Raw genomic sequence first — 72,089 nt, 5'->3', positions numbered from 1 at the left:
TTAGAAGGTAGAAGGGAGAGAGAGAGGCAACAGGGAGAGGGGAGGCAGAAAAGGGTCAGTTGCACGCAGAGCCATAAAAGCAACACAGATATTAAAACAGAACGTGCCACTTGCAGGGCAGCCAGCATCTGTATACACATCTAAATATACACACAGTGCATAACAATAGGAGAGAAAGGAAAGCAAGGTCGGGGATAACACAATTCAACACAGAGGCATTCTTGTATCTCTTGAAAATGCACTGACATATGGAATAACACATTTTTTTACTTTCTATGTCACGCTTTTTGCGTGACATAGCCTCATGATACTGTGTACCTTACTACACGCCCATTATGCTTTGTCCTCAACGCCTCGGAGATGATGCCACAATAAAAACTCAAGCTGTAGAGACAGAGTAAGCATGATAGATTTGGCATTTTTGTCCATTCAGAAGTTGACAAAATGGACACTATCAACCCATACCGCACTCTCTATCCATCCTGGCGTTGTCTGTTGGCATAGAAAGGTCTGGACTCTGGCCAACAGGTCTTTGTCATCATTCTCCACTCTCTTGTGTCAGTCAGGCTGATAGTAGTTGTAGTAATAATAGAAGTCTTGTAGCAGTAGTAGCAGTAGTAGTAGTAGTAGTAGTAGTAGTAGAAGTAGTATAGTATATATATTTTTTTTTTATTTCAGGATTCAAGGATAGAAGATACGGGCACCATATACAATGAAATGATTTGAGGCGTGAGGTGAGTACTGTGTAAGTAGACAAGCAGAAGATCAACTGTATCATTTGGCATGGCATCAGTGTGTGAGAGGTGTAGGCTATATGAGTTTGAAGAACAAGACGCTCCAACAGCAGGAATGCCATAGCATGGAGAGGCTAATTGTGATTGTGTGGACGGGTCGAGTGGCGCCAGGGAGCTCGCCAGGCCTCAGCTCTCCTCAAGCCAGACAAAGACCTGACGAGACAAAAGGCTGACTGTGCCAACGTCTGATAGCATCTCAAACGGTCACTCTGTGGCTCGTGCTCTGAAGCTCTGACATAAGCAGTCAACTGGTCGCAGGACACCAGGGAGAAGGAGGATCAAAGTGTAGATTTTTTTTTTTCTCTAGTCGAATGGACTCTTGACCAGCAAATAAATCCTCATAAAAAATAAATTATTATTAATTCATTGCTAAACATTTTAAATGAAATAACTTGCATGTTTAAAGGGAAATTGGACAATGCAACTGGACAATGTTTTATACAAAAATAGAAACTATCTAGACAGGCTATTTTTCATACAACAATTTCACCTCTTTCCTATCAACACTTTGCAATTGACTATGGAATTACAGTTCAAAAACTTAAAAAATGTATGTAAATGAAAATTATATTGAGCCAAAATGCTTTTAAAACTTGAACTATTAGAGGGCAACTGTGGGCTCTAGTCTCGAGTACAACTGTGGGCGAATCTGAATAGTACGATCATATGATTGGAATTATCACTGTGGTTGCCAGTGTACTGCCAGTAGAAGTCATTGATTGAGTACCCTAACCACAGACTTTCGATACATTCCAACAGATGTAGCTAATCTGAATAAAACAGCTGATTAGATCTACATGAAGTGAAAACTGAAAATAAATAAAAACCTGGAATATATCAACACATCAGTCGGTTTCTCATGGACATTCTCACGCAATCATAAGCATTGGATTAGAGGCTACAGTATGTGAGGGAATTGGCAGGGGCCACACATAAAACTGATGCAATTAACATGCATTTGGGAATCCTGAAATCTGACTGCTGCGCCAACAGCCTCATATGTCTTCCTTTACATGTTTTCACAGATTCTTCCCTTTGTCAGAAGAACAAGGAAAACTCAACACAATCGATCAGAGTAAAGAGAGTATGTTATTAATTTACAGTTTTTTCCTCCTTTTTTCTCCTCATCCATATTGTTGTATAGATCTTGACGGTCTGGTGCTTCCACAAGGCCATTGCCAGCCTCTGATATTACACCATAGATTCTGACAACATGACAGAAACACCAATAGCGCGTTGAAGAAGTAGGCATTAGAGCACGGATAAACCTGTGAGGAGAAGACATAAATCTGGCCAGCCATGCTTTAAGATGGAGCCCCAGGGAGGGCCGTGGCCGCTCTTAATCAATGAGACCCCCATTAAACAATGCCTCTGTAGCAAATACAATCAGCCAAAAGGCCAACAAAGATGTCCCTGTCACAAATGAGATTTCTGGGAAAGATGTTTGGTGTTTTAAAATTCCGTTACAGAGAACTACATATCATTTGTTTTTTTATTGCTACGAGACGCGTTTTAGAATTCAATTTAGAACTGAATTTGGCTGAGACCATCTGGGCTGTTGTACTGTACTGTATGTGAACCCGGTTTTACATAGAACATTAAAGCGGTAAGCCTTTCTTGGTGTATTAGTGCCAGGCATCGTGTCCTTGACATTTGCTGACATAATCTCACAGACACATGGGAATGAGATACCGGAGAGGGAGAATGACAGGTAGAGGTGTGAGGCTGATCACATGGATCCCAACAAACCAGAACATACTGCACAGTACACCTCTCTCTCTCTCTCTCTCTCACACACTCACACACACACAGCCTATATAACGTAACATTTTGAGTTCACAGGATTCAAGTATCCAAGTAATACCCAGTCAACATGGGTGACATTTAATGCAGAGTCCGTTTATTAGGCCTTAGCCAATTGAAAACACAACACGTGTTCCATACAACATTCCAAACAAAAGCAGTTTCAAGCAGTTTCAATGGGACAAAAAATTGTTTTAAAAGTTACATTTCTAAAAAACTATAAAAAATATCAAAAATCGGAATGGATCCGTTAAAGGCAGTTGGATTGTTTAGACAAGCCGGGGTGACTTCTAAATCAGATGGAACAGAGCCTGGAATGACAGGGGCCTGGGTCAAGGAGCAAAGGTGTCTCACAGTGCGATTCACTGGAGGCCTAGGTCTAATAGATATGTCAGCCCAATTTGAGAGGCGGACAAGGATTCTAACCGTGATTCTAGTGGGTATGTGTTCAGGACTCGCTGTGGAGAGGTAAACAGTCATCAGAAAGCCCAGGTGTAGCCCGATCCGAAGGAGCAGCAGGTCTATATTCATGGAGTAAACAGTTGTTAAAACGGATCGGACTTACCCCACATCAGACCCTGCAGGACATCAGGGCCAGGTCCATACTCACTGACAGCAGATGGGCGTCTGATCTGCTGAGATGAAGGCCGTCCCGAGCAAAGAGGTCCCGTCGGTTCCAGAAGGTGGCAAAGTTATCAATAAAAGGAACCCTCAGCTGGCAGCAGTAGCCTTTCAGCCAAACGTGGAGTTGGCAGATCCTGCTGTATTTGGCGTCGCCATATTGGGGGGAGGAGAAGGGACCGGAAATTATGCAGGTCTTGCCTGTCAACAAAACAGTGGCAATCTGGGTCTTGAAATCCTCCTTCAACCGCTCAGACTGTTGGAGCCTAATGATTCATTTGGAGTCATTTGATCCAACGTGGATGACTCATTAATGAGAGATGTAATAACAGAATTGATGTCAGAGACCTTAGCCTCTGGGAAGCAGTAGGTCTGAGCCTTTGGAACTACAACATGGCGCACCATAGAAGAGCCTACTATAAGCACAGATGCAGGGGGCTTGACGTGCACGGGGGGCACTGGAGACTGCCGCTGGCGAGAGGGCACATGACGCTGGTCCTCTGGTGGAGGATGGTTTCTCCAATGGTAGCCAGGTGGAGGACCAGGCTGACTGGCCAAGCCACGGGGGCACTCGGAGGGCAGCGTGGCAGTGGGGGACCGTGAAGGATGAGGAGTAAAGAGAATGGAGCCTGGACGCCGAAGAGGGCGGTAGGGGCTCAGCAGGATCCGAAGATGATTGGGGGATGGGGCAGCTCATGCTTCCAGGCCTCTTGCGCCCAGGAGAGCCCAGGTGGAGATCCTCATCCCTTAGGCCTGCATAGCTTTTCTCCAGGAGAATAGGTATAGTGGGTGAAGAGACGGCATGGGAAGAGTTCCTCCCTCGCTTCCTGTTGTTGCGCTGGACGACAATCCAGGGATTCAGAGGCTTAGGGGTGGAACATGACCGCTTAAGCCTTGCTCCAGGCTCAGGCCAGCTGACCTCCCCAAGGCCCATAGCCCCACCCAGGTACTTCAGCTCTGCCGCCATCGGTAGGTCATTAAGAGGCGGGCAGCTGCCATCTGGGTCAGGCACCAGTGTGTCCAAGAGTTCAAAACATTGGTACCTCATTTGCAACCAGTTTGCAACCCTCCACCCACCAGCACACACACACATACACACACACTTGTTTTAAGGGCTTCATAAAAACATTGGATTTTACTAGGTGGGCTATCTTGTAAAAGCTAGCCCAACTTGTGATATTCCCACTATTTCTTTCTTTATTATTAGGTGGGCTAGCTTGCAGAAGCTAGCCCAACTTGTGATATTCCCACTATTTCTTTCTTTCTTATTAGGTGGGCTAGCTTGTAGAAGCTAGCCAAACTTGTGATATTCCCACTATTTCTTTCTTTCTTTCTTATTATTATTCTCCTCAGTTTTTTGCCGCTTTATAACTTCTTCATAGTTTGTGCTAGAAACTTCATTCAAACTTTAAAATGTTCATGATGTTAAGCTCTTGCGCGGATGTATTCCGATTTTTTATAGTTTTTATAGTTTTTTAGTAATTTAACTTTTAATAGTAATTTTTTTGCCATTGAAACTACTGGTGGAATGTTCAGTATCATTATGTTTTGAGAGTGGTGGCACCTGTTGCTTTGAAAATATTCACACATTTTGTAAACTGCTGGCACTCCTACAGTTTTGACAGATCACATACTTATTATATATGTTCACACAACTGTGCTGATTCATACAATGTAAGTATCTAAGCTGTGTGACTTATAGTTTTCGCTGTATGACGATTTGTTCGGCAACTGTGCTCCCCATTGAAACGTATGGCGCTGCACTGTAGCTTTTGTGCTGCTAATTCTGAATTCATACCCATTTTCTAACTTGTCACCATGGCTACAGTTTTTAAGATACACAGACATATTCTACATTAAAATGTTCAGCATGTTCCCATGATTCTTACGGTGTCAATATCTAAGCTGTAGCATTTATATTTTTTGAGAGAGAGCTGTCTGAAGCCAGCATGCATTCTCATTGAAGTGAATGAGAGATGTTCAGAGTGTCAGTTGGGATTTGAATTTTGGGACACAAGCTGGCTCTCTTAAAGGTACAGGCACACTTTTATGACTACAGTGGTAGCATCACACCACAGACCACACCACTCCCCTGAGTGTGGTAGATACACAGTCTTCACTGATGAAGGCAGGTGGGTGGCCCAGAGGGGGCTACACTGTCCCCGACCTGCTATGACATGAGGGGGCGGAGTCTCGCCATCACGCCACTAACCACGCCACGGACCCCTCAACTCAGCCTCTGATGAGCTAGAGACACACGGTCTTCACCAGTCGGGGAAGGTGGGTGGCCCAGAGAGGGGTACACTGTCCGTGACTGGCTCTGACCTGAAGGGGTGGAGTTTCGCCACCACGCCACTATCCATGCCACGGAACACACAACTCAGCCCCTGAGTGGGCTATAGACAAACGGTCTTCGCTGTTGGGTACAGGGAGAGTGCCCGGAGGTCAATGCCCTGCCCCCGACCCGATGTGATCTGAGGGGGCGGAGTCTCGCCACAACGCCACTGTCCACGCCATCGGCCCCACAACTCAGCCCCTGAGTGGACTAGAGACACACGGTCTTCACCAGTGGGGGCAGGTAGGTTGCCCAGAGAAGTGGTACACTGTCCCTGACCGGCTGACCTGAGGGGGCGGAGTTTCGCCACCACGCCACTATCCACGCCACGGAACCCACAACTCAGCCACTGAGTGGGCTAGAGACAAATGGTCTTCGCCATTGGGTACACGGAGAGTGCCCGGTCCGTAGTAGTACTAGCAGCAGCTGTTACCTACCTGCTAATGGCTTGTGTATTGAGAGTCACTGAGTACACATAGGTTTGTGGCTGGATGATAAACTCTCTTTCAAGTTTCATGTAGACAGTCTAGCCTCTAAGCTGTGGCAGAAAATTGGCTTCCTGTACAGAAACCATTCTAGCTTTCCTATGTTCAGCAGGAAGAGAATTGTTCAGGCTGTCTTCTTATCAGTATTAGACTATGGTGACACAATCTACAGTATAGACATGCTTCTGTGACTACCCTGGAACCCCTAGACCCTGTCTAGGATTCTGCCCTAAGATTTATTACGGGTGATAGTTATGACACCAACCACTGTGTGCTTTATGATAAGGTAGGCTGGTCTCCTTTCTCTTTAAGGCGTAACTATCACTGGTATTTATTTATTTTCAAAGCCATTATTGGTAAACTTCCACCATAAATCTTGTCTGGTACCTACCAGACCCGATCAAACGATCGGCTTGTTTTTAGGGTTCCTCGAGTGAGCTTTTTTCCATGATGCTCCTTATACCTGGAATACTTTACAACAGACTCTAAAGCTTGAGGTACTTCCTTCAGTCGCATAGGTTTAAATCCATGGCTCTTGACATTTGTACTTCGACCTTTAACTGTTTTTAATAATAATAATAATTATTATAATAATAATAATAGTAATAATAGTAATATAATAATAATAATTATTATTGTATATGTATTTGTTCTGTTGTTATTTATGTATTTGTGTGAACTCGTCAACATTGCAAATGAGGGAAACCTCAGTGCTTTACGAGTATATATAAAGGTATGAAACGAAATGACAACTAGTCGAAGTTCAAATATTTATTTGACAGTCCTAACACACACATAGACACAAACACACACACACACACACTCCTCCCTCTCTCTCTCGGCTGTGTGACTCGACATACACACAGTAATCATATAAACCCGCTGGGTTACCATGCTACTTAGAGATCCTCAACAAAGCTCACAGACCTCCTGCCACCCAATACGCCTGCTGCTACATGCCGACAACAACCTTCCCACAGTGGAGATGACCTTCTGTCTTTTCGTCCCTTCAAGCACACTGCAGGCCGTCAAGGAACACCATCTCAGAGATAAATCAGTGGGTGCGGATTTGAGTCCAGTTCTCCTGACAAGCCGTCTGGTGTTTCCACAAGAATTGATGGGGATAAAAATATGTTTGTGTAATCTCTCCAATCAGATTAAGTTCCTCCTTCCTGTTCCAGGGTGTGGGGTGCTGGCAGTATTGTGTGTCACGGCTGAAGGCTGGCATAATGAATGTGCCGTCGCCTGCCTGATAAAAAATGTCATCTCTAATCTTCCTCTGGATTGCTCTTCTTCTGTTATTTAATCTCACTACTACTGTATGTCTGCATTTTTATTGCTTCAGATATCCAGATCTAATATCTACCAAAATACAAGGGCAGAGTTTGCTAAGTGGAGACAGAACGCTTATCTGAGGTACCATTGGGAGATGCAGGCGGATTTGGTGGGAGGAGTCACACTCAGTCAACAGTTACAGTCAGCAGCTTCTGTAGTGACTCTATTTCTGAATTTGAAATTTGAATTTAAGTAAAATAACTAAATTTTTAGTACAGTATCCATGCTTCACATCCACATTAGTTTATGCATGATGTAACCTTTTCTAACTTTTACAGACCAAGACATGCATTACATTGAGATGGCACTTCAAATTTTGACGCAGAACTTTGCTATGGACAGACCACATTGTTTCATGTCAGACCAAACCTCGGAGGTGAGAAAATGCATATGTAGCTGGTTAATAGCCTGCATAGCATATTTAAATAGCTACATCACTGTATCAGATTCCCCCCTGTTTCATAAAACATGTGAACTGTCGTTAAAGTTGATTGGCCACAGTAGAGAGAGGAGACTTATGATAGGTTCTCTCCAGTGAAAGTGTGAGGACAGGGTGTCACTGAAACATTAAACAGTAAGCATTTGATGGTTTGCAATTCACCCTCCTTGTCTCCCCCCATTAACACTACTAAAATTGTATTCAATTCATTGTTAAAGGGTAACTTTTTTTTAAAGATAACAGTAATTGCTTACTATTCAGTATGAAATGTATCTCCAATCAATTATGTGGTGGCACAAATGTTGCTCATTGTCATTGTCAGTCCTTTCAAACTACATTTAAGAATGAGTGTTCAGTCGGCATGATAATGCCATAATTACACCACAACACCAAAACACGCTGTTTTTCTTTTTCTCTTTCTTTTTTTTGGATAACTTTTTAAACGATGGCTTGGCATGCTTATTAATAAGATAACAAGCAGTGTGGCCAATGTTGGACGCACCAGACATACTGAATGGACACAGGTGTGTAACAACCTGGTGAGGTGATGTCATTTTGTATGCTGAAACCTTTGTGTGTGTGTGTGTGTGTGTGTGTGTGTGTGTGTGTGTGTGTGTGTGTGTGAGTGTGCACGCGCATTTGTGTGTATGTGCGTGTGCATTTCTAAACAGTCATATTTGCATGTAGAGTACAGGAGCAGTGAATACCAAATGTACCGAAAATGCATCCAAGGCCAAAAACACCAGTAGCCTGTCGTATTCAACCCTTTATATCTGTTAGATGTCCGTAGTGTACACACACTTGCTGCAATAAATCACTCATTGAGGGCTGTTGTAATTGGCTGGGTTACATCATAAAGGGTACATGTTTATCTGATGGCTGGAAGGCTCCTGCCAGACAGCCCTCTCTCCACTCTCCAGCACGACTTAAGTAAACTGTTTCCCCACTGACCTCCAGTCCCTGTAATCCATCATCTGTATTCACACACCTGGACCATTCCTCCTCCAAGTCCCCAATTAATCTGAGCTCAAAATGTATGCTCCTCTTGTCAATGCATGATCATATATTGTATGTCAAGTCTTCATTAAAAGAAATAAGAAAGACATATATATATATATTAATCAGGGTTTAATCTTAGAAAATGTTGTTTGGCTATAATGCATTGCAAATTGATCCATAGTGCTTTGTGTGTATGTGTGTGTGTGTGTCTGTGTCTGTGTGTGTGTGTGTGTGTGTGTGTGTGTGTATGTACCTAGAGGGAGAGAGTGTGTTTCAGTGTCACTCTTTCTCTTGATTTAAGTGAAGGTTAGGTTGTATTAGCAGTTCTAGCAACCTTAGTAGCAATGGATATGTAAAAGCCACATCTATAATTCACTACAGTTTACAGTAAGCTGATGATCAGAGTAGATAGTCGGTTACATTCACATCAAAGCCTGAATATTTCAACAATACTATAAACGCATCAATCGTAAGCCAATTAATAATATACGTACTTCATTATACAAACTTGCAGTACATGTGTCATTGTCATTTACAGTCCACTGTGAGAGCACCGAAATGTTGGCCCAGGGTACAGTCACCACGTTCCCACGGCCTCCTCTCGTCGCTCGTAAACAACATTTACCTCAACTTCTGCAAGTTCTACTACCGCACAAACTTTATTTCACACGGTGTGTTATGGCTAGCAGAGTTTCACCACCCGCTGGTAAGAATATACGAGACTGAGAGAAGAAAAAAAAAGACGTCTGTGGCATGAGACAGAAGAGATCAGTCAAACAGGAGAGACGTCTGCAAGGTTGGTAAACATTGACGGTCTCATCCGTGGTGATGGCGGGGAGATGTGTGACAGTTTGACAAGTTTTTTTTAAACCACCGGGGAGTTGCCTCCTGAGACCCAGCAGGAAATTAGATATGGATCGTCTGGATCTCCCTGCCAATGAAGCGCAAGCGACAGACAGTGTGTGTGTGTGTGTGTGTGCGTGTGCGTGTAAGTGAGTGAGAAACAGAAGGAAAGAGAAAGACAGAAAGAAAGAGGGAGAGAAAGAAAGAGGGGCAGAGAGAATGTGTATAACAATGCCCAGTGCTTACATCTTAATCTTTCTTTCTAGAGGTTTTCTAACCTGATGTGTGACTAGGGATTCATAGTTGGAGACATAGTGCTTGGACCTGTCAAGTCTGTCTGTCTGCCCTTCCTGCATGCCTCAGTGGAGAACATCTGCTCCAGCTGACCTCTCAAATGGCACGTCACCTCCCTGGGCTCCGGGTGGCTGACAACCCCTACAGCAGAAGAGCAGAGGAGAGGAAAAGAGGAGAGGACAAAGGGGACAGCCAGGTGACACGTACAAAGGCTTTAGTCTGCCTGACAGAACAGACAGACAGACAGACAGACAGACGGAACCACAGCTGTCTGCCTCAACCCTCTGAAACCCCAGACAACATATGCCCACAGTGACATCACAACCCCCCTTCCCACCCACACCACTATTCCTCTTCAGAATATTGAGTGTTCTGTAAAGGTTAGTGGAGGATGGAAGTGACTTCCTAGGGAATATGAATGAAGCTCATGACACTGTGTGCTGCTGCTGCTCTGTGCGTCCCCAGAGATAAATTACATTTGTATTCCAGAGCAAACCCTAATCGTGTCTATTTATTTACTGTGACGATGGAGAGCCAGTGAATGCCGGGGGTAAACTAAGATTAGTATTCTCAGCTTTTTATTGTTTATATGACTGAAGGTGATGACAACACACTCAAGTGGCTAGAATAACGGAAGCACCTGAGGGATGGGTGGAGGCAGACAGCGATGCGAAGGACAGCGCTTCCAAGACTCCCACTTAATTGTTAAATCTTCAGTCTAAAGATGGTGCTCTCGGTAGAAATGTAAACAGAGAAGATTGCGTTTTCAATTTTTCCCTGACCGACAGTGCCACAGCTGTTCGGGAAACTATAATTATAACGTTGCGTACACACACACACACACACCTTGCAGAGAGATCCACGCACCAGGGAGCGGATCTTCAGACTTACACATCAGTGCTCAACTGACAGCCCTTCAGACCCTCCCACCCTGCAGTCACTCATAGACGGGACCATCATTAAAGCCTCCCAGAAAATAATATGCATGCGAGCTATAATATAGCCAGGCCAGGCCCAGCCTGGCTTATGTGCGTTGGCTGGCTTGTTTCTGTGCAGGATTGGTAGGACGGTAATTTCTGATAAATAAAGATGGGCCTTGTCACCTGGACACATCAGTTCCAATGCTTCCAATACTAATCCAGCACAATGAGAGCGGGATAGCCAGTTAACTCATGGGCTCACAACAACTAGCAGCAGCTTCCATAACATTAATGGTAGCGGTCAGTGGCTAAAGCAGTTACACTGATGATAACATAAAGTCATCCCCACCGGGAACCCCAGTCTCCTGGGTGGGAGTCCAATGCTCTCACCACTACTCTATTTGTGCAGTGGAGATCGGCGGGTGGGTTTTGGTGTCCTTCTTCCAGTCCCTAGTGTGGGTTGGGGTTAGAATTTGGTTTGGGGTTGGAACAGGATCTGATCTATAAAGCAAGGGGTAAAGGTTGGAGTGAAAGGATGAACATGTGGAGGTTTGGGGTATAGTCCCATAAAGTCATCCCCACCGGGTCTTCAACCCGTCTCCAGGGTGAGAGTCCAATGCTCTCACCACTACTCTACTTGTGCAGTGGAGATCGGCGGGTTGATTTTGGTGTCCTTCTTGATTTTGGTGTGCTGGGATGATGTACTGCCTCTTGTGGTGCCAACAGAGAAATGCAGGCCAACATTGTCCGCAGTAACGGAGGGAGGGAGGGAGGGAGGGAGGGATAACCGGACAAGCACTATACTAGGTGCGCAGGCTTACAGCCATGCACAAAAAAGCATCAATACATTAAGCTCATTCCTCCATCAATACCTAAAGCTGTGCCAGTCAACAGTCAGTCTAATCACCGAAAATAAACCACATGTAGGCGTAGAGCGACTGGTGCATCACATCCCATACAAAAATGAATTACTATAGGATTTGAAGTGTCCTACTCCTATTGTAATGAGGACTGTCTGTCTATAATGCAGTAGCGTACCGTGGGGTCTTGCAGAGGGTCTTCTCTGACATTGTTATTACTCCCAATGCCCCCCAACCCTCCCCCACCTGCACACCCCGTACACAACCACGGGCCACAGTACATACTTTAAATAACCACTTTCACATTTTATATAGCCTAGGTATTTTGACAATACAGTAGCTGTGCACTACTTATCCCATACCAGCCACCTCATTTAAACAGTTCTGATGCCGTTGGGTTGGCCTGTTTCACCCCAGAACATTTGGCCCTATATACTGTATACTGTATGATTAATCATGTCATTGTACTAGCAATAAATGAGTAAAATTTGCCAGGGTCCTTATATGCCACCACATCTGTCCATTCTATCAGTTCCCACCCTGCTCGGTGTGTCTGAACTGGTAATTCTCCCCGGCTGTGTATGAGGCCTGCTAAGTGGTGACAACAACACACATCTGTAACAGCATGTCATGAAAATGATGAAAGACAAGCACAGAACATGGTTCGTTATCGTGGTGTCAAAACTACAGGTCACAATGTTCCACAAGCAAAAGAGACACATAGAGAGGGATAGACACACAAAAAGACACTTTAGAGAGAGATACTGTAGAGAGACACAGACACACACATAGAGACACACACACACACACACACACACACATATATATATATATATAGAGAGAGAGAGAGAGAGAGAGAGAGAGAGAGAGACGTATTGTCTATATTTTGTCTTTGAAAGTAATTTGCCATATGCAATTCACAGATGCAGATATTGTTGCTAGGAAACACAGAGAAACAATAATACGCACTTCCCCTCCAAAAGGCTGTCATAAAAAGACCATGACAGTTATTTGTTCCCATCCTGATATTCTAAATGTGCATGATGTAGGAGGCCAGATTTTGAGCGTCATGTAAAAGAAAATAATGCTAACCTCAGTCTCAGCTCACACTGGAACCATGACAAATTGTTCATGAAATTAAAATGTGACAATATAACAAACACAATTAATTATGTGTCAGGCCCATGAATCCAATCTAGCCTACAAAAGCCTGTTTGTTTAAATGTTGTTTAGGCTTCTTGAATTTCAAGGCTCAAGTTAATCATCCATTGCAGGTGCAGAAGGATGTCAACGGCTTGAGAATAAAAAAAAAAGCAAATTAGATTTTCTATTCTGTTCTATGTAATTAAACAGTTGAGCTGAAGCTTTTTTTGACTTCCGTTTTTTGGATATAATTTCAAACACTCCAACCTTCAGTAAAATCCAGAGTGACACAAAAACACACTATCTCTCTGTGTCTCGGTGCCTTCCCCCATCTCTCTCTCATACACATACTGCACATGTACTGTATACCCCCCACACACACATGTACGGACGCACACACATACACACACACACACACACACATCCTCCTCTCACACTCTTCTCTTCACTCTTATATTCAATCATAAGAACTTCATTCATACTCTGATTGCTTGTTTGTCAATCTAGCTACATTGATTATCTTTCATTGACAGTCATGAAAATAATGTTGTCTTTTTTTCAAAGATGCTAAGAGATGTGGCATAGCAATGTTTGGATGCTTGGTGTGCAAGTCTTTCTGAGAAAATTATTTTTATTTGGCATATATAATTTAGCTGATTATCAATTCAATTATCTGTCAAGTATCGCTTTTTTAATGGAGGTTTCATCTCTTGCATGTAATGTAGCTCATCATTATTTAATAAAGCCAAATCGATTTTGTCAGTCCCAGTTCTTGCATGCTAATATGTCTGAGAGAGAGAGAGAGAGAGAGAAACCAAGAGTGAACGGGTGGGGGGGGGATAAAGAGGGGAGAGAGAGAATGGGTGGGGAGGGTAGAGATGGGGGAGAGAGAGAGAAAGGGGGGATAGAGAGAGGGAGAGAGAGAACCTTTACAGAGGGCTTCTTTATTCAGCCGCGCTGCTCTTCCCATCTTCCGCTTCCCTACTTTTTATTTCTCCGCTACTTGCTCTTCCCATCATTCCCTGCTCCCTTAAAGAGGCATCTCACTGGTTAGACCTGAACATCGCAGCCAACAACGCAGAGGGCAAGATGGACACACTGTGCCTTCATTAGCCCCCCTGCCTCCAGCCCCAGAGCAGCCACGAGATAGTAATCTGGTGAAGGTCGTGAGAGGGATCTCATTCTCAGCAGAGATGAGGCTGCAGATAGCGTCCATCCTGTCAGGAGATTAGGGCTGTTCCCCGCCTCGCCATCCCAGCGGTGTCATAATAGGACGGATCCTATCATGGCCAGTCAGCACCGATGACCCTAAAAGTCCATTAAGGAGCCATTTGGCTCAGGTACATGCACAGGGAGAGGAGTGCGTGTGTGTGTGTGTGTGTGTGTGTGTGTGTGTGTGTGTGTGTGTGTGTGTGTGTGTGTGTGAGTACTCATTCTGAGGTCAGATTGTGACCAGGCGCCAGCCAAACATTTGGTGTGAAAATAGAAAATACAAAGGATGAGAAAATGGTAATGAGACAATGTCTGAAAAATAAACCTACTGCTTATGCAACACTTGCCTCATAGCAATATGTCTCTAAAAACAGTAATCTGATGCAAAATATGGTTGGCTTTGCATAACCATCTCAAAACTCTCCATTGGAAAATATTTGGAAAAGGGCAGGCACTTTCAAAAATACTTGGCAGGTGATCGGATGAACCATCTATCACCGTCTATCACACGGTAATTTCAATTGCCCCTCGCTGTCATCACACATAAAGCATTAAGGCATTTCGTGGCTCTGTGCATGCCAAAATTGAATCGGTTCTAAATTGGTTCATGCTACACCCCTCCACCGAGTTTCATGAAAAGCAGTCAGGTAGTTTTTGCATAATTCTAGTCCAAAAAATGAATGGTCGTCCAGGCCATGTTTGGCCAGCTCATGGACCCACCCCGTGGTTTGCTGGGGCGGAGGTAAAAATGACTGAAGGTGAATGTAAGGGTGTATTTTTGATTTGAGCTTTGGTGGGGAAATATAATGCAGCGCGCGAACCAATATTTGTTTTGCACTACATAAAATAAAAAAGCCTAGGCTACATTTGAGCTACAGTCAGATCTGATTATCCTGATGGCTGGTTCTTTAAACTCCTGAACTAATGGTAATGCATTTGGACCACATGTGCACATGCTGCATACAAATTGATAACAACAGATATGGTTAAAAAAACATAACTTACCTAAACATTACATGTCTGGTTTGTTTACTAACTTTATGCATTTCAGTGGGTGAGTGAGCCTCGTCATGGCTCTCAAATCTTGCCGCATTTGCAATGGTAGGCAAGTCGTTGCCATTAATATAGGATTACTTTTAATATTCAGAGGAGGTCGATGGTTAAATAGCTCTCGGTTTCTGCACGTTAAGTGTGAAAGATCTTTATAAAATGGATTAATGAGGTCATCTAATTCCTGTGAGGAATTGCGGCAGTTGTTATAAATTAAGGGATTAAAAGGAGAGCAATATTTACCATATTTACTGAGCATATTCTGTGGAATTAAATTAAACTTCTTGGTTGTGGTTGTTAGAAATTGTTTAATTCCCTAAATGTGTCCCATTAACATTTCAACCAACCATACGTAAATTGAAACACTTTGATCCTTACATTCGTAACCTTATACTCAATCTTTCTAATCAGAATTCAGCTATAAAGTAATTCTAATAATTAGTCCAGATTTAGTACCATTTCATGACAGTCCCCAGATGTTAGGGTTTCTGTCTAGGACCCAAAAGCAGGATAGGCAAGGGGGTGAAGCAAGCCCAGAGGCGTGTTTATTAGAGAGACTGGTCAAACGGGTTAACAGGCTGGCTGAGCTGCTGAGCTCCAGGCTGGGCGAGGCAGAGTAGGCAGAGCAGGCAGTCCGGGCAGGAGCGAGGCAGACAGGGCAGAGATGAGATGTCAGGCTGGGCAGAACGAGGTTCTTCCTGTGGCAGAGGAAGAAAATGGCGATTACTCCTATAAGCCAGGGTAAGCCTGGCTTACCCATACAAATCCAAATAAAACTTGATTTTTGCGCCTTCTTCCAATGAAAGGAGGCACGGAAATCGACTTTCAGACTGTTTTTTTTTTTACTTAAATGCGTCTTGTATTCTGCCATATCCCTTAATTTTCATCTATTAGCGTTTTGGTAGTGCTCCGTTGCCCCATACAGTCCTCATGAAAATAGAGTCAAATTCCTGGTATGTGTGAAAACCTGCCTGGCTACATAAATCAGATTTTTTTTATCAATCCAGAAAACCTGCCTGGCTACATAAATCAGATTTTTATCTATCCATCTTCAGCCTGTGCAGAGCCAATAAGACACACTGTTCATACTGAGCCTAGTTATTATTGATTAACTTGGACTGTTTCCTCTCCTTGTCAGTCATTAAAATATGTTCAGTGTTTCACAATACTTGTGTAAACACGTTATTATTTTGTCTCGGACCGTTTCTGAAACAATCATCGCTGTCAGTGTATATTTCTCTTCAATGGCAGTGTTTACATGAACAGTTTAATTCCCTTTTCATTCGGAATGAAAGCCTTATCCTATTAAAAGTGATCATGTAAACACCTAAATCGGAATGAAAATGGCCAATGCGATTGAAAATCTAATCCGATGTAAAGGGCTGGTGTAGTCCGATTCTCAATCCGATTGAAATAATTTTTCGAACATGTATACCCTTAATCGTATTAAAATTAATTCCGGTCTTTCTGCACAAACTCGTTTCCTTGCCCTTCTGGCGCAATTACGTACATGATGGCAGCCCCAAAGAGCAAGAGATGGTCCCGAGCCGAAACCTTATTTCTAATATCTACTTTAGAAGATTTAAAAATAATGACACGAGTGGATTGTGTCATAGAAATTGTAATTTCACTCTACCTCCCTCAACCTTTCACATGCAAAACCCCTAGCGGTGCTAACCTCATTTATAACAGGATGACCTCTCCAGGAGGTCGACACACCTCAGACTTTGTCTGCCCTAGAATAACCTTTCTTTGTTCCATTGTCCCTGCAAGATTTACCGCCCTTTCTCATATCACGTGCCTGTACTCTTGACCACTGTTGATGATGTCCGGCACTTTATTATGACGTGTACAGATGGGTTAGCCAATCACATCCCTGGAAGCATCATACCTGTGTATTGCTTGAATATAAGACCCCGCAACACCTTTCTTCTTCACTTCTGTTGGATACCACTCACGTGCGTTATCCTGAAGTCTTTGCGCTCGTATGTTTTCTCAATAAATCAGACTTAACCTCTTTGAGCGAACCTTGGCAAATCTTATTTCCACTACAATGGTCGAAAATATAAGAACACAGAGATTTATCAAAGGTTGCTGAAAAAATGCAAGAAGATGGGTTCGTCGACAGAGACGCCAAACAAGTTCACAACCACTGGAAAACCCTTAAACAAGAGTACAACATGAATGAATACAAACCTATTCATTCAAATGTAAACGTAAACATGTAGATGTCCAATCAGAAACCTTCCCAGCCCCAAACCTTATGCAGACCCAAATAAATGCGATTAAAAGTGTCTCCCATGTAAACCCTCATTTGGAATGACTATTTCCCATTAAACTCGCAGAAAAAACTTTCATTCCGAATGATTTCATTCGGATTATTTAATTCCGAATGAAAAGCCATCATGTAACCGCAGCCATTGTTATCGTTAGGCCATTCGAAACCATTTCACTACCAGACTGTACAAAGAATTTCACATCTATAGTATTTTCTATTGGTGATTTTTAATGAATATTCACAAGGTATAACCTACTTCTCCACTTTCTCATATTGCTGGCATGAAATGACAGTCAAACTATGATGGTCCACGCTGTTGCCACCTAAATTCCCAACAAATGTGGCCATCACACTGTTCAGGACATCCACGGTTATTCTTCCTCTCAGGGATTGGTAGGAGAAAGGGACAAGGTTCCTCCATAATGTGGTAAGGCTTTGCTTAGATAAAAGGCTTGGTCATCAGAAAAGATCACAAATACATACTGTAGTGATCACAAAACAATAATCAAAAGCATGTCACTAACTGCCTAACTTGACATGCAAGAAAAGATGGGGATGCTTGACTCATACAAATTACTTGAACTCAATTTGAATAAACATCTCCAAAATATTGGTGGATAGAAGAGCTGAACAGACTGGGTACATCACTAGATGATCTTGCAGAGAACCAAGGGAAATTGACTGGTATAAATGCTAAGGGTAATGAGGGAGGAGGTGCAGCTGGGCAGGGCGGAGACAGGTGGCAGGTGATGCAGGAGACGGAACGGTGAGTAGGCAACAAGTAAGCATGAACTAGAACCGGACCGGACCACTATCTCCCCTTGACTGTCCAAACTGTCCATCAGCGCCAGTAGAGTGAGCACTATAGAGCTGCAGAGAGAGAGAGAGAGAGAGATAAAGAGACAAATGTGACGTGCGGTTAGTTTAGTTCCAATCGCCCATAATCAACATCACAGTCAAGTACACAGACTAGCTGGAGAACCGAGTTACACCGGAGGCGGAGTGAGGCGGTCGCTCCATGAGAGACGGACCTCGCCTGTGTATCTGGTCCTGTCTGCTGGAGCGTACTGGGGCCAGCTCTTCTATCTTGAAGAAGATGATGGAGGGTCTCATTTGGTTGGCCTGGAGAGAGACAAATCCACAGCCTTCACAAACTCTGTCAACACTGAGGATGATGATTGGGTGTGCAGTAATTATACCCCCCCCATTTCGCATAATCCTGCTAACAAAGACACACACACACACGCCACCGAAAACATTACCTCTTGCCCTGTGCTGTCGCTGGGGTGGAGGTAAAAATAATGCTACAGCAGCTTGTTTTGTTTGGTGGGGCTAGGAAGAAATTGGTAGTGGGGATAAGACCACTAGTGAGACCACTGAGCGTTGCCGTGTCGACTTACAACAGGAGCTTCTTGCGAGCCTGCCTGTGCACCATGATGATGCACTTGTTAAAGATGTTACCCTGGGCCTTCAAGTAGGAGCTGTGGTACCTGTGGAGGGGTCAAGGTGGAAACAAGTCTGGGGTTGTGAGAGGGCATGATGCAGCTCGGATGCTCCTTGGTGCTCAGTATTTCTAGTGCAATATTTATCCACATTAGCCAGTGGGTTTGATAGTTTCAACACTGACCATCATCTTCGAAAATACTCTCTAAAAGTAATCATATGATAGCCAAGCCAGATCACGGCACTGTGTGGTTTCCCAGCTGGCACACGACCGACCTTCAACGTTGAAATATAGTTGGATTAATGTCAGTCATCGTTTCAACCTTGAAATAACATTGAATGCTCAATGGTTGAAAAAGGTTGATAAAATACTTATAAATCAACGTTGAAATTCTGTTGAAGATCTGTACAATCAACATGATGTCTTCAACCTGCCTTATAGCCCTTTAATGCACAATATGGGTAAAAAGTGGCCCGATGAAGGTTTTGCTTTATATATCTTTGTAATAAATTAATATTATTGGTTTCAAATCCTTATTTTGTGCTTGCACAAACAATGAGATTCGAATTTCCTTTTTTAATTTTTTATTATGGACACCGTAGTTTCTTTGGAAATTTTGGTGCGGTGCATCGTGTGTAATGTTTGTCTCACACTACCTGGACGTAGCTAGTATTTACATATATTCAAGCTGAGCAATGTGCCAGTCATTCCCTTGTTGTCCAACTTTTACCGCTACTTGTAGATTGTAAGCTTACTATATTGTTTAGCTTGTTAGCTGAGTATTTGCTCATTCACTTTTATTTTTCACATTATTGTTGGATTGATGTTGTTGCTATTTGCACAGTTGTCAAAGTTTTTGCAACCCCATTCACTGCTGTTGTAGGCCTACATGTGCATCTTGATTCTAATGTAAAATTAAATTGTAAAAAGTTCACACATTTGTTCTCCGTGGCTACATGCAATGATTGAAAAGTAAGATGTTGAAACAAAGTTGCAATTTCAACAGTGATTTCAACAGTGAACGTTGACTCAAATACCTTAATTCACCCATGTTGAAAAGTAAGCCGTTGAAACAAAGTTGGGATTTCAAAGTTGATTCACCTTTCAAAATCAAAACCTAATCCAACGTTGATTCATGTCATCACATGACGTTGAATCACCTGTAATACCGGCATCCCCGGTTAATCCTATGCCAATGGAGAACAGAAAGAGTTAGGTTATAAAGAAACAGTTAGGTTATAGAGAAACAGTCAGTTAGGTTATGGAGAAACAGTCAGAGTTAGGTTATAGAGAAACAGCATTAGGTTATAGAGGAACAGAGTTGTTAGAGAAACAGTCAGTTCTAGTTATTACTTTCCTTCTGTGTGTGCTGTGTTGGTGATGCGCCACAGACCTGTTCACCTGGCTTCTGTGATGTCATTTTAACAGGCAGTCCTATAAAGTCCTGTGACTGAATAGTGTTACCGTATGTTACAAAACACAACTTTGAAAATAGTGATGCTGGACAGTGAGAGAAAGATTTAGAAAAAAAATCTGGCAAACTTTGCTCTCTTTTGGTCCTCAAAACTAGCCCTGAGGACAGTACAAATTGAGACAATCTATCATAAAAGACATGGACTCCCTCCAAATATGTGATCCATATAGATATTGATGGGCTCTCAAAGCATCTAATGAGGAAAGCCACTCTATCACTGCGTGGGTTTGAGCATGCGTATGCAGCACCGTCCACAGCGCAGAAAGGCCAGCACTGTCATTCTGAAATGTCACCTGTGCCACACTTCAGCAGGCCTAATTGGTCAGAACAGCAGAATGCAGAGGTTAGAACTTTACATTACAGCTCGCCTGTACTGTAGCTCCTAATTAGCTCACCTGCATTCCATTCACTATTCACTGACCACACCTGCAATACAGTGAAGTGCACATATATACAGTAGACTTTCTTCCTTCCCATCACAGAGCAGGAAGCTGATATTGTAGAGTAACAGTACAGTACATCATCTGGAGGATGGTTAATGTGGGTATGAAGTTGTAATACCATGTTGCAATACCAAGCCTTTGTGTTAAAATATCTATTTTTAATCTATGAGATTTAAAGAGATTTTGAGAAACACTTTACTTCTTTTAAAGGATCTATATATTGAAATATTGAAACCACATACTCATTTAAGGACTGAAAAAGGACCAGCAGGTTTTCATCACAGTAAGCTCATTGGTTTCAGTACGATTCATTAGCCCTTCAAAGTTGCAGTATGTAAGAACATTGACATTTTTCTATATTGCTATGATAGATTAAGAGCAATACATGATTGAACTCCTCTGAAAACCGTAACTTGGTAGACTACTGTTTGGCTGTGCCACAGCAATTAATTTGGTGTCCGGTTGAAAGCAGATAATAAAAATAAACTAGAAAGGGTGCTCAGAGAGCACTCTGCGCATTAATGCATTTTGTTTGTGTAACTCAGTTGAAATGGTTAATATCACACCTCAGTTTATATGTAATAGCTTACCACAGGATCCAGGCTAAGAAAATGCAATTTTGCCTAATAGTGAATGAGAATGAGATATTATTTTATTTTACATGCATAGAATGATGTTTGCTTAAAGAGGAACAGAAATAGCAAACTCAAAGCTGATAACGTGTTGTTTCTCATATTTCAAGATAACTTGTAAATAAATTAATCCGAAAAACCCCCAGATAAAAACACAAAATAAATCACATTTCCAACATTGATATTTACGTTTGTAGCTATAGAACGCAGTCATGTTTGAATTACGGAATCGCTTACATCACTGGTATGGTAAGCTCATCGCACAGTTGACGAGTTGAGAATCTTCCTACTGTGAAACTAGCCAAAATGAGCAATTCCTAGTGATGAGAGAGATTTCTTCATTGTGCCTTCTAATCCCATTACTTACGGCTACGAACCTGTTGCCAGAAGCACCTGTTGTGTAACCTGGGGTTGCATACAGGGGCGTCATGCAACCCAAAAAATCGAGGGGGCACGAGATAGCGAAGCACGCGCGTGGAATTTTTGTGTTTTTTGTGCATTTTTGCAGTTTAAAATCTGGACAGCACACTACCAGTTGCCACTCAAGCGGTGTGAAATTAAACTTACCGGTAGCGTTCTTTCAAGGACTTTCAAAATCAAAGTAAGGGAAAACAAATCTTTTTTTTACTCACTTGGCTTAATACTGAATAGCCTAATATTTGGAGGACCTGTTCATCAGTTAAGGACAACCTTAATCTAAATGTATGCAAGCAGACCATGAAAATGTGTTTATCTGAGACGAGGCGAGGGGGGGGGGGATTCCAGGTCCAGTGTTAATTTGGAAGAAACCATATCCACCGAGAAAGAGGGTGTTTGGCTTTTTGAAAGAGGTTGTGGTGGCCTTTCGAGGTGGTCTATGACATAATTAAAATAATACATTCAGCTCGGTAGAGAAAATAATTATAGCTCCGCATTGTAAAATGTAATGGTTAACAAACAATAACAGAAATATTTTAAAAAAATAAAAATAATAATAAACCAAATCTAAGGGGGCACATGCCGCTAGGCATGACGCTTCTGGTTGCATACCTATGTGGAACGCAGTCAAATCTATTTGCTGCCAGGAGGCAAACCTGGATGACTTAATTCAGCAAGGCCAATGTATTAGGCCTAAATAAAAAATAAAATGTCTTTAACCTGATCAAATCTATTGCAAACGCCAACAAATTATATCCACAGCTGTAGTTTTGAGTATGCTGCATTCAAAACGTTAAATCCATTATTCTTTCTTGACAGGCTGACAGGTTATCCTACTGGCATTCGTCCAATTCAATACAAAATGTGAGTCTTTGAGTCCAGTATCCTTGCATTGTTTGTAATCCTTGCATTCAACATTGTCTAACTAACATTGTTTGTAAAAAGTTATCCTCCACATGCAAGAACGTGTTTTTTGACCGAACGGATGTTGACGTTTGTGATATGAAAAAAACAACAACATCCAATCACGTTCGCTCTGAATTGAGATATTTTTTCCTTTCGATCTTGCTATGGTCACAGCCATTCTCTGGAATGCTTTACTTGCAACAAGGTATTTAACCACCTATAGGTTAAATAATTATATATTTAAGCAATAAACCACGAGAGGCTGTGTGTTATAGTGATTATTTAACAGCTAGGGGGCGTTGTTAGGCACGACGCGAAGCGGAGTCGCAGCACGCTCCCATCATCTTTATTGTTTAGGTGTCAATCCGAGCTGTTTTAAGTCTTTTTCTCATTCCGATAAAATCAAACATGTTTATTATCATACATTTTTAGTCTTGTCTCATACAAATAGTGAAGGTCAGTGATGTGAACATTGTCAACAACCAGGTGCACTCTCTCCTAACCTGACATGCCAGATGGTTTGCACAGAATGTGAGCTCGCAAAATCAGGATGGTCTCACGAGGCTAGCTGACAGACACTAGAAACCCTGTGGACACATATTGTAAAATGTGTTCATTGGACACTGCTTCGGTAGCTCTGCCACCCTAACAATGCTACTGATCCCAACAGGCCACCCCAATGAAAATATTCTAGGGGTGCCACTGTTGGCCACACAGGGAGATACACAGCACACATGAGTGAGGGGTGGCACAGGACACACACATGTCTTCAGTGGTCGCCAGTGAAAATTGTTCCCTGCATTTATCCCATCCAAGCTGTCCTCCTCCAGGGGCAGCCAGGAGCAGTGGGCAGCCATCGTTCACCAAGTCCAAGTGCTCAGTCCAAGTCCTTGGCCGTGTCCGAATTGCATACTACTTGCTATATAGTAGGCGAGATGCAGCATGCTGCATCAAAACTGTGCATACTGTATTTCGCCTACTATATAGTAGGTACTATATAGTAGGCGAAATCGGCGAAAAAATGGCCGAAAATGTAGCATAGTCCAGAGCATACTGTTCCGGAAGTCGAGACGTGATACGTCACTGGGCTGTGAGAAAAATAAAAAAAGATGGCGAACGAAGAGGTCTCCGGGACCGCAGCAGGAGTTTTCAAATGTAAGTATTGACTTAATTTGTCGATGAAAAAATTATTTTTTCCGACAGATATCTTAGTTATAACGACACAGAGCTACAAATGCAGTTTTGTGTATATAGGTGGGGTAGAAATGACATTTCGAAAAAGAACGTCATGATAGCTAGCTGCTTGCATTGATCTCTGTGGTGGACGTTACGTTAGCTAGCTAGCCCAGCCAACGTTAATAGGTTGCTAACGTTACAGGTGTTCAGACGGCTCTTGCTCAAAACGTATTAATGTCATAGCTTAAATGTTATTATAGCTAGAATCAAGACAAACAGAGTAACATTTCCATGTAATATGACCATGATTGCTTAAGAAATGTATAAGAAATGTCGAAATTGTGATGAGTTGTTAAATGGCTAACCTAAGCCACCGAGCCTAACGTTACTTGACGTTGTTTAAACAATTGTCTGTTCATTCCATGATTTAAACGAGTTCAACTGTTCATATATCATATATTAATATATTAGTATTCATTGTCCCATAATACTTCTGGATGTATTACAGGGACCAACGACCACACCAGGGACGATGATCCTCTGGAGGACTGCCAACTCCTCCCTGTTTACGGTGTAACCGCATGGGTGGCCCCCATCGCCTCTTCCAAGACCCAGTACCACTTCCACGAAGCGGCTGTGGCCTCCCCTCCCTCTGTGCTGACCCCAGTTCTGGGGCTCTTTAGGTCCTATGAGGTTAGATAAGTTTTCTAGTGTCATACAAACTGTGAGCCCCTATCAATATATTTGCTATCATGTAGCCTGTAGATCAAAATCACCTTGTACATGGCTACAAGGTTCTCTGCGTGCTTTATCCAGGCTGTCTCCGTCGTCCCCTGCAGCCCAGCTTCTAAGATGTAGGTCCTACATAAATCAATATCCAAAGTAAACAGACCGCTGGATTGCTTCTGAACAACAATGCATACGTTAGTTAACTTACTCCAAGCCTTTCAGCGTGGTGTTTCTCTTCCCCGTAAACAGGGAAGAGTTGGCCGTCCTCCAGAGGGAGGACCGGCTGATGTTGAATGGGGGAGAGAGAAGGCAGAGATGAAGGCTGAGTGGAGGGAGGAAAGGGGGTTGTTTAAGGAGAGGGAGGACCGGCTGATGTTGCTTCTAGAAGCCTCAGTCAAAAAAAACTGTTTTATCTTGTTCCATTATTGTTTGTTATTTTTTATTAAATGTATTTTCTTGAATTAAATTGGTGTTTGTGTGTCATTCCTTGTAATGTCTTCCCAGTCAAAGAACAAATGTCACTATACCTAAAACCAGTCATTAGAGTAAAAGAACATTCCTAATGGACATTGTAGTTTGCAATTAGGCATAAAAGACGGAACACACATGTTGGTTCACAATGCTTCATTGGAATTATTCAGAGATGGTTATGAAAGCTTCACTGTTTAATGTGTCTGACTAACGACTACTTGATAAGGGAGTTACATGTCCAAAGCGCTCTGCGTGTTGTGTTAAGACCTTCCAAGTTACTGTACATGACCTGTAGACATATCAAGACAATGTGTCTGATGTGTAGATATTACACTTTGTTGAAATGTTAATACATCAAGAAGTAACCTTTACATGTATAATGGAAGAAACACAACCATAAACATTTCTTGGATATTTTTATTACACAATGGTCTTCAAATATACTTTTGACTTGTTTATATTTGGTCAGATCATTAGCTTTCCTTGCAAAAGGTACTGACAGGAGAACGCTGATCTGTTGTCTCCCCCCAAAATACTTAAACTGATTACTATGTACAGTGTTACACATACATTTAAATACAAATACATTTAAACAAATGCCTCAAGGCTGCCTATAACCAACTGATCGGTGTTTAAAGCCTCAAGGCTGTCTATAAGGAACAAGGCAAAGCACACTCATGAACTGATAGACTGACTACTTATGGCAGGATGGGGGTAGTCGTGCTCACCAAGAGCTGCGATCCAGGCAGCTTGTGCTGGTGCTGATGCTGCCGCTGCGAGACACTTTCTGAGGCCATCTCCAGGGTTGGGATGATCTGCAGCAGCAGGACCATGGCCACCATCAAGGTCTTCAACCTTTAAATGGTTAAATGCAATTAGGCCTACTGTAAGTCGCTTAGCAGACACACAAAAGTGTCTGCTAAATAAATGAATAAGGTAATGCTGGACAAAAGTGTCTGCTAAATGACTGATGTAATGTTACCTCCAAAGACTAGCACCTGTGTGTGAATGACAAGACCATTGTAAAGGGTGAGTACTGAGAAAAGCTCTAAATGCAATGAATTATTATTATTATTGTTATTGCTATTATTAGCACCTCCATGGTCTTGCCCCATCCTCCTAACCATCACCAAGGTTCCTCTGTGTCGATTTTGACAATCTGAAGTCCCTCCTTGTGTCCGCGCCGTCAAAATAGGTCCTCAGCAGGGACGTGGAGGTTGACTTGGTGAGGACCTCTGTCTTCCATGTGAGCCTACAGGGGGAATATTATTAGGGCAAACTTTAACTCATTTGTGCATATGGCATATACTTGTCTTTACAATATGATAATAGATAGTCATTATCTGTAGAGCTAAAATGTAACATTACAAAGCAGGCGTGTAGTGATGAGTAAACCCAGGTAAACTCAGTTTACCCACCTCTTTAAAATGAGTTGAGTTTTATTGTTTTGCTTACCTGCCTCTCAGAATCTATTTAATATAACATCCCTGGTACAAATGTAACAGTATAGCTAGCCCCAAGCCAGCACATGCGGGGCTATCAACTAACCTAGCTAACTAGCGTAGCTAGAAGCTAACGTTCAATATTTACCTCAACTACAAGCATGTCGAGAAGATCTCATGACGGCTCTTCTCCTTGCAGCGTTAACACGTCTTCTGGCGGCAGCAGCAGCTGCACATCCCATGCCAGGAAAAGGCTACATTTTTGTGGATAATACACAAAATGATCACAGAAAACACCGGATAATTGTACCACAGCTTCGCGGGAGTAAACAGTATCGTACCCCGTCACTTCCGCTGGATGACTCGAGTAGCATGCTGTATTTTCTCGCATACTACACGCGTTTTGTGGAACAGTAGGTACTATATAGTATGTAGTATGCCTACTATATAGTGCCTACTATATAGCATGTAGCAGGTAGTATGCATTTCGGACACGGCCCTTGTCAGGGAACGGACTGAAGAGCATTTGTTCTTCTGCATGTTTTTCATATTGGGTTCTTTGGGAGGAACCCCTTGTAAACACGGGGGAACATGCAAACTCTACACAGAAAGGCCCGGAGACCTTCGTGCTGTGAGGCAACAGTTATACAGTGCCACCATGCCACATGTGAGTGATTTTGGGGTTCAGTGTCTTGCTCAAGGACACTTTGGCACAATGCCGGGAGCTGGGATCGAAACCGCAGACTTTACGGATTTATGCTCTACCTCCTGAGCTATGTGCATTTTAATGTATCTTGTTAATCCTCCCTATCATAATCCCATATTCCATCATAATCCCACCAAACCCATACTAATTTAATGTCTTCAAAATAATAAACCAATGTTTTGGGGGGATCTTGGTCTTGATTTGGACCAAGCTGAGGTGGCATTGACGACAACAGTACTTCAGATACAATGAATCTCCACATGAGGAATTGAAGCCTGATAATACAAACAACTCGGGAACTCTACAAAGACACATTCAGTAATCAGGAGAGGTTGAAACCCTGGGAGACCAGAGACAAAGGGATGAATTTCCCATTTGCTCTCCCAATAGGAGCTCTCTGCAGTCGGGGGGCAGAGGGCCCAGCGGGCTCTGATAAATTGGGATATTGTGTGTTTGTTGCATTGGTAAAAATCCTTTAAACGGTGTAAGTTTCCACGCTGCAGAAGTCAATACAGCTTCTCCAGTGGGTGGAGGCTGCCTTTCTCTCTCTCTCTCTCTGTCAAACACACATACACACACTCTCTTTTTCTCTCTCTCTCTCACTCCCTCTCGTTCTCATTCTCACCCATCATTTCTCTCTCCGCCCCTTCTATATGGGATCAATAACTGTCAGGATATCAATACCTGTCCACAGTGGACGATTTGTCACGAAAGGTAAGAATATAAACGCTGACCTGACGATCAATTCTCTGTGTGATCATCTCGCCTGTGCGATGTATCTACAGTCTTGATATCAGCTTCTATTTGTGGGCGCGTCCTTCAACATGGATCCTGCATCTCTCTCAATCAATGAAGTGGAGTGCCAGGAGGGCTACACACACATGCACACACACGCACATGCATGTGTGTGTGTCTTCTCTTCTGAGCTAGATAAGGATAGTAACAAAAAAAGTCAAAACTGTGTACTTTTCCTACAAGAGACTTTCTGAAAAGTTCCTTCTCCAGCAGGAAATGTTTTATCCTCTACTTCCTGGACAGCAGTCTGCACTGTTTGGTATGTCTTTGTAAGCCATGAATGTATTAAAAGGATATGGCTTTGAAAAATGGCCACCCATTCATTCCAATGAAAGTTGCTCACCCATCCCATGAAGCCGAAAACATTTACTTCCTGTAGTAATAATAATAATAATACAAGTTTATTATAACGCCTTTCATACAAATAAATGCAGCTCAAAGTGCTTTAGGCCAACTCACATGAAAGAAACAGCTAAACTTCTAAATAAAAATGGAGCCAATGATTTAAAACTTGATAATTTAAAGAGAGACTTTGAGTGATACCCATAATTGTTTTAGTTTCTTTCCCCAACCATTTCATTTCCTGTGTACTGTATCTGTAAAGTATTTTTGACCCAAAGTGAATCATGTGACTTGTAACATTGAGATTAGCCTCTGCGGCAATTGGCTTCACAGCCCAGGGGTCTAGTTTATAAAACAATGTGTATACTTCATACTAAAAGTATACATGCGCACAAAACCTGAAAATGGTGTGCGCAAAAAAAACTGATTCATGAAACCTTATGCACACATTTCCTCTTTATAAAACACAGTCCACCTGTAAATGTGCGTACATTGATCAACCTCGTATCCCGCCCTCTACACGCCCATTATTGCCTGTAAATGGTCAGTGTACCGCCTCATGCATCCATTCATGAATGATGACTGCATTACAATGATGTCTCCCTGCATTACAATACTGATGATTCCCATTGTGAAATAGAAGTCCTTGTAGTGGGAATTAAGGCAAGACTGGCATGGTGGCTGAGTGGCAAGATGTTGGTTGTAAAATGAAAAGTATAGGTTCAATCCCCATCCGCGGCACTGTGATTAGAATATTATGAAACTATGGCGTGTGAAACAGAGTTGAAAACGGCATCAAACTAAATTTGTCCTACTGCTCACTTTATTATTTATGACAATGTCATACCTGTAAGTAGGCTATCAACTACAGGAGTTTTGTATTCTAATTAAACCCAGCGGTTTGATCATCCATACTGTGTTTTTCTGAATTATGTTTTTATCCTCCTCCTTTTATGTAGAGCACTGTTCTACATTCATTTGTATGAATGGTATATGAATTAAATGACATTGGCTGGGTTTTCCTGAACGAGTTAAGAAGCACTTAACTCCAAAGTACTTCTTAACTCCCATGCAAAGGGTTGCTAAAGAAGGGTTCCTTAAGAAGGTTCTTTATCGGGAAACCCAGCCATTGACATCCTATCATTAACTAATTTCTGTAGGCCCACAGATCCAATTAAATTCCTGATGATTCCCGATTAAACTGCAGGCCTAGGCTATTTGAAGGGTTCTTTTACAGACGGATATCTCCATCTGGATTATCCTAAATCAAGTTTTCCCATTATCTGCGGTGAGGAGAGTGAGCGGGTTTAAAAAGATAAAAAAAATCTTTTGATCATGGTGATCTTAGTAAAATTAACATAGTGACAACATGTGGAACATGGACACAGATGGCATATTTGTGAAAACAAATTCATTCACCATAATATTTATTCACTAGCATAAACCTAAACAGTAAGCTGTCTGTCTCCATCTGCATCAGGAATGCTGACAAACCCCTACACACGTCTCATCATAATATGGGAGCTCTATAATGTGGGAGAGGTAGACTAATGTTGATTATTTTACACAGGTTTGGTATCAATTTCAAATTGAGTTTCATCATTCTGCCATGGGAGTCGTAGTTTGTAATTTCTCCAGAAATGTGCACACACATGGGTCAGAGCTGCTGTACAGGTGCACACAATCTCATTAAGTTTGTTCTTTATAGATCACCACTTCGGCGCAAGAAGTGGCGTGCACATTTTGTGCACACACAACCTTTATAAATGAGACCCCAAAGTTGTTTCTGTTCCTGGGGGCTTGTGGTAAATAGTTTGCAATGTCCTTCGTTCAGTACCTGTGTAGTACAAGACAAGAGCAGAATGACAAATTACCAGACCTTGCATTACCAATGGAATACAACGTGCAATTAGAATGCATTGTATTCATTAACATGCAATCTGTACAGCTGTAGCATAGCGAGTAATGACAGACACACACACGCACACAAGATCATAGGTCTTTAGAGAACACATGGAAAAATCCGACGAGTGTCTTGGGTGGGACTAAAACCTTTTCACCCTCTTCCCAACATCTAACCTTCCTTTGGAAGCTCTGTCTCGTCACTTACAGTGCTAATGGCTCTCACTTTCCCACAGAGAAACAATTAAAAGCTCCTGACATACAGGAAGGCCTGACTCAGGGTGTCAACTCAGGGCTAACAGATTGCTTCCAAAGTGGCAGAAGGGGTCTTGCTCTTTGGGAAGGAGGCTCATCAGTCATCGTTTACCATGCTATAAGTGGCTGTAGGCTTCCTGGAGGCTTTCTGAAATTGGATTTCAAACCTTTAGGCCTGCTGTATATGTTTCCCTCAAGCCAATAAGCAAGCCACTGTCCATGGCGGTATCTCCCCTACACCAGGCATTCCTTTCCAACTCATCATACAAAATCCTGAAACGGTGTGTAGTCACATGGTATCTCGGTTTCAGAACGATCAGCAGCCCCAGACACGTACCCTGCTCTGTTCGACAAACAGATCTCAATAAGGGGAATTTGAGTTGTACTTTTACTTGAAATGTATTTCCATGCGTGGCAACGCACCAAAGAAACAAATGTCCGGTTGTCACTCCCTCCCTCCCTCTGTCGGGTTGTTGACCTGCAGTTCTATGTTGCTGCCACAAGAGGCAGTGTTTTTTTGGGCATGGCTGTAAGCCAGCGCACCTAGACAAGAGGCAGTGTTTTTTTGTGAATGGCTGTAAGCCAGCGCACCTAGACAAGAGGCAGTGTTTTTTTGTGAATGGCTGTAAGCCAGCGCACCTAGACAAGAGGCAGTGTTTTTTTGTGCATGGCTGTAAGCCAGCGCACCTACAATAGTGTTTGTCCGGTTATCACTCCCTCCCTCCCTCTGCATTTCTCTGTTGGCACCACAAGAGGCAGTAGTCCCAGCACACCAAATATAAAGTAGGACACCAAAATCAACCTGCCGATCTCCACTGCACAAGTAGAGTAGCGGTGAAAGCATAGGACTCACACCCGGGAGACGGGGGTTCAAGGCCCCAGTGGGGATGACTTTATGGGACTATACCCCAAACTGCCACATGTTCATCCTTTCACTCCAATCTTTTTTTATCCCTTACCTTTGTCCAGAAACAGAAGTTGAACCAATTGCAGCAAAATAGCTAACGTTACAGGAATCATCAGTGTAGTGTGTTCAATTTCAGTTTAGTTTTAATTAGTTTTTAAAGTAGGTTTGCTAGTTTAGTTTATTGTTTATTTTTTGAAAATGCTTAGTTTTAGTTAAGTTTCTATCAGTTTCAGTATTAGTTGTAGTTTTTTTTCTTCTGCGCTAGCCTCATGAGACTGTCCTGATCTCGTGAGCTCACACTGTTTCACTCCGTGTGAAACAAACTATTTGGCGCACGTCTGGTTACTTCTGCGCATGGGCACAGCTAAAGAAAAAATGGAGGATATATTTCATATCCACCCAAAATACTAGGCTTATGTATGCATGAAAAAGACTAAAACTAAGGCCATTTTTCTGTAATTTTAGTTTATTTTAGTTAGTTTTGTAAACACACAACACAGTTTTAGTTAGTTATTGTTTTTTTAGTCTAGTTTTTATTTTTATTTCAGTTAACTAAAAGTTTTTTTCACACCTAGTTTTCATTTTTTAATTAGTTCTTGTTAACTATAATAACATTGGTACTGATAGACAGCCTGAGAATAGCTGAGCGTAAATGGAGAAAAGGCCCAGAGGACCTTCTTAATTTCCAATCTCTTCCTTCCACATTCTCCTCCTCCCTATCTGCTGCTAAAGCTGTTTTCTTCCTCTCTAAAATCCTAACCTCTGCTTCCAATCCTAAAAAAAAAAAAACTATTTTGAAACCTTCACTACTCCAGTCCTCACCTCCTACTCCCGACTCCTCCCCTCTCCCTGACATGTATCACAGCATTTATAGCCCAGGGCTAGTTTACAATGCCCGTCCCTAGTGTACCAAAAGTACCTGTAAAAAAGATACAGTGAAAAACAATAAAATGACAACAGTTAGATAAAATAGTCAGGAGTAAAACACAAATTAAGAGAACTAACAGTTCCTACTGGCTAAAGATGTGTGCAACTCTGGCTATATTTTAGCCACACCTTAACGGCTTTGTTGAAGGACCTAATGTTTGCTATTTGTTTAACATTGACGGGCAGAGCATTCCATAGATTGGAGCCCTTTATCGAGAATGCCGTCTGCCCGAAAGAGGTCCTACGATGAGCAACCTTGCAGTTGCCGCTCACCGTGCCTCTTGTGATCCCAGCACTATTTTGTCTGCTGACGCATCCACAAAGAACCCCAGGTGCCAGTCCATGCAGACACTTGAATAACAGTTTAAGAGTGGAGAATTTTACAAAATTATTTGACAAATCATTGTTTTTATGGCCTGCTTATACAGTCGCAACTGTTGCCCCCAAACTCCTTCCCTTCCTAACCCACTTCATCAATGCATCTCTTGTATCAGGATGCTTTCCCTCTGTTTTCAAGACTGCCAGAATCACCCCCCTCCTGAAGAAACCATCTCTTAACCCCTCTGATGTCAAAAACTACAGATCGTTTTCCCTTTTATCCTTTCTATCTAAAGCACTTGAATGTACAGTACTGTCTTTAACCAACTGTCTTTGTACCTCCACCAGAGCGACCTCCTAGACTCTCACCAGTCCGGGTTTAAGGCTGGCCACTCAAGAGAGACTGCCCTGCTTGCAGTGACGGAGTCACTCCATGCCGCGAGAGCGAACTCTCTCTTTTCTGTCCTGATACACCTAGACCTGTCAGCAGCATTTGATATGGTAGACCACCAGATCCTCCTCTCCACCCTCGAGGAGAAAGGCGTTTCTGGCTCTGCATGCTCCCTGTTTGCATCCTACCTGACGGGCCGCTCCTATCAGGTGATGGAGAGGGTCGATGTCAGAACCGCGTAGTCTGACTAAGGGGGTTCCACAAGGGTCTGTCCTGGGTCCTCCCATTTTTTCCCCTCTACACTACATCTCTGAGCTCTGTCATTCGCTCGCATAGCTTCTCCCATCACTGCTATGCCGATGACACCCAACTGGTCCTGTCATTTCCCCCTTCTGATACACAAGTGGAGACACGCATAGCTGGGTGCTTGGCTGACATCTCGGAGTGGATGATGACACATCACCTCAAGATCAATCTGGAAAAGACTGAGCTGCTGTTCCTCCCGGGGAAGGACAGTCGTGACGGCAACACGGACTGCGAGGAATCTGGGTGTGACCCTAGATGATTAACTGTTGTTCTCCGCACATATCACATCTGTCACACGCTCCTGCAGTTTCATGCTCTACAACATCAGGAGGATTTGCCCTTTCCTCACTGATGAAACGGTGCAGGTCCTCATCCAGGCCCGGGTCATCTCCCACCTGGACTACTGCAACTCCCTCCTTGCTGGGGCCCCGGCGTCACCCATTAAACTCCTGGAACTTGTCCAGAAAGCTGCTGCTCGCCTGGTGTTCAGCCACCCCAAGTTCTCCCACACAACGTCCCTTCTCCGTTCCCCATACTGGCTCCCTGTAGCGGCTCACATCCAGTTTAAAACTCTACTACAGGGCAATGAAAGGAACAGCCCTCTCCTACCTCCAGGCCATGGTCGAACCCTACACCCCCTCCCGACCGCTACTCTCTGCTACCTCTGGGCAATTGATTGCTCCGTCACCCAGATGCCCCTGCGGTCGAGTGACACGGTCACGGCTCTTCTCTGTCCTGGCCCCGCATTGGTGACACGAACTGCCCACTGACGTCAGGACAGCGGAGTTGCTGCCCATTTTTCATCGCAGGTTCAAAACTTGTCTCTTCAAAAAGTACTACAATGATCCTCCCTCTTAAGCACCTATTGTATTTTGATTGCTATTCTTGCACTTTGCCTTCAGCAATAGATTATGCACTTAGTCACTTGTTTTAGAAAGGCGATGCACTGGCAAGTAGTAGTACATTGGCTTTTCCTACATTAAATGCAATTATTGTTAGTCGCTTTGGATAAGTGTCTGCTAAATGACAGTCATGTAATATCCAAATTTAATCTAGCTGGCCTCTTGTAACGTCAGTTAGCCTAATCTGGCTATCATCATCATCTTCATCCACTTATCCAGGGTCGGGTCGCGGAGGCAGCAGCTCCAGCAGGGGGCCCCAGACATCCCTTTCCCTAGCAGCATCAACCAGCTCTGCCTGTGGAATCTTTAGCCGCTCACAGGCCAGTGCGGAGATGTAGTCCCGCCACCTAGTCCTGGGTCTACCCCGCGGCCTCCTCCCAGCCGGACACGCCTGGAACACCTCCCTAGGGAGGCGCCCAGGAGGCATCCTCACTAGATGCCCGAACCACCTCAACTGGCTCCTTTCGACGCAAAGGAGCAGCGGCTCTACTCCGAGTCTCTCCCGGATGACTGAACTTCTCACCCGATCTCTCAGGGAGACCCCAGCCACCCTCCGGAGAAAACTCATTTCGGCCGCTTGTATCCGTGATCTCGTTCTTTCGGTCATGACCCATCCTTCATGACCATAGGTGAGGGTGGGGACGAAGATAGACCGGTAGATCGAGAGCTTTGCCTTTTGGCTCAGCACTCTTTTCATCACAACAGTGCGGTAAAGCGACTGCAGAACCGCACCAGCTGCTCCGATTCTCCGGCCAAACTCCCTCTCCATGGTTCCCTCACTTGTGAACAAGACCCCCAGATACTTGAACTCCTTCACTTGGGGTAAGGACTCATTTCCTACTCGGAGCGGACAGGCCACCGGTTTCCTGCTGAGAACCATGGCCTCAGATTTAGAAGTGCTTATTCTCATCCCAGCCGCTTCACACTCAGTTGCGAACCTATCCAGAGAGTGCTGGAGGTCGCAGGCAGCTGATGCCATCAGGACCACATCATCTGCAAAAAGCAGTGACGTGATCCCCAGCTCACCGAACTGCAAACCCACCTCCGCCCGGCTACGCCTCGATATCCTGTCCATGAAAATCACAAACAGGATTGGTGACAAAGCGCAGCCCTGGCGGAGGCCAACACCCACCGGAAAGGAAGACGACTTACTGCCGAGAACCCGGACACAGCTCTCACTCTGGGTGTACAGGGATTGGATGGCCCTAAGTAGGGACCCCCTCACCCCATACTCCCGCATAACCCTCCACAAGACCTCTCGAGGGACCCGGTCGTAAGCCTTCTCCAAGTCCACAAAACACATGTAGACAGGTTGGGCAAACTCCCAAGCCCCCTCCAAGATCCTTGCGAGAGTGAAGAGCTGGTCGGTAGTTCCACGACCAGGACGAAATCCACATTGTTCCTCTTCGATCTAAGTTTCGACTATCAGCCGGACCCTCCTTTCCAGCACCTTGGAGTAAACTTTCCCTGGGAGGCTGAGTAATGTGATGCCTAATCTGGCTAGCTATCTCTAATTATTATGCTGTTAGAATTGCTTGATGTTTGGCTGTGTTAGTGGTGAATGTCTGAGGATGCATGCTAGTGACTACATCACGTGTTAGGCTGATGTTGGCTAGCTAGTGTAACTTAGTTGAGTTAAGAGTTGGTGATTTGACAACATGTTGACAGTTGTGAGATTTTGTGGAATTTAGTTAGTTTTGTAGCTAACTTACTGTATCATTACAGCACTAGTTGGCTAGCCACACCATAGGGTTGTCAGGAGCCATGAAGTGCAGCATTGTATGATTTGTTCAGCTGTACTGAATGCACATAGTATTTACAGCAAAAGTGAACTTGCCAAAAATACCACATTCTCCATTGGGTCACTTTAATTGTGTAAAATGTATGAATGTGATCTTATATTGTTATACCATTTTTATATTATTTTATATCATTCATGATATTTTGATTAATATGTAGCCTATGTTGTATTTTTATTATTTTTTTTATTTTATTTTGCTTCAATGTTAATATAATGTTTTTATAATTGCTTGTAGCCAGGGAACCATTGAAAATTAGACTATGGTCTCAATGGGCTCTCTTGGTGAAATAAAGGTTTAAAATGATAGACACAAATAAGGCTACCCCTCACACCATCACATTGATTTGAAGGTTGAAGTGGGCTATTGAAATGAAGCACAAATGCTTGCGTCTTAATCTTAATTCACTCAGTGAGTAACAGTAAATGTGCATTATCCCTGTCTCTCTGACTAAGCATCCTACTCTTTCATTTGAAGAGCTGAGATGAAAGTGCTGTGAACAGTAAAAGACTCACAGTCCTCTCATTTAAGTCCTCATTCATCACGTCACAGAGGTCAGTGGGTTGAAAAAAACATCATTCCCATGATGAATGAATGAAGAGTTATTTTTTGATGCATATGCATTTCTCAAATGCTGACCCATGTCTCAGTGGGAAGTCTAAGTTCCTATGAGGAGATGTCTATGTTCCTATGAGGAAATGTATGTGTTCCTATGGGGAAATATGTGTTTCTGTGTGGAAATGTACTGTATGTGTTCCTATGAGGAAGTGTATACTGTAAGGGGAAATCATTTCCTGTGAAGATCCACGTTATTTGGATACTTTTTTCTCAAAATCTTTATCACCTGGAATCAGGAAAATTATCAGTTCATGTCATTAGTTCTAACTACTGCAAAGAGAATGTCAAGGTGACATTGAATGACAAAGCCAAGAACAAGGTGGAAATCTCAGCCAGGAAGTTGTCTTGACAACTAACCAACCAATCATATTCTCCTCCTCAGTCCCAGGGCATTTGCCTCATCATTAATATCTTGTGTCAAATCGGGAAGTCCAAAGAAACTTCATTAATATTCATACTTGTATTAATCTTGGCAACAGTGGTTTTATGGTACAGTGACTTTTTTAAGTCCACGATCAACCCCTCCAGTCAGTAGCCTATCATGACCTTGGGTATTGGATAATAATGAGTTGGTATGTTAAGACTTAGTTCTTTATGTGAAATGTGTTTGTTAAAATGTGCATGTAGAGAATGAGAAAACAGTCAGTCAAAACAGTCATGTGTTGACCTGAGTTATTGGTAATTGGCTGCAGTGTTGCCTGTATCCATCAGTCAGAGTTGTTAATTGGTCAGCATATTCTTAACCACAGGGGAATAATTATTTAAATCTCAGAAAATATGCTGAGGCAGTGAGAATAAAATGCCACTTTGAATTAGAGTACTCCCATAGAGATTAATATATACTGTACCATTGAAAAGCATACCGGGGGACAGGGTGATAGAGGAATGGGAGCAACAATAGTTTTTTCCTGTATATGATACACATGTACATTAGGACACTTATAGTGTGCACACACCCTCTCGCGTGCGTGTGCGCACACACACACACACACACACACACACACACACACACACACACACAAAAACAGACACACCTACCAAGTCACTGAAGAAAAATGTGTATATACCTCTTTTTACCAGGGCACTGTGGTCTATATACTACTATTTCAGTCCAGTCTCTCACTCACTCACTCACTCACTCACGGACGATACGCGAGTGACTCATGGACAATACATGAGCAGAAACCTTCCTGTCATCTAGAGCGGTTCCCCTTATGCTTCGGTTCTTCGGAGCATCAACAAACAGAATACATATCGCACATATAAACACAAATAAACACAAAACTGTTTTCCTAGATCAATCAATCTTGCACTGTATTAACTAAGACATTCACTAGAAAAAATATGTTTACCATGGACAGATTAAGCTGTAATGTCGTCGTTGTACTATATTTACTGACAATGTACAGTACTGAAAACGGCAAAACACGTCCTTGGTTTTTGCCTCTCAAAAACATCACTCACACGGCAAAGCCAATCAAAGCCATGGCTGGCCCGTCCATTAGGCAACAATAGTCAGTCACCTAGCACCCCGGAATGGTTATGTCCTCCCCATTATTTTTCGTCAATAACATTAGTAAGGCTAAAGGTCCTAGAGCCATGAAACTTGCTGGGAGTGATGTTGGGGGCCTATAGAACAACCCCATGGCCACGCCCCCTCAATGCCGATTGGTCCATTGTTTTTGGTCAATAACTTTGCTTCTAAAAGTGCAAGAGCTACCATAATGTAGGGGACCTATAGATCAAGATGATGATTGACGATGGCAGTTGGTATGAGTGAACATAGCCAACTGGGAAGTTTGCACATTTTCTGAGATATTTGTGCTCCCATAAGGACCCGTGTATGTATTTGGACAACCATTGCCTCTTATAAATACAAAGTTCGCTCCCATGCATGGATGCCTTTCCACTCTATAATGTTCAGGGCGCCGTGGCCTTCAATCCGCAATATGCGCTTGTTCTGCAGAAGCCCGAGAACAATCTCCACACATTTTAATCATTTATTTATGTCCACTTAAATAGAAATACAAAGGACATAAACATTAACAATGCCGTCAGACATTAGGAGTCAGTCAGATACGTGCCTAGTTGGCAAACACATTGTTACATACAGTACACAGAAGCTGATGACAATAACAGGTTGAAAGGACACAGAAGCAGCACCACCTCCATATTGAGCGGCTCTCAATAATGGCTGAGACTCAGCAGTACCTGGTTAACTGCTGGCCCTTCTCCTAGGGAGGCCGGCCATCTTAAGGCCCCTCACAACCAACCTGTGCATATAACCCAGGCTATAAAAAGCTAAAAGTCTACACATGTATCCTAGTTGTGAAATGGTCTGCTCTACAGTAGGTTGTTGGTATTTCAGTGCCTTGGTTAGAAAGGCTTCTAAGCTGTAATCGACAGTACCGTCTACCCCAACACCCCCAAGGGGTGTCCTTGGGTTCCCTCTCAGCCCAGGAGTCCTGGAAGGCGAAGGCCAGTCGTCTCTCAGAACCATTGCTCGGCTTGGCTGTTTTAGTTTTCATTCTCAGGGCCTGGGAGCCTTGCCTCTGGTCCTCTCTCTCTCTCTCTCTCTTTCTTTCTCTCTCTCTCTCTCTCTCTCTCTCTCTCTCCCCCTCTCTGACACCCTGTAGAGGTGTCCTGTGTCATCCATCCCTCTTCAGCAGATATCTGGGTTGCATTCAGAACACTGGGGGGGGGGAGTGAACTCTGACTGGGCGCCGGCGCTGTTCTTCTCTTCATCACAAAACCCGGCGCCTCGACACAAATAATAAAATGCATTGGCTGCCTTTCAGAAAGCAGAGGGGGGAAAGTGGGCCAGTGCCAACCCTAGGCTATGCAAATCCACAACTGCTGCTGCCGAGTTTAGAAATATAATGATCTGACTGAACTGAAACGGTTCCTTCCTGCTCTCCTCCTCCCTCTCTCTCTTTTTTTTCTCTCTCCTCCTCCTACTCCTCTCCTTTTCTGTCCCTCCCTGTAGTGGTACTACCATCTGGTGCTAGTGCCCAGGAGATGGACCTTGGAGTTCCACTTTTACCGCTGCAGGGCAGTAACAGGCAGCCTGGTACCTTGGCGCCTTCCACTGCAATCTGCGCTGCCCGCCGTGATCAGCTCCTTTGTGATTCCAAGGGCCCTGTGACCACTCAAGCATGTGCCTTCAATTAAGTACTGTGTTAACTAAAAACTGGAATTTGCAAGGCAAGCAAGAGAAAGCACTCCAATAGCAAACCAGGGGATTGGAGGGTTAGTCGAGAGGGGAACTCAATTCATACATTTTCCGTTAAAAGCAATTAACTCTATTGAACATTTAGATTGTTTTGTAAACAGAACCACCAGGGTCCTTAATGTTGGAAATAGTTGAAAACAATATTGCAAGAATGTAACGGGAGAGTTGGTTTGTATCCAAGCCCCCACATGACAGTGTGTGCATCCATTTGAGTGTGTTGTATCCATCTGTCAGAAAAAAAGTGTGCGCCAAGCAGTGGGCTGTGATGAAGGCATTGAAATGCATCGCATTCATTTTCAGTTTGTTCATAATGAGATCATTCCGGGGACAACACTCTACTAGAAGAATCCCTCCCTCCCTAAAACAGTCTGGGTAGTAGTTTATCTCCATCTTCTCAAGCTTCTGCTCCCCAGCTCAGCCTCTCTCTGCTGATGAAGTGTTGGGAGTACACTACTACCACATCTGTGCCTCATGGCTTGTGGTTATCTGTGGAACTGCTGTCACAACCCTTGAAGTGAGACAAAACATATCCAGTCCTCTCCTTTATTGGTCTTAACTGAACCTGAAGTTTCCGCATTGAGCGTCGATTCTCGACTATTTTTACCACATCTGTGAGGCATGCTTACTGTCACAGTCACAGTTTGTTGCCAAAAAAAGGGAGAATTTCACGGACATATTGTGAAACAAACCAGCAGCATCTCCATTCCTCATTTTGTCGCTCCCCAAAGTTCAAAATAAGTGTGTGTACATCAAGCTGTTATTCCACCTAAAAGTTTGGTGCTCTAATTGGGTCAGAATGTATTTGTTTGACAGAATGGTGGTAGTCTTGAGATAGTTATCAACAATCCCTCCACTTATCTCTTCTTTCCCTTAGGTTCCAAACATCTGCTTGTTAATAAGGAGATAAATTCTACCCCCTCTAGTTCAAATAATAGAATCCTTATCTGTAAATGATAGACCAACTGTGTGCGATGATATTTTCTCAGATGAAAGTCCAGAGCTTAAGAAAGGAAGATAGATGATATGTAGTAAGCATGGTCAAATAGATCATGTGACTCAGCCATTCTCCATGTTTGGGCATGGAAACACCTGTGCGTTTGAGAAATGCATTACAAATATATATCTAGGCTTTTTGCTCATTTACATATTTGCATTTCCAAGCGTTTCTTTATGAGACACATTGTGTGTAATAAAACAATTGATTTGTGCATTTGCTCAACACCTTGAAATGAGAACATAACATTCTGAGCATAGTCAGGAAATAGACTTCTGAAGACTAACCTTCTACTTGTTTATTCTGCTTAATTACAGTAGTTCCACAATAACAATTACACACAGCTATGTCTGTTTATGTATCCATATCAGCAGCGGACGATATATCGTCTTATATATATATATATATATTTATTTATTTTTTTATATATGTTTTTTAATTCTATTGAAAGAGAGGCAAAAAATGAGTTGTGGTGAGGTTTTAGTGGCCAACTTAATGTCCAAACATAACAGCGGCATTGGCATGGAATGAGACTGGTACTGTATTTGGGTCTATTCCCTCCTTGTCTCTCCACCCTTAACACAGTTGGAGTAGAGCCGAGTAGAGGATAGGAGGAGATAGACTTTCTCGGATGCCAATATCTGATCACACCCCGCTGGCCAAATCCATATTATTTGATCTGTGACACATAACCCCAGAATGCGAGTAATTATAGTTTCATCTCTCCTCGCCTCAGATGTGGTGCTGACCAGGAGGGCTGGGCTTGGCTGGGGGAGGGCTGGGGATGTACTGAGAGGAACGCCTCAGTCGAGACGTGTGTGTCTGAGTTCCAGGCCAAAGTGTCAGCTGCTTTGTTGTGTGTGTTTGATGAAGCCGGTCGAGATCAGTCATTGTATGTAGGTGTGTTTGATGAAGCCGGTCGAGATCAGTCATTGTATGTAGGTGTGGAGAGAGGAAGGGAGAGATCAGTCAGTAGGTGTGGAGAGAGGAGGGGAAAGATGTAGAAGGTGTGAGAAAGAAAGAGATGGATGGAGAGATTCAAGATTCATTCACGATTTAAGATTGCTTTATTGTTACATCCTTCATACAAGTATAAGGGAGTAAAATGCTTGGGTTCTGGCGCCTCACCCTTGCAGCAACAATATAATAATAATTTACAAGATGATGACAATAAAATAAAAATGCAATACAATAGGACAACACTGTATGATAGAGAAGGAGGGATGGGAGGATGGAGCCTGTGCCAGCCTCTGTTAAGCTGTGATGAGTGGACAGGGTCAGGATCTGATGGACAGGGCAGTGGCTCCAGGGGCCTGCTGTGCTGGCATACAGTGGGAGGTGGTGTTGGCATGGAGACATGCTGTCAGCCCGAAACAGGAGGTAAAACCTGGGTCATGTCTCACACTATTATGAACTATTATCTGCTCCTCTGCGTGTTTATGACACAGAACACTCCAGGGGCCTCATTTATCAAAGAGCGTGTAAATTCTGGTGTAAAAGAGGGCGTACGACGAAAACGCGGAAAATGCGAAATGTAGCGTACGACGAGAATATTTACACGCTTTTCGGATCTATCAAAAATGTCGTATGCCCTTTTCTGCACGAGAAATCCGAGACTGGCGGAGAATAGAGCGTACGCGCACGCGCCTCGTGTTCCGCCCTCTCCACGCCCAAATCCAACCATATATGGTCAAAACTATGACAGCGCACAACGTGGATACCCCGGAAGGAACCGACATAATATAGCGTCGAGCATTAGGACAGACGTTTATGGAAAAACGCGGAAAGAAGAGAAACTTTTCGGAGACGGAGGTGCATGTGCTTGTTGGTGAGGTCCACGCGAGGAAAGAAAATCATCTTCGGAAGGTAAGCTATTTGTACGAGCCTACATTTGTCTGATTGCTCCTACAGTTGAGGTAGCCTACTGTACGTTTCTACTGTAGCCTACGTTTCGTGGCGTAGGCTACACGGACATGCTGTATTATGTGGCAATGAAGCAAACATTCCACACATTCTGTGGTAGGCTATGATTGATTCAGGACCAAAAACAGGGAACGATAACACAGATGACCACTTCATAATGTTAGACCACATTATTAAGACTCATCTAAATCACCCGGTAAATCACACTTAAGCATTTATTTGGCTGCCAACAGAAAAACATATCAATTGAATATGGCTACACAATAAAATGTTTAATGCATAATCAAGTTAACAGACAAACTCAAGGAAAATGACTGAAATTGTTTCTCCAGACTCTGACGTGGGGTGGGACTCAGAGGAGGGGGAGTCTGCAGTGGTCCTTGACCTGACGGTCGTGCCCCCGCGAGTTGTACCCTCCACCTCCAGCGCCACGACCTCCAGTGCCATCACCTCCAGCGCGCCGGCCTCCACCTTCTTATCAGCTTTGAATATATATCTTGGCAAACATAACACGGGATGATGTACAAGGAGGGGACAGATACCTAGTGAAAGTACTATTGGTTGCTAGTAAAAAGACAATAACGAGGGCTTGGTATAAGGTGGAACGCCCAACCAAGGAGCAGTGGCTGGGTGTTGTGGAGGAGATGTATGTTAGGGAGAGGTTCACGCATGCATTGAGGATGCAGGAAGGAAAGTTTGAAGGGAGATGGGAAAAATGGATGGATTATAGAAGGAAGTGTGATGATACCACTAATATTAAAATTGTCATATTTGAGTAAGAAAAAAAGCTGCATGGATGGATGTACCCATAAGCTGTTATTGTAGGTTTTTATGTTTTATTGTATTGTCGTTGTATGGATGGAAAATGCTAATAAAGATTAAAAGTAAATAAGACAAAGAATATGTATCTTGGTTATGGACACACCAACAAGCCAGCCGTCACGCGCAGCGCCTGCCTCCAGTCTAGCCCCTACCCTGCTGTGCGCCAGGATGAATGAGTCATGCGTGGAGCCAGGCCACCGTGCCACTACACTTGTGATGAGCATGTCGGCGTCACATATGATTTGGGTATTTCTAGTGTGCACATTTTAGCGATTCACATAGACGTATTCATTCACTGATGGTGCCCTTATGTGGGTGCAGTCGCCATCGCCGTCACCTATTTGGAGTTCTATCTCGGCCAGTATACTAGGCCGAGTAGCGCCGGATTCATTTAGGCTCGCATTACGCACAGGAGGACTGTCATTTATATGCTTACCAAAGAGCAAACAGGTCCACATGATCACATATTGATGACAATCTAATTGGTCAATGATTGCCGTTTGATGGAGTGCCTGCATTAGGTGTGTGACATATAGCGCGGAAGGGTTTGGGACAGCGCATAGGTACAGTTTGGGGAACAAATCCATATCGAACCATGAATGAGCCGGTTAGAGGACACGTCTAATCTTGCATTGCGATATATGTTTGTGCTGAATTGGCCTAGTAGCCTACATGATTGTGCGTTCATGAACTGTCGCTCTTATTCTCTCCGTCAAACATAGTAATTCACCGACGCACCACCTGCGTCGCCAGTTCCCCCTGTGTTCAAAAAGGGCGTAGAACACCGTGTAAATCTGTAGGACAAGTTGAGAGGTGTCCTACAAAAGCGCGGAGAAAGGCGACTAAATTTTCGCCCTTTCGGCTTGATAAATCGCAATGTGGGGGGGGCAAATGGCGTACGCCTGAACTCGCGAAAAAGACCGTGTAAAAGAAGGCGTACCTCAATGATAAATGAGGCCCCAGAACCATATCCGGTAGCAAAGCAGTACACTCCTGTAAAAATAAGAGTGTTATTAACGTCAAATACATGTGTACATACATACTGTATGTTCCTATAGGGGAACCCTGTCTAAGAAGATTCCTGATAGAATCCTTTTCAGGTCACACAGAATCATTTTGGGCTCCAAACTGGACATTTTACAGGGTTCTATGTGAAGAAAAAGAGGAGCTTACAGATGTACCCTGGGATCTTCTTCTGAGCTTCTGAGGAGCTTCCAGATGAACCCTGGGATGATTATCTGCATTGTGTACTGCATTTCTGGTCAGGCACCATAGTGTGTATTTCTGTTCAGGCACCATAGTGTGTATTTCTGTTCAGGCACCATAGTGTGTATTTCTGTTCAGGCACCATAATGTGTATTTCTGTTCAGGCACCATAGTGTGTATTTCTGTTCAGGCACCATAGTGTGTATTTCTGTTCAGGCACTATAGTGTGTAATTCTGTTCAGGTACTAATAGTGTGTATTTGCCCAACAGTGACTGTCCTCAAGTTGGCCACCTGGGACAGTGGGATATTGCAAACGTACCAAGCATTAAATGAAGTGGTTGCAATTTCCCTGACAACCAGGGCTCAAACCTGGAGAAATCTGACATATCTCCAGACGGCACTTCCTATTGATTGATGTCACAACGCTCTGCTGTAACATCAGGACAGCAAGCAAGAATAGCGGCGCCACTTACCGCTCTGATTATGAGGACGCCGTTGATCAGATTTACGACTGTAATTTTGTCAGGACATGCTTGTGTTTTCCATTTACATATGGTTTAGAGCGCAGGGTTCATTTACATAATGGCAGCTCAAAGTGATATGCTGATGAAAGCAGAAGGGAGTGTGCCCACTAAACTTTTTTATGTCTGCTGGTAAAAGAGTACAAACACACACACGCGCGTGCGCACACACACACACACACACACACACATACACACACACAGTCACACACTAATGGAAATGGTGAAAGTCAAATCTGGGAGCTGTCTGTTCTCTCTGCCCACTTGAACAGGAAAGTCGATATCCTCCAGATGCCAAAGAAAAGAAACACAAGTCAAGAGATCATCCATGTAGGAAGAGGTGAACAAAAAAATAAGACAAGATTGACAACACATTGTGTTCAAAACCTCAAAGTTATTGTGTGTAGCATGCAGAGCTCGCTTGTAAAAATCGATCTGTCTCAATGGGATTCCCTGCACGAATACAGGTTTAATAAAGAATTAATGTAAAAATATATATTATTATATTATAAATATAAGTAAGTTATATTGACTTATTATTATATTACAAATATAAGTAAATTATAGTTACTTTTGTAACCGCACCACCCTGTAATCAGTGAAAAACAAAGTAGGAAATAATTATATTTAGTGGTAATGTAGTCTTACTTCAAGATGTCACAATCCTCCACAAGCATAGTACATTGTTTGCTCTGGAGTGACATCAGCAAGTCTCCACACTAAAATGGCGGCATTTGATGTGAAAAGACCACCGCACACACAATCCTCCACCCAGCAGTGGAAGCTGGTATCACATGAGTGTCTCATGGCGTTCCATGGAGGCATCCACAGTGATGCAAACTCTGTCAGGTGGAGGCTAACTGCTGGTGGTTCTCCTTGCTGACAGTCGGCCTCACCCTGAGGTCACACAACAACTGCAGCGGTCTTCTTCTGCATGACTCGTATTTATAATTAGTCACTGGAGGAGGTTATTTTGGTGGGGAAAAGGGGATCCATGCATGCACATCCAGTCCTCTCCAATGGCCCTGAGGGTGTGATTACAAAAACTTAGAGAGGGGGCCAGGAGAGAGGGCGAGAGAGTGTGAGAGAGAGAGGGAGGAGGAGAGAGAGAGAGATTAGGGGAAAGAGACAGAAAGGTAGAGCAAGAGAGGGAGAGAGAGGGGAGGGAGAGAGAAAGACGGAGAAAGAAAGAAAGAAAGAAAGAAAGAAAGAAAGAAAGAAAGTGTGTATTATTGAGTCCATTTGAGTGTGTTAAATGTGGTTTACATCAAACTGAAACTTTTTTGCTCTTGGAACTCATACAGGGCAAAGTATGTTTTTGGGTTGGTCAATTTGCTGAGGGTGAGAGACTGAGAGTGCATGAGAGAGTAACAATCTCAACTGAGGATGAGAAACTGAGAGTGGACGAGAAGGGGATGAGAGAGTAACAATCTCAATTCCACTCATCTCCTTCCCTCTCATATGTACCTCCTTTCACTTCCTCTCCCCTCCTCCTCTCCTCTGTCCCTCTTCTTGTCTCCTCTCTATCCCTCTCCTGTTCTCTCCCCTCCTCTCCTGTCTTCTCCTCTCTCCTCTCCCCTGTTCTCATCTCCTCTTCTCTCCTCTCCTTTCCTTTTCTTCTCATGGCCGTGGCCATCCATCTGCACCACTGCCCAGGTGTTTCAATGACAGGTTTGACAGGCAGCCGTGCAGCCATTTTGAAAAGCGCTATGGTGTTTGGTGTAGTGAGGATACAGGGACAGGAGGGGATGTTATGGCTCTCTGTCCACCCCCCCCCACACACACATACACACACACACACACACACACAATCTGTAGCAGCTCAAGCGTACAGACTGCTGGCTGTTGGGGAGCTAGTAAGGTTAGATCTTTTGACCCCTTCAGATGGATGGGATGTGACAGGCTACCACCCACGTGATGCCTCTTTTTCCAGCCTCGTCAAAGTACAGCAGACACTGGCTTACTCATGTCAGCATCAAACAAGGAAGCATTTATGGTACCGGTGACAAGGTTACCCTCAAACTCTACTGTGGCCATTGAGTGTTGCATTGAATGTGCGTTGCATCAGCCAGGGAATGTTGCTTTTGTAATCAGATACATTGTATATTGTACAATTGTTGGATTATATATTATTGTTGTCCTTTGCTCTGTTTTGACTTGCCAGTTATCTCTTTTTTTGTGCACATGCTGTTGACGGTAGAGTCAGCTGGTACAATCACAATGCTGAACCCTTTGCAACTTTTTGTATATCCTGTTGTATATACTGCTATAAAAGGTGATGCTTTCTTGAAGTAACCAGGCCAGATCCAGCCTGGCTTATGTGCGAGGCTGGCTGGTTTCTGTTCAGGACTGGTAGGACGAAAGCTAGTCATGCCACTGAAATAGCTGTGAATTGAAATGACATGATCCAGCACAATAAGAGCGGGATAGCCAGTTAGCTCATGAGCTCACAACAACTAGCAGCTTCTATAACATTAATGGTAGCGGTCAGTGGCTAAAGCAGTTACACTGATGATAACATAAAGTCATCCCCACTGGGAACCCCGGTCTCCTGGATGGGAGTCCAATGTTCTCACCACTACTCTACTTGTGCAGTGGAGATCGGTGTGTGCAATGGAGTAATTTTGGTGTCCTTCTTGATTTTGGTGTGCTGGGACTACTGCCTCTTGTGGTGCCAACAGAGAAATGCAGGCCAACATTGTCCGCAGTAACGGAGGGAGTAAGTGAGGGACGGAGTGATAGCCGGACGAACGCTATACTAGGTGCGCTGGCTTACAGCCACGCAAAAAAAGCATTAATACATTAAGCTCATTCCTCCATCACCACCTAAAGCTGTGCCAGTCAACAGTCTAATCACCGAAAATAAACCACATGTAGGCGTAGAGCGACTGGTGCATCACATCCCATACAAAATTAATTACTATAGGGTTTGAAGTGTCCTACTCCTGTTGTAATGAGGACTGTCTGTCTATAATGCAGTAGCATACCGTGGGGTCTTGCACAGGGTCTTCTCCGACATTGTTATTACTCCCAATGCCCCCCAACCCCTTCACACCCCGTACACACACACGCAGATAGGGAGAGAAACTACGCACGTAGGAGTCAGTGGCGTCTGGTGGGTCCTAGAACTGGGTAAGCCAGGACCAACGAAGCATGATTTTTTTGGGGGGTGCGCATCCAAAGCATGCCCTGATGGGTTTCACAGCACCAGAGGGGCACTGAGCATTGGCATTTATATGTAAAAACATACAGGAAAACTACAGTAGCCTAGGCTACTGATGTTTTTTTTTTATAACACATCAACAAAGGCCAATAATTTGAGAGCGAGCGAATAAGAGGGCAATATTTAGGCCAAAACAACCACTATTTAGGCCAAAACACACACTAAATAAACTACAGAGCCATTATATGACAACAATGGCCAAGCACCACGAAGAGGAATGACAGGACGATAAAATACACCCCCTTACGGCACAGTACTCAATAGCCTACTCCCCTACTTCACTAATCAGTGTTTAGGCTACTAGCCTACTAGGCTACTAGGTGTATTAGCCCACCGCTCCAGGTCTTGATTTGGTCTTGATTTGATTTGGTCTTGATTTCCATAAGACAGAATAATTTTACCTGGCCTACAATGTTAAGTGAATAACGAGCTAGTAAGACCGGTGTCATATGGCAGAAGCGATATGGCAGAATACAAGACACATTTAAGTCAAAAACAGTCTGAAAGTCGATTTCCGTGCTTTCTTTCACTGAAAGAAGGCACAAAAATAAAGTTTAATTTGGATTTGTATGGGTAAGCCAGGCTTACCCTGGCTTCTTGGAGCAATCGCCACTGGTAGGGGTACCAATAATTTGCAACACTGGGACAATTTAATTGTTCCTACCAAAACATAAACAACTATAATTCCGCACCAAAACGAAGTCCATCACAAGAGTACGACAACTTGTGCTCAAACACCACAATGCCTTTTATCAAACTGAAAATAGCCCTGCCAGTGCTAACCATTTCTGCGCTACTGTAGCACATCGCATTCATAAACCATCGTTCTGACACCATAATAAGGGGAAGCTTTTGTCAACGATATGCAACAACAGGGGCCTCATTTATCAAAAAGGGTGTAAATTCAGGTGTAAAAGATACGAGAAAACGAGACAGAGGCGGACTGCCGCGTATGCCAAAAATATTTAGACGCTTTTCGGATCTATCAAACATGACATACACGCTGCTGCGCCGATTTCTCAATGATAAATCCCACGGTGTCCTAGACGAGTGAGGACGTGAACGCGCCTCATGTTCCGCCCTCTATTACGCCCAAATTCAACCATATATGGTCAAAACCATGACAATGAACAACGTGGTTCACCGGAAGAAACCGGCATAAAAAGGAGCACAGGCAAGATAATTGTGACCGCCGCTGGTAATTTGGTCCTCAACTAGGCATTTTCATTTTTCAGTTTTTTACAGATTATGAAAGTGCAGATTGTAAGCTTTCAAATGAGGTCTCATACATTGAAATCTGAACATATTTGAAGAAGATATGCTTATTTGAATGCTAGTACTGCCAAATCAACTTAGCTGAGAAATCTCCCTCCAAAGTTCTCCAACATTTTCACACCTCTGACTGCCAGGTAATGGGCGTGAACAATAGCCTGGTAACCGCACCCCCAGCCACTCCCCCACTGGACGATCTGTCATTACCTGTCAGAGTGGCTGTCAACTTGGGGTATTACCTGAGAGTGGCTGCCAAGTGAGGTGCTCTCTCACTGATGATCCCACACTCTTTGAGTCAGTATTAATCTTGTGTTGTGAATGCAGTTAAGAACAATATAAGATGAAGTTCAAATTTAACGTTCTTTATTGTCACATACATGATATACATTACAAGCATAAGTAGTAAAGTGTACAAAAAAAGGCAACAGTCTAAGTGTTAAAGTGTACAGTCAGTTGTCTGTTGTATAGACAAGGTGCATAGTGTTCATTGTGATCAAGTGCACAACAAAGTAATAAGGTGCATAGTGTTCAATGTGATCAAGTGCACAACAAAGTAATAACAAGGTGCATAGTGTTCATTGTGATCAAGTGCACAGCAAAGTAATAACAAGGTGCATAGTGTTCAATGTGATCAAGTGCACAACAAAGTAATAACAAGGTGCATAGTGTTCATTGTGATCAAGTGTACAACAAAGTAATAACAGTCCCCAGCTCAATACTCAAGGTAATAACAGTACTCGGCTCAGTATTCAATATTCGAACAATGCAGTCTGTGCAAGTGTGCGCAAGTCTGTGCAAGAGAACAAGCAATGCTTCAGTATACAAACAGGAAAAGGCTGTGGCCTTTCTCCTGCAGTGCTGTCCATCCTGATGATCTGCAGTGAATCTACAAGCGGACAGTCTTGTTCTGAGCTGCTGTGGAGTTTGGCGGGGGACATGTGATGTCTCGTCCCTCATCAGAACAGAACTCTCTGATCTTGTTAAAGAGATATGTCTGTCTGGCCATGTCCAGTCCGGGTGGGGCTTGCACAGGAAGACCTTCTCTGGGGGGCAGGACATCAGGCTTGCGCAGCAGCTGAAACTCAACTGCTGGTGCATCACGGTGTTCTCTGGCCACAACCATGCCAGGTCTCTCTGCATCAAAACTGCAATAGAATAGAAGGAAGAAAGTACATTAAACTATTGCCCACAGTACTGGCACTCCATATAATTAAAATAGTACCAGAAAGTGTTGATTAAATAGACTAGCTAATGCATGATAATTACCTGAAGTGCTGGTAACTCGAAATCTGTGGGAGTGCCCGGAAGTAGGGTTTCAGATGCTCTTGCCAGTTGTAGCATTCAACAAGCACGGTGCCGTCTTCCAGTCCAACAAGCTGGGGGATGTTGACGTGCTTCACAGGAGAGCTGTCCCTGACGACTCCAGCAATGGCAGACAGAGTGTCCACTCTGGTCTTCCTGAAGCTCTGCTTGACCAGGCCGAAGCACCAGTCAGGGCCAAACTTGGTGTGGCCTGCAATCAGGAAGTGGACGTCCAGCTGCAGGTGAAGCTTGTGCATGGTCCGCCAAGCACAGTACCACAGCACAAAATTGTTCTTGTTTTGTCCACGGCAGTTGTCGCAATGAAGGTCCACGTGTGTTTCTCCAACTCCATAGTTGTTGAAGAAATGATGCACGTAGTTGATGACTGCATTGCTGCCCTTGCTTGAGGCCATCCCTTCGTCGATCAGGTAGTTCACTTGCTTCGGTATTCCCTCACAGCAGACACCAAAAATGCCACACTTACGAGGAGTCAAGAAGTACATGGGTCCTGGCTGAAAAGGGTCAGAAGGGAAGTGAACCTAAGAGACAAAGGAAAAAATAGGAAGAAAAGGAAAAGATGAGATGCATTGAAAATCAAAAACACACATGTAACCCTAACCATACCACATCACATCACAACACACTCATCATAGGATGAACGTATTCTCACCTGTTGTGCAAAATCAAAGCTGTAGTGCATAGTGATCTTCTTGCTGGCTGGTGTGGAGGGGCCAAGGGAGAGCTGCAAATCCTCACAGGTCTTGGCACATGTAGCTTTCATGTCATTGTAGAGTGACCGCTCCTGTAGAACAAGGTTGAGATGCTGCTCCTGCTTCTTCAGCTTGGCTGATTTCACGTTGTCAGGCAGGTTGGCACTTCGGTAAACTTGATAGTTGTTGCTCTGACACTGCCAGCAGAGATCTGTCCGGGGTTTGGTGCTTGCTATGTGAGGGAGCAATGACTTCCACAGCCGTCTGAAGGTGTCCAGAGCCACAACACGGTGTTCTGAAAATAAATAATATTTTATTAGTATGATATTGAATTAAATATGTATGTTTTTAACCATAGGATGTAAATATGTATGTATTTATCCAACTTTTACATACCAAGCTTTTCCACAGCATCTTTGTAGAGCCGCCACACTGAAGCTTTGGAGACATTGGATGGCAGCAACTTTGCAGTTAAATCCCTGTGACCAGGGTGTCTGCCAGGCAAGACAATGGCATGGTCTTCAGCGTAGTTGCCGATGACAGCACAACTCGTTCGATGTCCTCTTTCTTAAGGAAGTAGCGGTTTGTACGTGGACCTTTCTTCCTTTCTCGCACTTGTCCACCATTCTCCTGGTAGTCTTGGGCTATGGCCTGGAGCTTGTTTTTGCTCATGCTGTAACCAAAACAAAAAACAAAGGTGTCAGACTAACATACCTCTCATGCTCTCTCATTCTGTTTCTCTCTGTAATAGCTACCTAGCTAGCTAGCTACCTAGCTAGCTAGCTAGCTAGCTAGATATTAGCTGCCTCGCTGGCTAGTTTAGGAACAAAGGGCTAGCTCAGCTAACTAGCATGTTAGCTAACGTTAGCTAGCTAGCCTTTGTTAGTTAGTGCTAGATTTGTTATGCTAGCTAGACTCAGTCACTTGTTTAGAAATGAGCTACTGCTAAACGACTAATGTAAATGTAAACAGCACAGATAGTATAAAGATAGCTTACCCTATAGAAAAGCAGAAAGTTTGGCGGCAGACAACCGTCGTGTGAATCTGGTACGTCGTTCGACGCAACTTTCGTTTGGCAGCCACCTGCTTCGTTGAAACAGTCATCTCTGTATCACAGTTCAACAAGTACAAAACTGCGTGTAAGAACGAGTCCTGCTCTCCTGGAGTTCTAGCTGCCATGTTCAGTCTCGACCGGTAAACCACTTCAGGGTTCACTTTGCGAAGGCAAGAGGTAGGAGCCACAGCAGAATTCTCCTTTCGTCTCACTTGGCACTTGCAATCAAAGTTGTCCATTTCTTCTGCTTCACAGTCGATGTTCACGGTAACAATATCGATTGCTCGTAAAACTCTTTCCATGTCCTGGATGTCATCCCCCGTCTTCTCCATCTTCGTCGACTTCCAGCTCGAGATCAGAAGCATTGTCCTCTTCTTCACTACCACATTCCGAGTTTGTACCATCGTCAACATCCATGTAGTCCTTTAGGTACGAATCCATAAGTTCTCCATTGTCGAATCGTCGAGCGGCGATGAGCAGATCTTTGTTCAGAGCTTTCGCAAAAGCTGTAGCATCCATGGTTAAACTTGGAACTGAAAGTAAACAAAGACGGCGTGCTGTTCTTATGGGCAGGGTGGGGGGCGGAGAACCCGGAAGCAATAGCCAATGAAAACAAATCATGCTAATCGATCTGCCCGCCCCCAAACCCGGCTCGAAATCAGCTAAAAACGAGCTTAGTTTGCAGACTAATTAAACGTATTTCGTGAACCTAAAACTGTTGTCTGTTATAGTAAGTAGGTTCTTCACAACTTCAACTTTGGTAATACGCAAAAAAACAAAAAACGAAAAAAAAAGTTTTTTTAGCTATTTTGCCCTCTAGCGCATTTCGGGGTTTGCCGAGTTGCGGACCAAATCACCAGCCGCTGTCACAAATGAATTTTTGGGAGACGGAGGTGCATGTGCTTGTTGGTGAGGTCCACGCGAGGAAAAAAAATCCTCTTCGGAAGGTATTTGTACTAGCCTACCTTTGTCTGATTGCTCCTACAGTTTAGGTAGCCTACTGTACGTTTCGTGCATCTTGTATTTAGCGTACACGGACATTCTGTATTACAGTATGTGGCTGTGAGGAAAGCAAACATTCCAAACATTCTGTGGTAGGCTATGATTGATTTCGGACCAAAAACAGGGAACGATAACACAGATGATCACTTCATAATGTTGGACCACACTAAACATTTTCCCCTCTGGGAAATTAAGACTCTCTCATCTAAATCACCCGGTAAATCACACTTAAGCATTTATTTGGCTGCCAACAGAAAAACATATCAAATGAATATGGCTACACAATAAAATGTTAAATGGAAAATAAAGTTTACAGACAAACTCAAAGAAAATGACTGAAATTGTTTCCCCAGACTCTGACGTGGGGTGGGACTCAGAGGAGGGGGTCTGCAGTGGTCCTTGATCTGACGCTCATGCCCCCGCGGGTTGCAGCCTCCGCCTCCAGCGCCACGACCTCCACCTCCAGTGCCTCCAGCGCCTCCGTCTCCAGCGCGCCGGCTTTCCGTGTCACCTCCACCGCCCACGCCTCCACCTCCGGCTCCCTCCTCCCTGCCTCAAGGGTCCCTGAGGGAAACCGTCTGGGCTTCCTCTGAGACGCTGTGCTGGAGGCCCTAGAGGCCCAGAGGGACATGGCAGAAGGGATTGGGGCAGTTGTGCAGCAGTTGGTGGAGGTCACCACACTACACCACCAGAGCCAACAGGACATCCTCACTGCACTTCATTCCCTCACACATGCTGTCACGGACCTCACACAGTCACTCACTACCACACTCACGGAACTCACACATTCACTCACGAACGCACTCACACACCTCACACAGTCACTTACCAACAGACAATAAAATGGTAACAATGTGAACCTTACTTGTTTGTGTCTTTATAGCTGGCACATGACCTCAGCGTGGGCCCTTTTTATGACCAACTTGTGTCATAAAAATATGTTTATGTTCAAACAACTAGCAGCACTCGATGTGAACAAATTAAGCTGAAGCCTACTTACTCATAGTCAATGAATATCGTAAGAGGTGTTCCGTTGAAAAAATAAATAAATACTGCTCTGAAGTTATCTAAATAGCGAGCTCTGTAGAGCAGGTAGAGCGTGATGTTGACGCAGCACTGATGGCGATGTGACGCAACGCGGGTAGTGTAGCTAGCCACTTATGGCTTGGCTCCACTGTGGCCGTCAGCGTCTGCATCAACCATCAGACGCTAAGGTAATAAATCCATTGTAATTAATGACAGCGGCATTCGATGTCTGCGTCCGACGTTAGAGAATCGCCGAGGTTCATTTCTTAATTTTTGACGGACGCTGACAGTTGACGCTGACGGACACAGTGGAACCAAGGGGTTAGCCAGTCATACATGAGGTGTTACATTCCACCATGCTATGCTAGACTTATACACACACACATAGATAGTCGGATTTATAGATAGATGAAAAACAGATAGATGAAAAATACAGCATCTTCACAGCGTTAAGAATAACTTGTCTCACAAGTCCTTGGAGAGTAACATCAGATAGGAGAGTGCCATGGTTCACCAGCGTGAGAGTTGAGGTCTGAGCTGCAGAGTGCATCAAAGCCTTGCCTGTGTGTGTGTATGTCTGTGTCTGCATGTGTGTGTGTGTGTGTGCGTGTGTGTGTGTGTGCGCGCACATGTACTGTATATGTATGGGTGTTTGTGTGTGTGTGTGTGTGTGTGTGTGTGTGTGTGTGTGTGTGTGTGGGAGGGAGGGTGGGTGGGTGTGTGTGCTCATGCGTGTCTATGTGTGTGCAGGTCCCTGACAGATGGTGGAGTGCAGTGCCAGGAAAGGCTGAGCGGGCGCCTGGTACAAGGTGGGCCTGTTTGAGAAACAAACAAAGCAGGGCATATCTGGAGTGTGATCAAACTGTCAGGGACTCTCAAAGCTCCCTACTTACTGAAGCAGGTATAATGAAAACCCTGCTTCGAAAATGAAATAAAACGAGGTATTGTGATAATGATCATTACAAAATCGCACATAAAGGCACACGTTAGGCCAGTATTTCAAACATGTCATGTCACCCTTTAATGTCCTACCTTTTCTGAGAAGCTGAACTACAGGGGAGGTCAAGGGCATTGTATGCTTGTTGTCTCAAAATTGCATCTCATCTCCTCTCCACAAAAAGTGGTCTAAAAGGCCTGTTGAGTCTCAGTAGCCCTGTGAGGACAATAGTGTCCAGAAAAAAAGTCTGTATGAGTTACATCTAATGTTGAGGCCAGTCTGTAATGAGGTACTGAGGGACCCAGCGAAATAGGAGACAAAAAAAAAACACCTTTCACACGCGGGAAATCTCATGAAGCCCTCCGTGTCCCTCGGCGCCTGATCGGTATGGCCTGTTCTGTTCCCCGCTGACCATCCTTCTAAACATTTGCACCCCACCGCTCGGTAACACCGCTCGGTCCGTCAGTGCCACCGCTAATTCGTGGTTCCCATGGGAACCCGGACAACCCGTGAAGAGGTAAGGTCTTTGTGAGAGGGGGACGGGCTGAAAGTTGGTCGGCCCATGGCGTGGAGCTGGAGTCGTGTCTGCTAAACAGCGACTGCGGGGGTGCTGGCCGCCCTTCAAACCACAAATACCCCAGCGAGAAGTGCGTACGTAACTGAGCCATGACTACAGAGATGCCTGCAGCCTCCTGTGTTTCTGGCAAAATACATTTGGGAGAACGGGGGGACAGATTCATGTATGATTTAGATTGTGTCCAGATGCCGGTTGAGAATTGAGTTGTCAGTCTGTGTGTCGTTATGACAACGGAGGCCATTGTTCCTGCAGATGTCGGGTGGGGGGTGGGGAGGGGGGGGGGTGCTCTACGCTGCCAGGCGAAGAGCTGGCATCATGAAATGGATGTCATAGACAATAGGACTATAGTGACAGCTTCCTTCAGTTTGACATCTGGACCACCTAAGAGAAAATATTGTTAAATCAGTGCAACCAGTTGGTGGTTGCACTGATTCGGGTGTTTGTCTTTGCCTGTAATTAAACACATGGAGTTGATCAGCCCGACAGGGTTGACTTTGTGTGTTCCACCACTTAATTTCAAGCACATAATATCTACCAAACACCTAAACCTAGAGTCGAGTAGAGAGTAGAGTAGAGTACAGTAGTCTTGTCTCTGAGGGGCAATTTGCTTTTCAGCCACAAGAAAACATAGACCTACAAAATACAGTATATAACTACACCACACAACAATAAATAAATACATACATAGCAACAACTTAATCGCTGTGGTGCACTGAACCTCACATCGTTGTGACTAAACCTGTTCTGTTGTTCTTGGTGAAAAACATAATCATTTAACAAGCTACAACTTCCACAGACCATTACAGAGGCAGGGGAACAGCATGCGGAGGGGCCTCAAACTGCAGTGAGATGAAGACAAAAATACTCATCCTCCCCCCTGCCGAAGCACAGTCAAATAGAGGTACATAAAACGCAGGAGGAGAGCTGGAATCACCTCCCGAAATAGACTGAAACAACTAGGGAGAGAGAGGGAGGAATAGAAAGAGTGGAAGAGAGAGGGAGAGAGAGAGAGAGAAAGAGAGAGACGGAGGGCGGGGGGGAAAGAGAGAGAGAGAGGGCGGCGGGAGATGCTGATGAGAGAAAGAGGGAGATAGAGAAAAAGGAGATGCTGGAAAAAAGAGGGAGGGAAGAGAGTTGGACCTCTACCAGGATCTGATGTGGGGCGAGTCTGATCCGTTTCAACCACCCTACTGCTCAACATAGATCTCATGTACCCACGGTTTCGGCTACACCAGCCCCATCTCACTAGCGATCCATTACCATAGACTGGATTCCCTGCCCCCCACAGAGACCTGGCAAAAAAGCGACATTTATGCTTCTATAAATAAACCACTGGAATATGCCATTCAGCGCATTATTTCCCATCACACTCCTACTACCACAAGGCAACAGTCAGGTGGAATATGAATCCCGATATCTGTTCCAGTGACTATACCACCCCAGGCCTGCCAGTCAGGCGAGCCAGTCCCTTTCTCCGGAAGTTATTTTAATGGCGATTTTGAATGTCAGGTCCCTATCAGGCAAAGATTTCTTATTAATGATCTTAAATGTGAATGTAAATCAGACTGTATGTTTTTAACTGAAACCAGGCAGAATATCAATGGATCAACCGCTCTCACTGAAGCTTGTCCTCCCAACTACAGTTTTTTTCAGTCTATAAGCTGTGGAAAAAAGGAACACCCACCATAGCTACGGATGCTCTTAGCTGCAGGAGTGTTTCCTTCGATGATTTTACGTACCTCCTTTGAATACCATGCTATAGTCCTAAAGTGCCAAGCAATGCCCTGCCTTTATAACAGAATTTTCTGAACTCCTGTCCATCATCCATACAAACTATGCTAAGATTATTATCATCGGACATTCAAACATACACGCGGAAACTGAGGCAGACTCGAAGGCCAGGGATTTGATCAACCTCCTGAACTCCGTGGATTTTACCCAGCATATAACCGAGCCAACCCACAACCGCGGCCACTCTTGACCTAGTGATTACAAAGGGCCTGACTATTGCTATGTCCTCTATCAGTGACCTCACTCTCTCCGGCCATTTCTGTATATTCTTCATAGCATTGAAAGTCAGTAGTACTGAACGCATTGTCAAGAAACGTTATCTTACCTCTGCAGTGGCCGATAGTTTTAGAGTAATAGTGAACAGAAACAGTCTATCAACTCCAGAAGTGGGGCCATCACATAATGATAAAGACTTAACCACATTTAACACCAAAGTAAGGGCAACCTTGGATTCTGTAGCACCTATTAAACTGAAAAAGGTTACAGCCAAACATAAAGCTCCATGGAGAAATGAGGAAATCAATCAACTGAAGAGAGCCTGCAGAAGGTCTGAGCATAAATGGAGAAAGACCAAGCTGCAGGTCCAGCGTGATATTATAAAAGAACATATTTCTGCCTTTAACCGGGCAATAAGAAATGCAAGGAAAGACCACTTCTCAAAATTGACACCTGTATCTACAGTATAAACCAAAATAATTCTAGGGTGCTCTTTTCAACTAACCTTATGAATCCTGCCATGAAAACACCTGAAAACCTGCTCTCTATGTCCAAATGTGAGGAATTTGCAGCATACTTCAGAGATAAGATAGTATCTCTAAGAGAGTATCACAGAGGGAAGTCCACACATCTTACTGTAGCTGTAGCTCAGTTGGTAGAGCGGGCCCTTCAATGATTGAAGGGTCAGTGGTTCGAATCCCAGCTCCGACTGTCCACATGTCCACCCGCTCGATCCTATCCCCACAATTTTTTTCAAAACTATTTTTCACAGTGTCTCAGGATATTCTAGCCATTGTAAATGACTCCCTGTTTACAGGTACTGTATCTTCCCACCAGCACTCAAAACTGACTTGACCCATTCTGAAGAAAAATAATCTAGACTCTTCAGTTCTTAGCAATTTTAAACCAATCTCCAACCTTCCCTTTTTAAGTAGAATACTTTGAATATGTCTGAAAAAATGTTTTCAAACATGATTTCCTAGCTGCAAGTTGTACTTCCAACATCTTCCAGTCCTGTTTTCACGCCCATCATAGCAGAGATGGCATTAGTCAAAGTTGTAAATGACCTTAGAACTAATTCTGACTTCAAAGAGCTCTCTGTTCTCGTGCTCCTGGAGTGCAGTGTTCCGTTTGGCATGGCTTGGACATAAGCGATCCCCTTGTTTTCACAGATCCCATGGAGGACTAGGTGGAAGTCATGCCAAGCACATAAAAATATTCAAATTGCAATACATTTCAAAGGAGAGCATAGTGAGTCTGGTAAGATTACATCATGTGCTTCCCGTCTCAGAAAAGCACATTTATCATAGTTTTTCCAACACATTTACGTATGCCCCATTCATTCCATTGTAGCCAAGTGAGAGCTTGCAGAAAAACTGCAGCTAGTTCAATACTGGATTGATCAGTAAAATTATGATTTCTATGTTTCAGGTTCATGCCAGACAGATCATAAATAGGGCTAAATGTCCAAAATAGCACATTATCCCTTTAATTTCGAAACCCACATCAAGACTATTACCAAGACATCTTTTTATCACTTAAGAAGCATTGCCAAGGTACAGTACGAACATTTCTCGCTCTGACACAGAGGAGAGAGAAGAATAATGCAGTCTTTCATCACAAGCAGGCTGGACTATTGCAATGCTCTGCTTTCTTTCATATCAAAGGAAGCTATTTCTAAACTACAAATGATACAGAACGCTGCAGCACGAATCCTCACTAAGACTAGATGGAGGGCACACATCACACAATCACTGCACTGGTTAGCTGTCAGTTTTAGAATAGACTTAAAAAAATTATTATATATTATATAATATTTTACTTGTCTTCAAATCTTTCCACAGTCACGCACCTGAATACATTTCAGACATGCTTGTTAGGTACATGCCCAGTAGATCCCTCAGGTCAGAATCAGAATCAGAATTGTTTATTGACAGCTTTACAACAACACAACAATGGACAAGTGCAAGGACAGGACAGGACAGTGCAAGATACAAACATTGTATTATTATACATATATTATATATATTAAATTGCAGGAGGCGAGGGAGAGAGTCAGAGGGGAACCTTGTTGATAAGGCTGATGGCTGTGGGGAAAAAGCTGTTCCTGTGTTGAGCAGTTTTGGTCTTTGATGACCACAGCTCACCCTCTCCTCGGAGCGTATCACCCGCCGCAAATTAGTCTTGTCCTTGAATGTAGCGGCGGGGAACCAGGTGGTGATGGAGAAGATGAGGATGGACTAGATGATTGAGGTATAGAATTGTACCATCATGGTCCGTGGCAGGTTGAATTTCTTCAGCTGCCACAGAAAGTACATCCTCCGCTGTGCCTTCTGAATCAGGGTGCTGACGTTCAATTCCCACTTGAGGTCCAGGGCAGGAAATGACAGTACCCAGGAAGTGGAAGGAGTCCACAGTGGCAACCAGGGTTGCAGGATGATGGGGGGGGGGGGGGGGGGGGGGCTGGGTTCTTCCTGAAGTCGACCACCATTTCCACTGTCTTTAGAGCGTTAAGCTCCAGGCTGCTCCAGCCTGCTGTTCAATCTCCCACCTGTAGGCGGACTCATCCCCCTTGGAGATGAGTCCTATGAGGGTGGTGTCCTCTGCAAACTTGAAGAGCTTCACAGACTGATGGCTGAAGGTGCAGCTGTTCGTGTACAGTGAAAATAGTAGGAGGGAAAGGACACAGCCTTGTGGGGAGCCGGTACTGATGGACTTGGGGTTGGAGATGTTCTTCCCCAGCTTCATGCACTGTTAGACAGGAAGTCCCTGATCCACCTGCAGGTGGAGTCAGGTACTCGTAGCAGGGAGAGCCCGTACTCCAGTTTGGCCGGGAGGATGGTGTTGAAGGCCGAGCTGAAGTCCACAAACAGGACTTTGGAAACTTTTAAGTGAGATCTTAAGACATACAGTACCTATTTAATCTCATCTATTATCACTAGTCAGGACCAAGAGAGAGACACAGAGAGGCAGCCTCCAGCCTGCTAGTGAATCATTTGTGTACATCCTTGGTGTATATCCTTTAATGCATTATGTGTATATGAAGATGTGTGTTGCTTAGCGACTGGCCTTGATTGGGTGATGAGGAACTTGTTGAGGCTGTACGTGTATGACCATGTACTGTACATCAAGGGTGCCCACACTTTTTTGGCTTGTAAGCTACTTTTAAAAATGACCAGCTCAACAAGATCTACCCACCCCACCTACCTCCTGGCGTTGCGCTCGCGCTGACGTGTTGGGAACCTCGGGGTCCGACTCCAAGCCAGAGAGGTGAGAGGAACGGGAGGGGTTAGCCGAGAGGGTAGAGTCGGCAGGAGACGGGGAACGGGAGCGGTCGGTAGCCGGGGGAAACTCCGGGGAACTGGAGTGCCGTATGCCCGGTCCGAGGCGGCACGTAGATGAGCGCGTAGTGCGAGAGGAGAGAGACGGACATGGAGGCGAGGACGGGCGAGCCGTAACACCATTGCTGAAAACCTAACCTACCTATACGGCTACTGTTTCAACATCAAATAATACTTTATTAATCAAGCTACCAATTACTCCACACTGGAAGTGGTAACTTTGTTGTATATGTATATGCCTTGCACAATCTTAACAGGTAACAGTCAGCTACTACAGTTGTTAGAGCAGTCACACAGCCCAATAGACTCTGATGACTTGCACTGAATGGAGTCAGCCAGGGTTGCATAATCCTGACTTTTTTCGAGTTTCTGATTGATTTTGCTAAGCTACTATCAGCCCTCTAGTTTAGAATATATACAAAATAGCTGGTATAAAACAAGTTGTAGCAGCTGCACATACAGACCTAAACAATGATGAAATCAGCTCACAGATGATTAAATCATTAAAATACTCAGTTAAACTACAGTACAAAACTGTCACGCTTGTTATCTACAAAGTAGCAGGAGGTAAAAGTTGCTCATTTGGACAACGAGAGAGGTGACGTGACTGCTTCCTTCCGCACATTTAACTTCAACACCTGTCATCAAGTCACCTTTTTTATGGCATTTCATTTGAATGGCTTGAGATCTACCAGCATAGCCTCTGCGACCTGCTGGTCGATCGCGATTGACATATTGGGCACCCCTGGTGTACATGATAGTGTATATCCTATGATAATGTATTTCCAGTGGTGCACTGTGTGTACTGTATATTAAGATGTGTGTTGTTTAGGGACTGGCCGATGAAGAACTAGATACTACTGCATGAGTCTGATGCTGTGTGTATCCTATGGCGTGAAATCCCCCTGCCCGCTGAAAAGAGAAAGTGAAGAGGCTACTAACCCTGTCTTCCTCTCTCCTCCCTAGTGTCTCTCCCTCGTGTACTATACATGGGTCCCAGAAAGTCTTCCCCTCCCCCCTATTCCTGGTCAAGTTCCTCCTAAGATCCCCATGGCTCCAGGAGAGGCCCCCTGCCATCTTCGAGTCCAGCTCCGTCCCACTACAGTATGTGTCGCCAGCTGTCCCTATCAAGTCACTGTCCCGTCTCCCCCCATTACTGGCTCTCTGCATTTTGTTTCCCCCACTGCTTTTTTTTTTTTAATTCCCTCTGGAAAATGTAGGGATAGGATCTTTGTCCATCCCCCCTTTGCTCTCTGTAAAGCGCATTGTGTTGCCTCTGTGTATGAAATGCAATATATAAATAAAGTTTGATTTGATGGAGAAAGAGAGAGGGAGAACAAAGGAGAGACAGACATTCAGGAAAGAAGAGATGGGGGAGAGAGAGTGAGGGAGAGCAGTAAAGAGAGAAGGGGGGGGGGGGATTAGGGAGAGAGAGACCTGAGTGTAATTATCGGTTCTGTGGCTGCTCCTGCGCTCCAGCAATCTTTGAACAACCCAAACCCTAACACCCCCTAAACCCTACCCTCCCCCCTTTCCCTCTCCCATTGAAGTGTTAGTCCTTGCTCGGAAATTGGGAAAGCAAAGCAAGGCTTTTATTAGCATTTGCACTCATATGCATGTTTATTCATTTATGAGGCGTTGAAGCAATGTTTCCTGGTTGCTTGCACTATTCATTAGTTGTATTTGAAGTGCAGCTGTTTCTAAGGGCTGTGTGGAGCTGTGCTGGTGGCTGTGTTATTGACACACCTGTGCTGTATAAGGATTATATTTTCATCTATTCATACGCAGAGAAAATAAATACAGTTGAGTCAGTCATAGGGGGTAGTGTGTGTGTATGAGAGAGGCGGTGGAGGAGCGAGAAAGAGAGAGAGAGAAGGGGGTGAGAAAGAGAGAGAAGGATGGAAAGGGGGTGGAGAAAAAGAGAGAGGGAGAGATAGGTAGATGGCGAGGGGGTGGGGGGGGGGGGAATTGACATCTCAATTCCCTCCCATGTTGATTTTGAGAGGCTATTTTGTTTGAGACAGCAGCCAGTTTTATATGTCCACATCAGTCACGCCGCACAAGGTCTCGGCTTAGAAGTTGCCATACATCAAGCTATCAGTGATCAATATTGATTGATACCCTCAACTCAGCTTCTGGGAATATCATTGCGGCGTCTGCTTCTTACTTGAGATGCATGTTGGAGCCGTAATTGATATGGAAGACAAGTAGTAACTCCTTGTGAAAAGCCCTGATGAATCAAAATGAGAGACAGCAGTTTCAGAGATGAACCCAGCAACCAATTTGTCCCATTTTGAAAACCATCCCAGCTGACGATGACAATGAACCAGAGAGCAGAGGAGAAGAGAGGAGAGAATGAGAGGAGTGGAGAAAGGAGAGGTGAGGAGAGAGGAGAGGAGGAGAGAGAAGAGGAGAGGAGAAGAGAGGAGGAGAAAGGAGAGAAGAGAGGTGAGGAAAGGAGTGTAGATGAGGAGAGGAGAGGAGGGGTGGGGTAGAGGTGAAGAGAGGGGAGAAAGGAGAGGAGAGAAAAGGAGAGGAGGAGAGAAAAGGAGGGGAGAGGAGAAAAGAGGAGGGGATAGGAGAGGAGAGAGGCAAGAGAGGAGAGGAGACTTACACTAGTACAGGTATATACACTGCTATGTATTCGTAATATGGATGGATCGTTTGATTGGATAAATTTTTTGCTAAACTGAGGTCCTGGTTAGAGAGACGTTCCACCTTGTTGTCATGGTAACTGACTGTTACCCCACTCCTTATTCCAGGCCATCACATGTCAACCATCATCGTTGTGCTCTCCTTACTACCAGTAGGCCCATTATACTACTCGCACTGCCAGTGAAACACAACGCAAAGACCCTCAAACAAGCAGCACAACATTAAGACATTCTCATCTGCTCGCAATCAATGTAAAATCATTCGACCGTACATTAACCAATGAGTTCAATTATCCACCATACGATATGCCCATCCCAACAACCCCCTAATCAGATAGTATCTGAAGCATAATTTGCATTTATAGATCCCTGACCTGTGTATCTGAATGTGTAAGGAAGGAAATGTCTTTCTGTTCAGAACTCTTTCCATTTCTCATCTGCCAGTCATGTTCAGGCAGCTGGGGGGAAACTAAGCAGGGAGGCGTACCGGCACACAAGCACTATGGACACGGTGCATTATTACTGTAATGGCTTAGGATAGAAGACAGCACTCCAATGATCTCATTATTTACCTCACCTAATGGTATCTATAAGAAAAAGGACACAATTGGGTATTACATTTTATTGTTTTACATTTCAGTCATTTAGCAGACGTTTTATCCAAAGCGACTTATAATAAGTGCATTTGTCCAAAAGTAAGTGACAGTCCATCCATCGTCAGTAAAGCCTTCTATAAGAACCAGTGACTCCATTAGCCACTGTGCTGCTGCAAGGAGGAGCTCGACGCGAGGAGGTAACGATCAGAGAGTTCATCTCATCTCTTTTTTTCAGGCAGAAATAAAGTTAGAGAGAAGGCAGTATGGGGTCCACAGGGGTGTAGTGGTCTAAGCATCGTGTTTTGGTGCTACTGCCCACCAGGGACCGGGGTTCATGCCTTGGTCTCGCCAGATTTGAGTATGGCCAGATCCCAGAGGGACCCACTTCCTGCTGAAGGTGATTAGTTTCATCTCGTCTGGTGTCGGAGTCACGGTCCCGGACCGAGAGAGTGGAAGCTTGCCCCGACCGCTGGGTATGCCTACCCTCCCATTGCTCTCTGTAAAGCGCATTGTGTTGCCTCTGTGTATGAAATGCGCTATACAAATAAAGTTTGATTTGATTTGATACTTTGATGGTGATCTGAGATTGTGGATATAAGCTATTTTAGGAGATGAAGGAGCAAATGTTTTCATTCAGATGCTGACTCAGTTCTGTCAATATGTACTTTTTATAAACAGTAGCTTGTAAGGATTACTGTATGTTGGACAATGAGTTGCTACTGTACGTGCTTTCTTGTGTTTGCTTTGTGGATGGCGAGTAAACTATTATAGACGCTTGTGTGTGTGTGTGTGTGTGTGTGTGTGTGTGTGTGTGGAGGGATGTGTGTGTAGGCACTGGGTCTGTGCAGTGGAACCACATCACTGTCTGCTTGCCATCTGTCCAGTCACCGTGATCCGTGGGCGTATTGGCATCTGAGGTGCCGCCGATCGATAAGGATTTTAACCGCATCTTAAAACGGGCAACGGTGGCCTTTATGTGTGTAATTGTCACTTACCGAAAAGTCACAGATCCAAACCACGACCATCCATCACCATTCGTCCACCTGTCAACTTTCCTGCTGAAACAACTGAGTATGTGTTCACGTTTGTGTTCATTCTTGATGTGTCTCTGGTCTTTGATGGAACCAGATAGGACTGGACAGGTGGCTTTGCATTCATCCACCCCCTCTTTCACACGTTAAAACATCTCTGTTTCACACGTGATATCATCAAGGAGAGGACTGCTCACCAGTCGGGCGACACGGAGCCCTACAAGCTCAGCAGATACTCCCTGGAGAAGGCCATCAAAGGGGCCAAAAAGAATAATAATAATAATTTTATTTATACAGCGCTTTCAATCAAAGTGCTTTAAAGAGCAGCTAAAAAGGCAAGTGTAAACACTCAACATTAAAAAACAGCACAACACTCAATAAAAACACAATATCAATAAAACAACACAACACACTCTAAGACACATATACAACAGAAAACAGGTGGGTCTTTAGCTTATCCTTAAATACCTCCACTGAGCAAGCCTGTCTAATGTCAATTGGAAGACGGTTCCAGAGGGTCGGTGCGCGGAAAGAAAAAGCCCGCTCACCCACCGTGTTCTTTTTGACTTTGGGGACAGTGAGCAGACCAGTCCTACAGGGACAGACTGGAAAATCAGTACAGTGACACAAACACTAGTGTGGCATGTGGCAGGGTCTACAGACCATCACCAACTACAAAGTGAGGCCCGCAGACATTGCCGCAGCTGACAAAGACTCCCAGACAAGCTCATCACCTTCTTGCGTGTGTGTGCGAGTGTGTGCGTGTGTGTGCGCCCGCATGTGTGTGTGTGTGTATGCGGGGGGCGGGGGGTATTGGTAATAATTTAAGCTGCAGAACCATAATATACAGTGCTTACAGTATATAACAGATAGAGCAATATACAGAAGGAAAGAGTAAGTAAGTAAGTAAACTTTATTTATATAGCGCTCTTCACAGCACAGATGCACAGAGTGCTTTACAGTAATAAATTAAAATCAAACATAAAATATGCAATCGAAAAACACATTCAAACGAGAAACAGAAACAAAAAGAGAACATTGCAAGCAGCAAAAATATCAATTCTAAATGAACAAAGGCCTGTCTGAACAAGTGTGTCTTTAGTTGTTTTTTTAACATATGTTCAGAGGGTGCAACTCTCAGGTCCTGGGGAAGAGCATTCCAGAGCCTTGGGGCCAACGCCTCAAAGGCTCTATCACCCTTTGTTTTTAGTCTGGTCCGAGGCACCGCCAGGAGGCCCTGTTTGGAGATAGATAGATAGATAGACAAATAGGCAGGCAGACAGACAGACAGATAGTTCAAAGCTTTCATGTGTTTTTTTCAGGGAAGTGACTAGCCACAGACTCTTCTCTTTTAAGCTGTATGGAAACTTCTCTGGAGAGCCAGATTTCTCTTGGCCAGACATATTGTAAAAGTCCTGAATGAGAGAGAGAGAGAGAGAGAGAGGTTACAAGGGAGAGAGAATTAAAACACGGAGGAGCACAAGCAGCAATCATAAATATGAATACACATAATGCAGGCCAGCTGTATTTAATCACTCAGACAACCATGGATTCCATTAAAACTACTAGTTTGCATGGATTATTCTTTATTAAGCCTGTGCTTTCACCAGCAGCCCAATTGGCAGACTGACTTCATGTCTGTCTACAGAGCTCTGGCAAGTGTTCCCCTCGTTTTCAATTTTGTGGCTGACTGGCCAAGATGTTTAGTCGCCCCAAGCAACTATGAGAAGCCACAGAGACGGACTGGCAGGTTTAAGACGGGGAGGAATGCTCGTTAGTCCAAACGACATTGTCATGGTTAATTAAATAGCCACTCTGTATATTCTTTATTTGATTTCTCGAGTGCTCTCTCTCTCTCTGACCCTCTCTACATCACCGTGGGGATCTGAGGGGACCTTACATTGTAGTAGTATAATCTTTATTTAATGAGGCATATGGAAATGTTCACCTTTGCAATGGCCTTGAAATTGAAATAAAAAAGCATTAATACACAATTACACCCAGGTTATACTAAATCATCAAACACAGAACAATATTCAAAACTGAATCAATACATCCTAGAGAGTCTGTGTTCAAGGTTAATGGATGTCTAGTGTGATTATCACATTGCTCCAGCCGTCCACAGTGGAGAAATGAAACGCAGGTCAACTTCCCTCTTAACACCTGCCCCTTCTCATTGGACAAACATCTGTGAAACTAATCCTCCACCAGTGTGTAGCACTCACCTGGGTGCTGCCCCGCTGCCAGTAGGTGCTAAGCCTTTAGCACTAGATTTGGCTTAGAAAGGAGATGCACTTGAATTCTGGTGATTCCTACATTGAATGTAGTTATTGTAAGTCGCATCGGATAAACACATTTGCTAAATGACTGTAATGTAATGTAAGCAAAAGCAATCACTGCACATTACATTTATATTTTAGTCGTTTAGTAGATGCTCTGATTCAAAGTGATGTTTGTCAGAGTAAGTGAAGTGACGGTACATCCCTTGGAACAGTAAAACATGACGTCCTACAGTATGTTTGGTCTCATCAGTCACAGCACAGCAGAGCACAGGCCTGCTTTGAATAACAGCCTCTGTTCAGAGCTAAGAGGCCTCTGCAGCCTCCCATAAAACCGGGTAATGATTTTCGGGATGTAAGGAACTTGGCTGACACCTCAATACTCTCGGCTGAGGATGGAGGGAAAAAACTGGTATGGTATTAGTGGTACAAAACACAGCAGTCACCTGGTCTCAGGAGCAGGAGGGAGGAGGGGAGAAGAAGTAGGAGGTGGATGAGGAGGGAGCAGGAGTAGGTAGAGGAGGAGGCAGAAGAGAAGTAGGAAGAGGAGGAGGGAGGAGGAGGGAGGAGGTGGAGGAGATGGAGGGAGGATGAAGAGGAGCAGGGAGGAGGATGAGGAAGAGAAGGAGGGAGGAGGTGGAAGAAGTTGGGGAGAGGAAGGGTGGAACAGAGGGGAAAAGAGGATGCAGTAACGTTACCTCAGTATTTTGTTTTCCTCTACGGCGTGGGGCTAGCTGCTGAGTCGCCCAGTGCTCATTACCCTGCACTCTCATTTACATATAGAGCACCAGCCTTCAGGAAGTAAGTGGACTTTAACAGTCAGATAGCTCTCCTGTTTATTGCTTTTTATGCTGCAGTGAATACCTGAGAGGTGCAACTTTTCAAACGTGACAGTGAAATCCATAGACAAATGACCAACTGCCTGCACCGCTCTTCAAGGAGCTACCTGCACTTTAACACAGCCATTGAATACCATTATGCAGCAAACTCACCTATAGGGAATACTGTGTGACCTATTCTGGTGTGATGCTTGACCACAGAATATAAAAAGTTAATGTTGTTTGATATCATAATTCCCAACCAAAGCAACATGGACTCTGATCAATGGCTCTGACTAAAGTCATCAGTTTACCTTCATGCCCAAACTTTTAGACAACCCATTAGATTCAAGTTTTATTCCCCCGACTTTTAATTTGACGGGTGTGCCGTGAAAGATGTTGGAATTGTCAGCCTGTCAAAAAAACATCAGTTTGCATTTTCTGAGAAATGATGCAATCAGTCACTGTCAGCTAATATGGATGAAAATTATATCAGAGGCCCAGAAACAACTTTTGTTGTCTGGTCCAGTCAGCGCCATGGTGATTCATAGCTCTGGCATTATGCTAAACATAATCTTAGTTGTGCTGCAGGACTTACAAGTGATTTATAGTCATTCCATCTGCTTGTAAACCAGCGACGGGACTGACAGAAAAGGGCAGAAAAAACATGTCAGCCAGCGAGGAACATGATAAGAAGACACAGCAGAATAATGGAGGCCCTGACCAGCAGTGCTGTTATTAACAAGCATTAGTAACAGCAGAAGCACTACCATAGCAACCTCATGCTATATACCATTGTTGAGAGAATTATGTATAATCAAATAGAACCATATGTGTGATCAAATAAATCAGTGTAGCTAGGTTATTCATCATCATTATCATGATCATAATCTTCATCATCATCATCATCATCATCATCATCACCATCATCATCATCATTATATCTGTTAGGAAGCCAGACCAGAGCGGCAATGAAGTAGGAGGCAGACGAGAGAAACGTGTCTAGATATAATAAAAAAGGTGCTTTATCCACCACAAAGTGGCACCAGCAAGGTAACCAAAGGAATCAAAAGGATATAAACAATGACATTGGCTCAACTGAACAAAACTCAAACTGTTACTTAACACTACTGTGCACACAGCTACACACTGATGTCCAAAAGTAATGCATCTTCAATTAACATCCTGTCATGTGCACACATCTACACAGACGTCTTACCTCTCCCACAGCCAAATAGCACTGCAATTAATAAGACAATCATTCTAAGCTATACCATCCCAGCAGGTAAAACCCTTGCCTCACCTAACCACAGGTAAGTGATAGTTATTAATTCCTAACCTTCTCACTTAACACAATTCACATAGCTATACCATACTATAATATACATTTGGCACCAGTCAACAAATCACAATCAACATACAGTGTATAATTTACAACATTTCTCTCCTCCCCAAAACTTGGTCACACGATGTCACCGAGTCTATAAATACAGGAAGTATTTGGGTGCTTCCTCCTTTTGTCTCTGGACCATGTGATAAGTATGGTGAGTAAGAAAGAGAATAATTAACAACGGTTGAATTGGTAAGCATTGTGGCACAAGCACTGACAGTACATTGGGGACAAATGGTGTGTTCTCACCCACTTTGTCACCGTTGTCATCATCAAATGACGCTATTTACAGTTTTGCACAGTTTCATATCCTCTGTAGGCTACACGGCCCACCTTACCTCTGGGAACTTCTGAGAGGCACCTCATGTTATGCAAAATGGTCGACCCAAAGAGTCAAAGGAGACAGTCCTCTCCCGCGCAAAGAGGCTGTGGAACAATGTCAGTGCTGAAGTTCCTATAGTGAAGAACATCCAGGAGTCTCTCTACTCATTAACCCCTGACAAAGCTCAGATGATGGACGACGGCTGACATATAGAGGGACCACTCACCCAGATTAGCCTCTAGCCTTGCGAGGGCTTTGACTTTGAGTACTTATTACTTCCCGGTTGACCAGATCATACATCCCACGGTATTGATTGGTCCCGGTGCTTCGGAACTCTAATTGCGGTGCGGATTCGCATTTCTCTGACAGTAATAGGTTACACAGAAGAATAAAGATGCAGTCGTTGGGTATTGATCAAGTGGAATCCACACCTCCAGCAAAATTAACGAGACAATGCATGTGGATCAATGCGGTTTTCCTTCGCTCTGCAGAAGGAGGGCACCGTTGCAGAATCAGTCTAACCCCCCCCCCCCCCCCCCCCCCTTACCCCCGTCAGCACCTCTCCTGTATCTGAATAAAATTGCTGATTTGGTGTCGCTTTTCAAACGAGCCTCAGACTATTTAAAGTCCATCATAGAGTATCAATTGTGAAACCACCAGAAATCTCTGTATGGATCGGCAGAGCTGAAAACAGATTGTTTAACTGTAATTGAGACGAGACCTCTCATGGCTGTGGCTGTCCTGCGAATGAATGAAATAAATAGCCCCGCATCCTTGTATACATTTTTTTTAACAAATCTAATCATCCGAATTGAGTTTTTGTACAACCTCATCCTTTCCTCAGACACCTCTGAACTCAGGTTTTTATTCTCCAAGGTATTGCTTTACATGCGAGACACGTTTTGCACAAACTAGATGCATGAGAACCTGGCTGAGGACAGAGTAATCAGAAGCTTTACTCAAGAAGAACTCGTTCCATTAAAAGAAGAATATGAAACCAGCTAATATGGAAGCTTCGCAACATGACAATCGATTCCCATTTCAAATGCTGTGAGGCTGATTTAAACATGTGAAAGTGAGTTTGTTTGCTGGCTGGTAGGTGACGATGGTGTATGTGTGTGTACTATGTACAGTAT

The 72,089-nt window shown here is 43.9% G+C and overlaps 1 protein-coding gene across 1 annotated transcript; it reads right to left on the bottom strand.

Annotated features, from left to right (window-relative positions):
- Positions 1–18,380: 18,380 nt before the first annotated feature.
- On the bottom strand, positions 18,381–54,014 carry LOC311310548 (uncharacterized protein; the record flags this gene model as incomplete). Its single annotated transcript, XM_084440057.1, has 6 exons — positions 18,381–18,533; positions 18,844–18,901; positions 51,396–51,748; positions 51,880–52,214; positions 52,316–52,413; positions 53,980–54,014. The coding sequence occupies 6 exons, from the start codon at positions 54,012–54,014 to the stop codon at positions 18,381–18,383; spliced, it is 1,032 nt and encodes a 343-aa protein (XP_084296183.1).
- Positions 54,015–72,089: the final 18,075 nt, after the last annotated feature.

The sequence above is a fragment of the Borostomias antarcticus genome (genome assembly GCF_949987555.1).
Source record: "Borostomias antarcticus genome assembly, chromosome: 6".
NCBI lineage: Eukaryota > Metazoa > Chordata > Actinopteri > Stomiiformes > Stomiidae > Borostomias > Borostomias antarcticus.
The sequence above is the reverse complement of the archived record's forward strand: the minus strand, read 5'-3'. Positions and strand labels throughout refer to the sequence as shown.